This window comes from Nelumbo lutea, chromosome 5, assembly GCF_056320005.1.
Source record: "Nelumbo lutea isolate HS-2025 chromosome 5, American lotus-T2T, whole genome shotgun sequence".
Taxonomy (NCBI): Eukaryota; Viridiplantae; Streptophyta; class Magnoliopsida; order Proteales; family Nelumbonaceae; genus Nelumbo; species Nelumbo lutea.
Genome location: NC_142688.1, coordinates 18,730,189 through 18,801,854, shown reverse-complemented (window position 1 = coordinate 18,801,854; position 71,666 = coordinate 18,730,189). Strand labels below are relative to the sequence as shown.

General features: G+C 38.0%; 5 protein-coding genes, 1 long non-coding RNA gene, 1 other non-coding gene and 1 pseudogene across 8 annotated transcripts in view; 4 read left to right on the top strand and 4 right to left on the bottom strand.

Annotated features, from left to right (window-relative positions):
• LOC148850740 (auxin-responsive protein IAA9-like) overlaps positions 1-1,249 on the top strand; it is a 6,025-nt gene extending 4,776 nt beyond the window's left edge. Inside the window, exons 5-6 of the mRNA XM_088943587.1 lie at positions 1-25; positions 925-1,249. The exon at positions 1-25 is cut by the window's left edge and continues 37 nt beyond it. Coding sequence (XP_088799713.1) covers positions 1-25; positions 925-962 — 63 coding nt within the window. The 3' untranslated portion in view covers positions 963-1,249. The remainder of the gene's footprint in view (positions 26-924) is intronic.
• Positions 1,250-1,829: 580 nt separating this feature from the next.
• Positions 1,830-3,609, bottom strand: LOC148850739 (chaperone protein ClpB1-like; annotated as a pseudogene). Its single transcript, XR_016099006.1, has 2 exons — positions 2,387-3,609; positions 1,830-2,258 (listed from the first exon to the last, which is right to left on the bottom strand). The product of XR_016099006.1 is annotated as a chaperone protein ClpB1-like (transcript).
• A 9,060-nt stretch (positions 3,610-12,669) lies between these two features.
• Positions 12,670-22,212, top strand: TBL12 (trichome birefringence-like protein (DUF828)). The gene is made up of 6 exons (XM_088942788.1): positions 12,670-13,409; positions 16,946-17,086; positions 18,994-19,243; positions 20,399-20,709; positions 21,434-21,567; positions 21,695-22,212. The coding sequence occupies exons 1-4, from the start codon at positions 12,829-12,831 to the stop codon at positions 20,678-20,680; spliced, it is 1,254 nt and encodes a 417-aa protein (XP_088798914.1). The 5' UTR covers positions 12,670-12,828; the 3' UTR covers positions 20,681-20,709; positions 21,434-21,567; positions 21,695-22,212.
• A 12,994-nt stretch (positions 22,213-35,206) lies between these two features.
• On the top strand, positions 35,207-38,789 carry LOC148850737 (Zinc finger (C3HC4-type RING finger) family protein). Its single transcript, XM_088946023.1, has 2 exons — positions 35,207-36,142; positions 36,342-38,789. The coding sequence occupies exons 1-2, from the start codon at positions 35,729-35,731 to the stop codon at positions 38,256-38,258; spliced, it is 2,331 nt and encodes a 776-aa protein (XP_088802149.1). The 5' UTR covers positions 35,207-35,728; the 3' UTR covers positions 38,259-38,789.
• A 3,947-nt stretch (positions 38,790-42,736) lies between these two features.
• LOC148850735 (Aldolase-type TIM barrel family protein) lies at positions 42,737-60,170 on the bottom strand. The gene is made up of 9 exons (XM_088946022.1): positions 59,840-60,170; positions 59,381-59,486; positions 57,339-57,477; positions 54,702-54,810; positions 54,469-54,605; positions 46,806-46,942; positions 45,263-45,369; positions 44,335-44,462; positions 42,737-43,211 (listed from the first exon to the last, which is right to left on the bottom strand). The coding sequence occupies exons 1-9, from the start codon at positions 59,882-59,884 to the stop codon at positions 43,139-43,141; spliced, it is 981 nt and encodes a 326-aa protein (XP_088802148.1). The 5' UTR covers positions 59,885-60,170; the 3' UTR covers positions 42,737-43,138.
• Positions 54,959-55,032, bottom strand: TRNAE-UUC (transfer RNA glutamic acid (anticodon UUC)). The gene has a single exon. It is a non-coding gene; the product is annotated as a tRNA-Glu (tRNA).
• A 5,424-nt stretch (positions 60,171-65,594) lies between the features above and the next one.
• On the top strand, positions 65,595-66,828 carry LOC148850734 (uncharacterized). Its single transcript, XR_016099481.1, has 2 exons — positions 65,595-65,769; positions 65,955-66,828. It is a non-coding gene; the product is annotated as an uncharacterized LOC148850734 (long non-coding RNA).
• On the bottom strand, positions 66,442-70,085 carry LOC148850733 (glutamyl-tRNA reductase 1, chloroplastic-like). Its single transcript, XM_088946021.1, has 3 exons — positions 69,458-70,085; positions 68,343-68,584; positions 66,442-67,912 (listed from the first exon to the last, which is right to left on the bottom strand). Exons 1-3 carry the CDS (start codon positions 69,729-69,731, stop codon positions 66,782-66,784), a joined length of 1,647 nt encoding a protein of 548 aa, XP_088802147.1. The 5' UTR covers positions 69,732-70,085; the 3' UTR covers positions 66,442-66,781.
• Between the last annotated feature and the right edge of the window lie 1,581 nt (positions 70,086-71,666).

The window sequence follows — 71,666 nt, the reverse complement described above, 5'->3', positions numbered from 1 at the left end:
AAAAGCTCTGATGCCATCGGCCTAGGTGTGTATGTATTCTATTTGGAAAATGATGCTATGATCCACTGAATAATGAATTGCATCCTCCCTTCTGTATGGTTAACATTACAAGTGAAGTGTTGTTCTCAGTTTGGTTAGCATTAGAGGTGGCTTTGGAAAAGGTGAATAAACCCAAGAAGTGCTGTTTGCTCATGCTTGATCTACCACATCTTTTCTTGCCCAGGGAGGATGAGGATGAAAATTCCATGCTCCCGTGTCTCATAATATCAAAAGAGACTCCATTATGCTCCACTATTTATTAACAATAATTGGCCGAGAAAGTCTGGATCATATCACAGTTTTTCTGTTTTTGCCCTGATCCAAAGAACATCCTTGTTCTGCTTCTGACTTGATTCTCTCTCCTGGGTTGTCATCTGCCCGGTGTCATTGCATGGATTTCTTTTTGTTCATTATTTTCCCTGCATAGAACATGTCACTAGTCTGGATCTCCTATACTTGATGCTCAGTGCTAAGTGTAAACCAACCAATGGCAATTCATCAAAATTCACAAGGGTGGATTTGAATGGTCAGACCCTCAAAAGTGAGAGTGGGTGGTTGTGATAGTGGAAGATCTCACTTCTGAGGGTCTGACCAACCAAATCCACCCCTGTGAATTGATTAATTCTCATTGGTTAGTTTACAAGTTAGCACAAAGCTTCAAGTACAGGAGATCCAGACTGACTACTTTATATCGGACATGATTCGTTGGGAAAATGTCCATTTTTTTATTGTCTATGGTTGTCGTCTCTCAAAACCATCTAATAATTTATGCGTTCCAAGTTGTGTTCCGAGTCTTTTTGTTGGCCTGGACATGCCGCTTCTGGCGGTGTATTCCACACATTGGCATTTGCATGCTCTTATAAACAAGTAATTTTTCCCCTGCAGCTCCAAGGGCCATGGAGAAATGTAGGAAGAGGAACTAGCTGCCATCTGAAAATGATAATTGCTTACCAGTTGGCAATCGAAAGGGAAAGAGCCCCACAACATGGCAGGTAAGGAAGGAAGAGCGTGTCAGGAAGTAGGCTGGATGGTAAATCATGACTTGGTTGCTTTATCTCTTTATCCATACGCTTATCGCCTGGTAATTTATGTTGCTTTAATTTGTGTTGAGTCTATATTGTAGTTAGAACTTAGAAGATTACTAAGACCGCGATTTCTCCAAGTACCACTTGATTCCATTAGTATGAAGTTCCTATTTGCTTGAGCGTAAGTTTGTTAAGTGTTTTGTGGTGGACCTGTTTGTTTAGTGTGTTTGATGATCCAGGACCAGCTCCAATTTATGCTTTTTTTGCCACTGGTTATGATTGTATCAACCGTACGATTACTGTTCTCTTTAATAGCTGCCTTACGAAATGTAATGTTATCGATGCCCATTGCCCTTACCTGTCCGAGATTTGATGATGCTAAATTCCTTCCTGCCTGATCAAACATTAGTGTGACTCAATGAACTAAGTTTCTCTTCCTCCTGTTTAGTTCTCGTTCGCTTCTTAACCTTCAAGTTGTAATTTGTAAATGTCTGAAGATCTGGATTTTGGTGATGCAATTGTTGGCACGTTTTTCCTCTACTAGATCCTTTGATTGGAGGGTTTTCCGTTGTATTTACCTCTCACCTCGTTTCATCTACGCCGTGTTTAATGTCGTTTTCTGAGGTGCTTTTAGAGAAAACGGTGCTGCGTAGGCATGCCATACAATTTTTTATTTATTTTTTGTTTGGGACTGTAGTTGGTTGCTGCCAAGTAGGTATCTTCTAATGCCACATCAGCAGTAGTAAAGAAAAAGGGTAATTGTTCAAAACCCTCCCTCCCTCACTTTTTATAATTTCTCTTAAACTCGCTGTAACTTTTCAAAATGCACAAAACTCACCATGTCGGTGTAACTTGACTATCGACTATCGGGCATTATTAATTTACTATTATACCCCTCATTATATTCGGTCCATTTTGCAATATATCAAAATTACCCCTATCTTTCTTCAACCCAAAACCCTAACAGTGAGAAAGCATTGGCTGCCACTTTCTTCCTCCATCGGCCTCTATTCACCTCAACGAGACGGGCTTTGCTTGCTTTGTTCTCTCTCTCAAGAGCGTGCATCTCAACTTCCAACTGGATTCTCTTTCTTTCAAGGTTATCAATCTCTTCAGGTTGGCTATCAAGCTAGACTCTCACATTTGCACAAGCTTCATCAACTAGATCAATTGCCTTATAGGGTAGATGGCGGCCTAAAGAGAGCAAAAGATACATAATTAAAACCCCAATTTGAAACCAAATCTATAAACCAAAATCTCAAAAAAGATAAATAAATTTAATCCCTAAAACCACTCATCAACCACAAGAACTTGTTACATACCGGTAATGTAGCAACTAGAGAGTTGAGTAGCAACCACAAGAGCTCTGCCTTGAATTCGAACACCACGGTGACCTTCATACCTCTCTTTCAATCCTCGAAGGATGTTGATTGTGTTTGCAACACTGGGCTCTGCAACATAAACTTGCTGGAATCGTCTCTCAAAAGTAGCATCCTTCTCAACACGTTTCCTGTAGTTCGACCAGCTCCAAGAACCAGATGGATCTCATCAGTGAAGAGAATTACTTTTCCCTTCATCCTCTTTGACCTCTTTCAATACATCATTCAACCTCTCCTCAAATTCTCCTCTGTATTTGGCTCCAACCACAAGGGCACCTATATCCAAAGCGATTAGTCTCACATCTAAAAGATTGTTTGGGACATCTCCTCTGACGATTCTCTAAGCCAGTCCTTCCACCATAGCGGTCTTACCCACACCAGGCTCTCCAATCAAAACTGGATTATTCTTTGTTCTTCTAGAGAGAATCCATATCACTCTTCGAATCTCTTCACCTCTCTACCAATGACTGGGTCTAGCTTCCCAGCCTACTCAACAAGGTCACGACCATAAGTCTTCAATGCCTGAAAATTGGTGTCGCCAGAAGCACTTTCAACCTTCCTTCCCTCAAAACTTCTCAACCTTTGATTTCACTCCTGCCACACTAACCCCAGCCTCCTTGAGGAGATCTCCGATTTGGGAATCCTCAAGAAGACCAAGAATCAACTGATCAACGACAAGATGAGTATCGCCGCGGGATTTCTGCAACGATTGGGATTGCCTGATTACCTTAGTCAAAGAATTGCTTGCAGGGATTTCATCCGGGGCAGGATGCTGAGATGGAATTTTCTTCATGGCTTGATTGAGGACTCATTCAAAGGAATTCGTGGCCTCATCTCCACCACCAACATCGGCGACTGCTTGCCGGAGGATGCCATTTGGGTCAGTTATCAATGCGACAACCATGTGAATTGGAGTAAACCGTGCATGGCCAGAGTTCATTGCCAGTTCATGAGCCCCAACAATGGCCTCGTTTGTTTCGTGAGTGAACTTGTTTAACAGGCTGGTGTTGAAAAGATGAAGTAACAAGAAAACAGAAGGTAGAAGAATCATGCCCTCAAACATTTTTCGGTCAAAAAAAATGTTTAACAGGCCGACTGGCCCGACTCACCATTTAGGGGTAGTTTAGTAATGAAACACGCATTTAGGACAACTTGGCCCATTGAACTTTAACGGTATTCTAATGGATGGTGAATTTTAGAAAATAAAATGTCACTGACATGGTGGGTTTTGGACGTTTTGAAAAGTTATGGTGAGTTTAAGAGAATTCATAAAAAGTGATGGTGGATTTTGGACAATTACCTTTAAAAAAAAAAAAAAGAGAGAAAACACTGGTAATAAGGATATTTCCTCATATCATATCTTTTTATGATTTCCAAGGTAACATCATCAGGCATGTCTTAAAAATTGGAGTTAAGATGTGACAATGATATGGCATCGTAAGGGGTTTTATGATCCACTCCACCTCAGAATTCATAATAATTTGATCATAAAGGTTCAAAATATTGGTACGCATGGTTCAAAGTATTAATACGATATGAGTTTTGGTCGTATCATATCGGTACTTAGAAAAGGCTGATACATACTTTTTTTTAGTTTTTTTTCAAAGTTTAGTTTTTTGGGAAGCTTATAAGATATTTTTTATTATTAAAAAAATTGGGGATCCGAAACACCTAGAAACAGGCGACCGTATCTTTTTCAAAAGATGTGATATGATACGTTGAACCATGTCAGTACGTATTGGCCCGTATCAGATGATACATATCGGGGCCTTCCCGATATGCACCTATATCGGGTCAGGCCATGGTTCAGAGGGTAGTTGGGATTTAAACTGACCCCTCTGAACCGGTGCTACTATTTGGTATTTCTACTTGAAATGTTCTGGTTTTAATCAATACAAATTTGGCATTCAATTCATATTTGAAACAGGCATACACCTTAAAATCGCATTGGGGAGGCTGTTCACTGAAACGTCAAATTGGCGTTGTTAAGTAGAAACAGCAATGATGTTAATCATTCTGGCTGAAGTGATTTTCACATGTGACGTGATAACGCATCTCTCTCATCATTTCATCAATTTGTATTGATGAGCCCAGAACAATTAATGGGCATTTCTACCAAACACAACCCTAGGGGCAAGACTCCCCGAGAGAATTGCCAAATCCCTAGTGGATGACTATTTGTATTGAGACTTCTTATTGTTCAATGGATTTAGGCTTTAGCCTCAAAACATACATAAAGGCAAACATCACACTGTAGACCAACTTCAACCTAAATTAGTGGTGCAAGTTGAGGCCGTCTAAGTCCAACCTGAGAATTGGGTTTAAGGCCAAAGCCCAAGTTCAAGCCCGATTTAATCAATTTCAACCCAGCCTGACACCTGATACTGAAATTTAATGTATTTGGGTTGCGTTTGAGCGCAGGTTTGGGTTGATTGATCATGCATACCAAAATTTGACACATATGCATGTGATAATGTTTGCAATACATATGTAAGTACGTAAAATTGGGGCTGGTCAGGTCTGTTGGGGTTACCGAAAAATATAAAACCCAAAATTTTTGGATCCAGGTCCGGCCTGATAAGTTAATAAAATATATTAAAGTAACTAAAGAAAGAAACAAGAGTTTAGGTCCAGCCATGAGGGAATATGATCCCAACAACAAAAGAAAAGGGAAGTTTTCACCACCTGGGCAATTAGATGCGCCGGTAAAGTTAGTTCTCTAGGCCTAGGTCTAAACTGAATATATATACACATGTTTAAGATTTTGTCAAGGTAATGTTGCAATTTCCAGTCCAAAAATTCTGAAGATCCTGTTATATTATCCACAATCGCTTTTGCATCTGAGTAAATGGTGAGGTCGGACCGCCCATGTTGCTTGGCGAAAATAAGACTTTGAAGAACCACTATACATTCAACTTCCATGGGACTGAAACATTAAAAACTTTGTCACCTAGGGCACACAAAATTTTAAGCCACTACCCAAATTAACTAAATCAAAAGAACCTTGATTACTCATGAAGGAACCACCGCCACAGATAATATTGAGGGAGCATAAGTCCTTACTCACAACATCATTGTGTTGTTGGGAAATTACCAGAGTGGAATGCAAGTTATGGGATAAGGCATTTTCAGGGTTTATTCTCCATATTTAACTGTATTTGCTGAAGGACCCAAGTGATGCTTTTTTCTTGAATACCAAATTATTCCTAACAATTCAGATGAAATATCAGGCCAAAGCTAACCAATTGGTAATTTTCTCCCTTGTTAATTTATCACTAAATATATTAGCCAAGAAATTCAGAACATCAGAGAAGGAGAGAAGGCTCGGAGGAAAAGAGATGGACCATGAAGATCTAAGTCCAGCCTAAAGACTGAAAATCCAAACCCAATGAATTCATGTAAAATTGAGAATTGGGTCAGTTTAAGCTGGGGTTGAATCTACCAAGTTGCATCCCTAACCTAAATCTAGCTAAAAGGGGAGCACGGAGGTGATAACTCATTTTTATTTTTATTCTGTTTGCATGGTGAATGGTGATGAACGAATTTGCTAAAGTTGGTTCAGTATATTTATATCCCTTTTCTCTTCATTTGACAAGGGACATTCCCATCAAATGATGTACTATTTCACAATGTGAGGAAGATAGCGGGAGAGTTACCTGTCATCGCAATCCATTGACCAGTGAAATTATTATTTTTTCTGCTGCAATTCGTGAAATTAATCTTGTGGAATCAATTTTCTTTTCCAAGTTGTCACTGGGGACTTGCCCGGTTTATCAAAATATGGATTATGTCCAATTCATCTTTTTTACGACATTAAAGAGAATTACCAGAATGAAAAATTGAAAATTATGCCTTCAGTGGACATCTTTCTTCTATTTCAATTAAAGTATTAAAACAGAGTTGGTAGTCACAACGAGTACAAGCAATAAGGAGAGAGAAAGAAGAGGTGGGGCAGGTGGTGGTGGTGGGAGGACTAGTAGAAGTGGAACCAAATTTAAACAAAGCAATTTTATGAGACACATGGCGAATATGCTTAGAAAATGAATTTGAATGAATATCAGTTGATTGATTTCCACTGAGATGATATTGGTTGTAAGGATTAAAATATTATTACACCCAATATTCGCACTCGCACACAAGTATTGGTGTGTATCAATATGGCTGATATCTATTTTTCTTTTTTCTTTTTTTTTTATAATGACCAAGGGCTGGAGAAGTGGTGTAAGGCCTTTTAAATGCTTCAAAAAATTGTATATCATGCATATATCAATATTCTAATTTTTTATGCCACATGTTTAGCTTTTCAGAAAAATGAGGTCATGTGTCTAAATACTGGGGAGCTATCTGATAGTGGGTTGTAGGTTTTATCAGAAATTGTCATGTACCTAACTTTCTAGAAAATGAAAAGGCCATTTGTAATGGTAGTAATGGGTTGTGAGCTTTAACAACTTCTTAAACAAAATGGCATGTATCTAAATTGGAAAAAGCCACATGTTTGATTGATAGTGTTGTAGCCTGAAAGCCTTCCTTTATATATATATATATATAAGGTTATCAGTTTTTTTAGATATCAGACATTTTCACTACCATAATCAAGCTCAAAAGTACAATGTATAATCACGTAAAGTATTGGGATACACTTAGGAAATGTTGGAGAATATAAGAAGAAATGAGAATTGCCTGTATACCTTAGGCAACCATGTAAATTTTATTAGTTCATAAAATTGGCGTACAAGATAAAAGTTGAAATCACATTAATGTAGTATGGGTAAGGTTCTAGTTTGTTACATGAGATACTTGGGTTCAATCCTCCATAAGATGCATGTTTTGTTAATATTTTTTATGCTTTAACTGCATTAAAAAGATGGGGTTATCATTAGATACCCATGTCACATGAGAAACTTTTGATTAGGTGATTTGCCCACCTTTGGTAACTAAAAGCATGTTGGGTTGTTGCTATATATAAAGTGTATTAAAAGGACTGGGATTGTTTGTCTGACTATTTATGTACCCATTTTGAATCCTGGTATTCGGGAAGGAGAGTTTTTTTTTAAGGTAAAATATCATATTTCATTCAACTATGAAACTTGTATTAATATAGAGTAGTGGTTATAGTACCAAACAAGAAAGTGCAGAAACATTATAAGGGAGATCAACTAAAAAAATTAAATAGTGGTTAATTGATTTAGTAGGAACATCATTAAATAAGGGAGATCAGCTAAAAAATTAAAATAGGACTTTGGATGAGAAATAGTTAAATAAGCTATTTAATGAAAAGTAAATTAAGAGAGTAAAAGATTTAAGAAGAGAGAGAGAGATTAAGAAAGTTAATAGGGATCTAATAGAAAGCTAATTACAAAGGATAATTCAAATTTTAAATGAATAGATGAAGCTAATACCATAGATTTCAACTTTACTAAAAATTCAATTAGGCACCTTAAATTTTATAATAAATTATTATAAGCTCCTATCTAGAACCATTAAGCACTTATGTACAAAAATTAATACATTGTTTACACATATTAACCATTAAATCATTGGTCATTATAAATAAATATACATGATTAGTAAATAATATGTACTAAATTATTTAACTGAAACCCTAAATTTTAAGTCAACTTGATCTTAATATGCTATCTAATAGTCACATAAAATTTTAGGAATTACTGCATCTATTAAACCATTATTATGTTATTTTTATTTTAAACAAAGTTCAAAGTTTTTATATAATTTGCCCCGTAACTTTGAGGGTTTGAAACAATAAATAGAGGGAGTTAGGACATTTGGCCACTATTAGAAGTTAATAGCCTTCCTGGAGATGTTCTCATTCAATTATTGATCTTTAATTTGTTTTTTTATTCCAATATCAGCTAATTGAAATGCACAATACATGAATTCGTTCTATTGTGCAAATTGATACTTTGAACCTTGATTTTTAATCAAATTATTAATTAATAACTATATAAACATATAAATAATGATTTTATTCTAGTTAATAGTTCTAAAAAGAGTTATTGGTAAATGAAAACGGGATGGATTAAAGTAGTAAGAAACTTTTGGAGGTCTAATAGTAAAGGTAGTGTTTGGCATCAATGTTATTTTTTGAGAAAACAGTGCCACATAGGTGGCACATAAGAAAAAGCGGTGCTTCAGAAAATGACCTTTTATTTGGTACTGTTTTTCCATAAAAAAACGTTGACCATCCCATTGATCTTTATTTGTTGTAATTTTATGGGTTTGAAATTTAGGTGGTATTTGGGACCAATGCAGGTTTCTCGAAATCAGCACCACATCAGAGCCACATTAGTGATTCAAAAACCATTGATTATTTTGTTGTTTGGTTGGCTGATTTTTGAGAAATCAATAAATCAATAAGAAGTCAATTATTAAACTCAGGCTTAAAAGAGGAATCAACATTTTCAGTGTGTAAGTATGGAGGTGAGGCTAGATACGGTGGTCTCCAAGGATTCTTCATTTTTATGTCAGTTATCAAGGGAATGCCACTGAGATTTCGCCATGTGTCCGACAAGATCCTCTAAGGACAAAGTTCAATTTTTCTTGAGAATTCTCGCCTAACACGTACAGGCTACATCTTATCATGGGTTTCCTCATAGCCACGTGACAAAGCATATATGTGGGAAGCTCTTTATCGTAGACTTGGGATGGCTTTCTGAGCTCATCGCAAGCATATATGTGGTTCTATTTTGATACTTTCATCGTAATTATGGCAATGGAGGACTAGATGTACTTACACAATGATTCCTCTTTTTTTCCAGTTTGATTATGCCATTTTTTATATAATGTGGCATTTGATGTGGATAGGGGAGACATAGATGATTTCTCAGAAATTGGGTAATTTACAACAATGGTACCAAATGAACAATTTCTCTGATTTTCAAGAAATCAATGATTTATGAGAAATCTCACAAGAGGAATTATCATTGATCCCAAACACCTCCTTAGTATGCCATCCAAAGCCCAAACCATACTTGGTAAGTATGCATTTATTGAAAATTTTCACTAAAACAATTATCATACCAAAAAAACAAGGAAAAGGTGTGGATTTTTTTAAAGGCATCATGAATAAGTTACTTAAACCTCCCCTTTATTTTTTGACAAATGCTTTGTACATTGACCCCTCTGTACTTCTCCTTTGGGAGCCCATACCCAACCCATAATCCCCAAGTCCCTAACCCAAGTGCAGGCAAGTCTCCACTACGACTAGCAGAACTGGTCGGCACCTTGCTCTCCCTTGAGATTTAAGAGATGCACAAAAAAACACCCTTTGTTAATTGTTAGTTTGACCTTAATAATCTAATCCAAAGTGATGATATCATGCTCTAGCATTCTTTAAAATTCCTAATTTGTCAATGGATAACAATATTAGAGTGTCTATTCTAGGTATGAAACACAAATACTTATTTCACTGTTTAGGCTTAGGCTCAGTTTGGAAGGAGTACAAATGCAAAATTGTAAAGTATAAATACAAGTAAAATAATATAAAATACAAGGTTTTGCACTCTACATAATTGCATTTATACTCCTACCAAGGCTCAGTTTGGAAGGAATAAAAATACAAATACGTAGTGCAAATATATACAAAATACAAGGTTATGTATTCTATATATTTGTATTTGTCCTCGTTCTGTCTCAGTTTGGAAGGAGTATAAATGCAAAGATGTATAGTACAAATACATACAAAATACAAGGTTTTGCACTCTACATATATGTATTTGTAATCCTTCCAAAGGCTAAAGGCTCTGTTTGGAAAGAGTGTAAATGCAAATAAATACAGTACAAAATATAAAGTTTTGCACTCTACGTATTTGCATTTGTACTCCTTCCAAACAGAGCCTTATTGATTTTATTGTGTTTTTATGAAACCTCGGAGGGTCATTGGCATCCATAGTATATAAGTAAGAAGCAAAAATGCCTGAACCATTCCTCCCATACTTCACCGTTTTTAGCATTTTACATCAATTATATTCGAAACTGCTGCAAGGGTCAACCAGTCAATGGCTGGCTATTAGATGGGGGCTGGTAGTTCATCATCGACATGGACTACTGCCCCTATGTAATGTCTAAGGCCCTGGCCCCTGTTTGGTTCGTTTGAATAGGGGTTTGGAATTGGAATTGGAATGGGCTATTCTGATTCTAATTGCTAGAATGACATTCCTCCATTGAGGGAATGGTCATTCCTTGCCTCTCCCTTGGGAATGAAATCTCATTTCTGTTGATTTCAATTCTCATTTTTATTCTTATTTGAACCAAACACACTATGAGAATAGACCATTTCAATTTTGATTCGAACTCAAATTCCAATTCCAACTGCAAACCAAACAGACCCTAACTGTTGACCCTTGCATCATTGTTGATTATCCTGATTCAATAACCCAACATCCAACCTGACAGCCATTGGAAATTCCATGAATGACAGGGGAACACAAGGATAAGTTCTTAATGCGTTTCAACTATTCTATTTTGTTTGTTCTTTGAATTTTATTTGATATAATACTTTTTTTGCTGTTACTAAAAATCAGTTTAAAAAGAGTACAAATATAAATATGTACAGTACAAATACATATAAAATACAAAGTTTTGTGCTCTACAAATACTCCTTCCAAACTGAGCCTAAACCTTTATTTGCATTCCAGTTTCATATAATCCGTTTGTAAATATAGGCAAATAAGACAACCTCTTTTTTTTTCGGCTACAAAAGGCGAAGAAGGCAACAGATATCATTTTGGACCCAATTTATTTTTGTGGGGTTTTTTTTGGGATCTTTAAACGGATTTTAGAGTAATTCTCCATTGTTCAAATTATTCAAGATTAGGACTATATAATATTATTTTATCATGAATTAACTAATAACACCAATTTTTAACTAAAGAATTTGTCCTCTTCACTCTTTGTTTTAACTTATTTTAGTTTTGAACATCTTTCTTTTCTTAACCATTATTTTGAAAATAATGCATTCTTTTTGGTTTTTTCACACTTTCTGTATATTTGGATTTTGCATAACCCATTTTACAATACCGGGTGAAGAAGATGAGAAAAGCGGATCCTTATCAATTCATTTTCATTAAAACCATACCGTGTATGATTTGAATTAAATGGACTTAGGGTTTGTCAAACATGTAAAATATATGCAGATTCTATTATTAACTAATTAATATGGGTTATTTATTTAATACGTAATAAAATAATAAAAGTATTAAATTAACTAATTATTTAGTTGCTTATTTAGCTTTTGTTAATTATTAATTAATAGCTACTATAAAATTAACTACTATCATTATATTTTAAACTACTATAATAATTATATTAATAAATAACATAGTTATAATTAATTTTTTAAATTTATTTCACTTTTACTTCTTGGGTTGCAACTTGGGTGGATTGGGTTATCAAAGCCCAACCCTATGTCTCAAACCTCAAGCTCAGGCTTAGCCCAATTCAAGGTTAAGAAGTTTATTTATCTGTTTGGGCTTTGGCATGTTAAACTTTGTAATCCAACTTTGAGGTAGAATATATTATCATAAAATGCTGGATGAACTCAGATTGGGCTGGATTAGGTTTGATCTACCCGATGCCTCAATCCAGGTCCAACTTGAGTTAACGTTAAGCTTGAGTTTTTTGGCCCAAGCCTAACTTTGAAGTTTGATAATCTCAAGCATAACCTATGCAAAAGATTTGGTTGACCCGAATCGAACTCAAATTAAACCCACCCAAATTACACCACTAATTCGTTTTGTCTCAAATTCTTTTAACAAAGCTAAAGCTCATACACCGAGTCCCCCTAAATATAAAAGGATCTATTAACTTGTTTAAAATGGAGTAATTCATTCACGAACTGGGGTAGGGAGTTCACATCAGCGCCCCATTAGACATCCTAACTGTAAACTGTATACTCAAAAGTGGAAACATGATGTTTTCAATGCACGCTGACATGTGTATGTGGGGCTCAATAATTTCGAGGGTAGGGATTTGCTATCAGTATTACCCACGGAACACTGTCCCAATCAGCTACTGCAGCCGCACAATGGCAACATCTCCTTACCATTCATGAAGAGATATTCCCATTGTGCGACTGTAACGAGTGTTGGGACAACATTAGTAGCGTTTATTGGTAAATGGTAGCAGATCTGATCTCTCACGAAAGGTCCCTGCCAGATCCGGTTTTATCATGTATTTATTTGCTGTGTACACGCGTCCCTTGAACCTTCAACTGGTTCGACCGTTCGAGACATCAGAAATTTTCGAACTACACCGACCGCACCGCATACGGCGATCCCAGAACCAGAACCAGAGCTCAACAAGAGAGATTTGGCGACTTGAATGGAACCGCTAAATTTGTAATTGTAGCTCTAGAAATTCTGTTGAAGATGATGGCTTCGAAGCTCTCCCCTGCATTCTTTACATGGTTCATCTTGTTAACTTGTTTGTTCTTCTTCTACCTCTACTCCTCCTTTCTTCCTTTTTACTCTATCTCTCCAACCCCAATGCAGTCTCTGAAATCCCCACTTAAAGAATCCCAGAAGAATCCACAGTTAGAGCAAAGGCACCCTTCTCCAATTTGCAACTTGTTTAGGGGGCATTGGGTTCGAGATCTAAGTTACAGACCCATCTATGACGAAAACTGCCCTTTCCATCGCAACGCTTGGAATTGCTTAAGGAACAAGAGAGATAACATGGAGGAGATCAACTCGTGGAGATGGGTGCCTGAAAATTGCACTTCTACGCGGATCGATCCCGTTGCATTTTTGGACTTGATGAGGAATAAGAAAATTGGGTTTATTGGCGATTCTTTGAACGAAAATTTCTTGGCTTCGTTTCTTTGCATTCTCCGGGTGGCAGATGAAGGTGCAAAAAAGTGGAAGAGGAAAGGGGCTTGGAGAGGCGGGTACTTCCCCAAGTTTAATGTCACGGTTGCTTACCATCGGGCTGTCTTGCTCGCCAAATACGAGTAAGAAAATTGGTTATATTCGTTTCATTTCGGGTTCCACATACCTTTGTTGATTGTTTACCTGAAACATTTTTTTCTTGATTTAATTGCATTCAAAGTCCATCTTGTGCTGTCTATCTGGGTCTTTATATTTTTCAAATCCCGAGAGGTGTGCATCGAATAAAAGAGGATTGGTATTAATATGGTAATCGTATTTGGAACTGAGGTAAAAAATAATGCAGAGAACCAAGTAGTTGTACCACCATGTTTTCCAATAGAAAGTATGAAGTTCAAAAATGGATGAGCAAGAATCAGTAGAGACCAGGGAGGCCATTGGTGGTTGCTATTGCAGTATTTTTTCAATTTTATTTCATTATTACTTTTTCTTGTTAAGTATTATTTTATATCATAGTTTTAAATAATTAATTAATTACTAATTTCATTAAAAGGATTTTAGGTAAGGGAATTCGGATTTCGTCCTCACAAAATCTGTCCTCATAGCACTTGCAGCCAAGGTTTAAAATGTGGATGTCGGTGGAAATGTCGGCCATCCAAATATAAGAAGCATGTCGGAAATATCGTATGGAAATATTGTAAATATCATAGACATGGTGGAAATAGTGTAAAATATGCAAAACATAGAATGACATTTTATGAAATGATAAAAGATGCATAGGCACACCTTTTTAAATCACTATCTTGTTCTAAATCAGTAAACAAAGCTAAGAAACTAAGGATATGGACAAAAGAATATCAAGCCATTTAAGGATCTCACCTAACAGCTTAAGCTTTTATTAGGTTGAATGGTTTTTTGAGATGGCATTAGAACCACTTTGACCAAGTGGTCTAGTGTTCGATCCTCATTACACCCATTATAATTAATTAAGTTTCAGCACAAGGTATGGGTGGGCCTATGCTTGTTCACACTTCAAGCCCAATGGGCTTTCGTGTGAGGGGGCGTGTTAGAGAATATCAACCTATTCAAGGACCCCACCTAACAGCTTAAGCTTTTAGGTTGAATGGTTCTTTGAGAAGAGTTTCATAACAGAATGTGTTAAAGCAAAATTTAAACTCATAGAAAATGTAAATGATTGTTATAGATCAACCATATAATCTATTACACAAACAAAAAATTAATATTTAACTTCATGTTTGAAATGAATATTGAACTAGCTAGCTCAAGGTGGTTATCATGTAAGTTAGGCGTAAAATAACATTGTTACTTCACATATCTGGAATATGTCACCAACTTATGTTATAATACTCTTGGACTCCACAAAGTACTAGTAGTGTTCATTTGGGAATATGTCGTTTCCAATAAAATTTCATGTCACTACCCATGGAAGTGGAAATGGAAATATGTCGTGGAAACTATCTCCACATAGTGCTGGTAGTGTTCATTGGGGAAATGTTGATTCTGGTATAATTTCGTGTCGCTAACTATGGAAATGGAAATATGTCGTGGAAATATTAGGGAAATTAGGGAAATTTTAAACCATGTTGCAGCCATGTATTGGGAATATCTCCCTATGAATAGTGTGTATATATATATATACCAGCGCTGTGGGAACGAAATCCCGAACTCTAGGTAAGGGGGGCTAAACCTTTAGTTATAGATTTTATGGAAACTTTTTCACTTATTGTTTCTAGATTGATTAAGTTCATAGTTCTTCATATTCAGCACCTTAAAAGTTGTTATATGAATTAATGTTTTTGCATGATAATTTATGATGGTTGTGTAGACTTATAATCTTAGGAATTAATTGGTTAAGATAGGATTCTCACTTGATCTGTTATCTTTCAGACTGTTGGTTGATATTAAGGATTTAGAGTGAGACTAGGGCAGGAATGTGGATCTTTGGTGGTGAAAAAATTAGAGCTAGCATGGGGAGTGCGAATGGGATATGGTTAGCCCATTTAGGGTGACACATGTGATCAGGCCAACCAGCAGAGATATTTAACAGGGCCACATGACTCTATCTTACTATTTTTAACTTGCAATTCTGGTCCTTATTAAGCTTCCATCAAGCAGGCAAGTCTTCTTGGGTATATATAACATATTCTATTGTTAAGATAAATTGAGATTTGTTTTTGATAAGCAAGATAAATTAAGACTTTAGACTGCAGAGCTTCTATCTCCAAGAAATAATGCAATTGTCCCAAGTCCTTTATATAGAAGTTTTAATTCCACCAGCAATATCTCCCTTTCAAATAACAGAATCAATATACACAATGAAATGTTCATACCCGTTGTATTTTCTTGTCTGAAAAGAATGCTAAGCTGCCCTATCCTGTTCAAAAATAGAAAGTACGCCACTTTCCAAATTCAAAACTTATTAGTTGAGTCTGAGATCCACAATAAATATAAGGTACAACCTTACTATAAAAGTAGATTGATGTAATGTAAAATAGTAATGCCTTAATTGAACAGAAGAAAATGAAGCTGAAGAAAAAAACCAAAATAATCTCTAATATAACAATTCAAAACTACTAAAGTTAGAGAAAACAAAGCAGCCAATTCTAGCACAGCAAGTACGTCATTCCCTTAAATCCTTGGCTGGTCTGGCAATTTTCTAGCTGATAGCTTGGCTTGAGTAGGTAGTAGTCCTTTTTTGGGGGCTTTGCCTCGTAGGTTTGCATTGTTGGAGGCTTTTTTTGTTGTAGAGCATTTTGGGAGATGATGATGATCTATTTGTGGGTTTGTCCCTCTGATTTTAGGAGGAATCCGTATTGCATTTTCTGTTATTTTCAAAATATTCTTAAGAATTTTTTCTGTCTCCAAGCAGCAGCAATAACAACAACAGTGAATCTAGCAATATAACTAGAAATTAAAGGAGGTTTTGGATATCTCAATATTAAATTGGATCCATGGAAGTCACTATCTGGATGGTAATAAGGGGTCTCCACTAAGGTGCAACAGCCCTTGTGACCCATCTTTGGAAAGCTATGACTTTGAGTATGACTATTGCATTTTTGTGAAACTTCATCCTTGAAATCTTTTAGGGTTGTAGGCTAGCCTCTTGAGTTCTGCTATAACCAGCTAAGGGGATATGGAGTTGTGATTATCTAGTCCATGGGTGGTCTGTCTTTGGTAAAAGTTTGACTTCTCAAAAAGGCACCTGAAAGGGTTCATCCGGGCCTTTAATGTCTACTGGTCAATTTTGGCTTGAATTACTTAAGGATTATTTGCTTTTAGATAGTTGGATATATATATATATTTTTTTGGTTTCAACATGGGCCCAGTGGTAACTTAGAGAAAGCTAGATTATTAAAACCAAATCATTTAAACAATTTTCCAATCCTTAATGCTCTTCAGATCAGATTGCATAGATTCTTGCCTACAAAAATGTGAAGGGACTAAGGTGCTGTTTGTTTTTTTATTGCACTCAGTTGAGTCACACTTGGTCTACTCTGTACATTTGGTTTTATTTGTAGTCAGATTAGTGAGTGCTTTTTGAAACTCAATGTTACATCTTAATAGGAATCTTGACTTGGATTTTGCGCTTTTGGAAATTTTATATATGAAAACTTTACATGTTGCTACTGTTTATGTGAAGGTGGCACCCTGAGAAGCAGTTAAATCTGACAGGTCAAGATAGATTGAAGGGGATATACCGAGTAGATGTTGATATTCCTGCAGATGATTGGGTTGAAGTCACAAAATTCTATGATGTATTGATATTCAATACTGGACACTGGTAATGAATTCAATTCTCTTTTTTGCTACTCCTCTGTTTTTCTTCATTTTTTTTTGTCTAATACCATAGCTCTGTTGTGCCAAAAAAAAAAAAATGAAGCATTTCACTCAACTTGTTATTCATAGGCAAAAATTGAGCAAATTTGGGTATTCCTGAATTAGTGATGACTAGTTATAGATCTAGTTGCTGAAATTTTGGAGAGGTTATGGGTTCCAACATTGTAGACACCCAAAGCTGAACTGGAAGGTAATTAGCAATACACCAATAAGTCTCAGTACTTCATTGTTTTTTTTTTTTTCATTAGGGCTTTCAATGAATTGAATCATGATACAGATTTTGGACCAGGTTAGGCCAGATGTTAGCAAAAGCAGAGTAAATTTTGGGGATACCTAAATTATTAGGCAACAATTCATAGAATTAATTGCTGATCAAACATTGAACAGACCTGAAGCTGAAAAAATGGTGCTTAATGATGTAATAGCAAGCTTCAATCTGCTCTTATTAGGGCTGTCAATGAATTGAATTGTGATACATCTGATCAGATTAGGCTAGCTGTGGGTCTTAAGTGGCATACTTATACCAGGATCAAATTCTGATTTTCTTGATTGGTAATTGATCATATACTTTATATAATCAAGAGAGCAAGTGAAATGCAGATACAAGGGCTTGACTCTCTCCAAAGATGAAATCAAGGGCTATCCCACTACACAACTCTCCCACAGAAACAATGAGTACCAAACAGAAACCCCATTAGACCCTTAATCCAGGGGTTAGACCCAAATACATATCTTGTTCATCAATTTACTCTAGTGAGAGAACTTACTCATCTCTGGACCCATCTGAACAATCTGTCATATTATTGGCCAAGCATCTGTCTTCCTAAATGAAGTGATGCAGTTGATATGGTTCTTGAGTAACTTCATCTTCCTTCTTATTACTTGTGGCATGAGAACTTTCTAGGTTTTCTGCATCTCTAGTCTAGGATAGTTGTTCCAGATGAATACAGACAAGAGTCATCTAATGGCCTAGGAACTTTCTAGGTTTTCTGCATCTCTAGTCTAGGATAGTTGTTCCAGATGAATACAGACAAGAGTCATCTAATGGCCTAGGCTATGATAGCTTAATACAGATAAGACCTCCCAGTGTGCGTATGCATGACTCTAAACTGTTTTAGGATTCTAAGAATTAAGAATTTAAAGAGGTTTTAGAAGGTAAATTTTGAAGAACATAAGCAATAAATTACCAGCTCGTGCCTCTCCTCGGGCAGTCTGTTTTTGTATCATCATCTTATTATGTCTGAATAAATTACCATTCATTTATCAAAAAAAAAAAGAACATAAGCAATAAATGACTAGACTGATTAGTGAACAAATAGAATAGTGATTTGGAAGTAGAAATAAGGTCTGTGGTTGATAGAAATCAGAATTGAGGTGAAACAGATAGAAGGAAAAGAAAGAATAAAGACAAAGAAAGAAAAGGGTAGTTGAGAAGTCTTACCTTAATCCTGTACAATGTCTTGAGTTTTATGAGTTTTGGACAAGAAGTTAAAAGTGGCATCTCTCAATTGAATTTATGGCATTGCACAACACATCAATACAATTGCAAAGACAAATCTATTCACAGTCTTGAGTTCTTGTGCTCCAACCAAATTGCAATTGACAACCAAAAAAAACCAACATATAAAGAGCAGTTTGGATTTTTCAGTGGAGTACTTGGATGCTTGCATTTTATTCTGGGCATCTCACTCTTGCTCGAGCCTAGTTGTTAAACCTGATGATCTGACATATTGGGTCTGCCAACGTTGGTTCTTGGTATTTCAATCACTTTTTCTGGGTCTTTTTGGTGTTCAAACTATAATGAATTCTCTTAGGAACTGTCTTCTTATGTTGTTATGGACTTTGAACCAGGTGGGGCTTTGATAAATTTCCTAAAGAGACACCTCTTGTTTTCTATAAGAATGGGCATCCTATACTTCCACCACTCAGAATATTAGATGGGCTTCAAACTGTTCTTGAGAGTATGGTCTCTTATATACAAAGGGAAGTCCCTTATGGGACCCTTAAATTCTGGCGTTTGCAGTCCCCAAGGCATTTTTATGGTGGTGAGTGGAATCAGAATGGTAGTTGCCTGTTCAACAAGCCTCTTGAAGAGGACCAGGTATGAATTTTCTTATCTTTTCTACTATAAAGGAAATATTCTTTCTACTGATAAAGAAGCATTATCTTTATGAGAAAGGTTTTCTCCTCATGCCATATCAGATTCATGTACAAGCTCTTCAAAGCTTCACACAAGAAATGTGGTTGTCAATCTGTATCCTTGTCCTATTTTGCAAATTTGATTGACCAAACATCCACATCCCAAAACTTGTTCTGTTCGAACAAGGATACATTTATATCCAGCTCATAGAATTATAGGCTTTCTCATTGTTGACCACACTCCGATATTTATATTGTACTGTCAACCAACTGTTGGATCAAGAGCCTTTTTTACCACACTCCAATATTTACATTGTACTCCATCAATGCTTTCCAATAATCCTATTCCTATCTACTAAGTTGCAAATTCAATATTTTACTCAATATGCTTCAGAGATGAATATGCCAAAGCAATTTTGAATCTCCTTTTAAGTATTGGTGCTGCCTCACCATAGAATACCTACATTATAATAACAAATTGCAGACATCTCTTGGGCAGTTCTCTTTCTTGTAAAATGGTGTATATTCCACAATGTAGTGGCGCTGCTTTATCTCTTGTATGAGATAGTCTTTGTCTTTGTCTTTTCTGTCTCATGATTAATGCTCTCTCTCCTAGGCAGTTTAGATATGTAATATTCCAGGAAAAACTGCAATGGTTCTTTGCCTTAGATTAATATTAACAGAATAAATTCTTGTCTTCTGCAGTAAAAAAAGAAAAGAAAATGTTGCAGAAGTTCATTGTTTATACAATTAGGGTTGTTGAAAAGATGAGAGTTTCATGTCGGTTTTTTCCGATAAATCTATAAAAGTTTCATGCCATATCTAATACAAGTGCCCTAGTGTTTGGATGGCAATTTATGACCAGATAGACACATAGGAACCAGGGGTTGGATGTTTGTTTTACAATTTCATCATACTGAATAAAGACTGATTTGGTTGCATGCTACCAAGAATGCAAGTACCAGGTTGTCTGCCTGGATTCTAAGCATCTGAAAAAGTGAAGGCCACATTGTGTGGCTCTTACTTGCATAAAACTGAAAAGCTATGTAAATTAAGTAGGAAATATTTCATTATCTTTATTTGATTTTGTTTGAGATATGTACTGATGTCCATACAGCTTGACACATGGTTTGATCCAAGGAACTCAGGATTCAACCAAGAAGCAAGACAAGTGAACCATCTGATTGAGAAGGCATTACAGGACACAGATATCCAGTTGCTAGACCTTACCCATTTGAGTGAATTTAGAGTAGATGCCCATCCTGCAATTTGGCTAGGGAAGAAGGATGCAGTAGCTATTTGGGGTCAGGATTGCATGCACTGGTGCCTTCCAGGTGTCCCAGACACATGGGTTGACATCTTGTCGGCAATGATTCATCGTGGCTTGGAAATTGTGTGATTCATGGAAGAGAAAACAATGGTTATCAGGTTGGTTAAGTTTGGAGTTCAAAGAGCACCATTTAGAACTTAATTTCTCCAACAACACTTTCTAACCATTTTTTTTAATAGAAATTTATGGAGTTTCTGACCAGCTGATCTTCCATGTATAACCAGAATTTTTCTCTGTTTGTTTTCTGAAGAATGAAAATGAATTTATTAGGGCCATCTTTTCCTGCACATGAGATTTTGCCATGTATTGCAGTGGACTTGTATTATAAAATAAAGCTAAAGGAACATGGAACACACAGAGATACCTGTATATTTTAACACACCTCCATTCTAGGACAGTTCAAATAATATTGGCATAGTTTGGTTTTTCACTTGATCTTTATTGTGGGTTTGTTAGTGCTTTCTAGGTTGGTTGGGTGATGTTTAAACCATGATAGTTCCAAAAATACTAGCACATCTTCTTACCTCCTGTTTTTCTTTTCTGATTGAGACCACACTATTACCACAATACTTGCTAGTCATTTTTGGCACTTTAAATTTTTCTGGTGAAAAATACTTTGAGGAAAAACTATATTAAAGCTGGAGCTTTTTTTTTGATAAATCTATTAAAGCTGGAGCTTTCCTGTCCCAGTTTCTTTTTTATTATTTGCATGTTGGACATTAGCCTGATTTGCAATAATTTATAAACCACTCAATGCAGACACCAGAGTCAGTTATGGAACAACCTCACTAAAATATAAAACTTTGATTTTGCAATATACAGGAAAGGTATTGCACTAGGTCAGCCTTGTTTAGAGAGAGCAAGTTGTTCTTAGTGGAGGAGTCAAGCGGTTCATGGCATTACCAAGGATTAAGTTATAACATCTCTCGTGTAAGAATGTTTTCTCCAGGGTAAAGGTAAGCTGGTTATCCAAAACGTTCATTGATTTGGACTCTGGATATTCTTATTATTATATGCCTAAATAACCAATTTAATGGGTTGTTTTTTATGAAGAGTTAAGCCCTGATATGATGTTTCTTTCAGATGATTGATTCCATGATCTCTCGAGAAGCATCTTTGCATTTGATACTTTGATGTTCAAATCAATTTGGGCAATATTGAAGCTTCACACATGGCGAATCCTTTTCTTACGCACAGATTTTTTTTTTGAAATCCCATTTCTGAGGGGGATTGCAGTCCAAAAATCCCATTTTTTTTTCACCCAATCTGAAGTGGGGATTATCAAGTTGAGGCAGTGATATCGACTTTCATCTCATGTTTAGGTTTGTCAATTAAATTTGATGGTGATATGTATCTCGCCACTAAATTATGTACTGAAAGTGATTTTCCACGTTATGCTATTAGTATTAGGCCTCCTACTACCTAACCCACCTTTTTTCTTTGTTTAAATATCATCATCATCATCATCTAAGCCTTCTTCCAACCATATGGATTTTTTTTAATTATAGATATTACAAACAAATATATTATAGATCTAATGATTGTACTATATGACATTTTCTTTGGCAAAGTTGACAACATTTTTTGTTTTCCCCGGTTAATCATGTAATGTCTAATATATTATCATCATCATCATCATCATCAAAGCCTTGCCTCATCAAATCTCAAATGATGTTTAATGGGTTCAATGCATTCAGATTGTTTTGAAAACACACACTACTGTCAAGGTGACAGGTAGTGCTCTTCACTAAATAATCCCAATTCATCCCTTAGAGTGTAAATCCGGATTTCATCATCTTAGACTCTTGATACAGCTACAAGTTTAGTTTCTAATAATGCATCCCATTTAGTGAATTTGTCTTTGGAGTCAATCATGCGGTTGTTACTACTTGCTAGTTAGATCTCTTGACAAAGACAGGGAGGTTGAATTGGTTCATGAATGTCATGAAAACATGAACCAATGTTCGCCAATGGTTCGGATACTCGTCGATGAATATGATCAAGTTCATTAAGGTGAACCCATCGAATCGGATTCGGAGCCCATATACCATTCAATCCTGCCTGACCCAACAGAGCTTGAGCAGTTTCAAAAACATCCATCCCGACTCCGAGCAATCAAGGCCAACCTTTTTAATTATCAATTCAATGTTCAGTTCAAGTTTGAATTACAATACGTACGATGAGAGGACCATTTATTCAGTTCAAGTTTGAATTCAACAGCAAAAATAAAGTCAAAGACACCAAGTAAACTACACTATATAGTTCATTCAAATCGTATTCTTACATGTTTCTTTAATTTGTAAACATTAACAATCATATATCCAAAGTTTAAAGTAACGACACATATCGGCTGATACATATCGTACCGATGACTTCCCCATACGCCCTTACAGGGATTGTATCGGGCTGAACCATGGTTCAGAGGGTAACTGAGACTTAAACCGATTCCTGTGAATCAATTAAAAAAAAAAACATAAAAAAAAAAAGCATCAACACAGTCTGATACACCCGATATTTAGAACCTTGCACATACGACTTGACAAGTTGACATATTATTATTGTTAATATAAATCTATATACAATGTACAAGTGGGTGGACCAAATTTTGTTGACTATGGGATCCCAATGTGTCCATAAATTGCTTAAAATCAGACTATTGATCTCCTTCACAGACCTAGTGGACCATCCATTTCATATGCGTTGTACTCTATACAAATTAAAAGCATCAGGGTCCTGGTTATCAGACGCCTCTTAAATTAGAACAGAAAAGAAGCTTCTGCTTCTACCGAAGACATGCATTGAATCGAACATACAATGTGTTATACAAAACCAAGCAGGGGAGCCTAATTCTATTTCTCAAGCTATAAATTCATGTGCGTACGTTTCCATATTTTTTGGTAAAGAATAAAAATGCAATTTTTTGTTGAAAATACAAGCGTCCATTGAATGCATATTAGGAATGAGAGAGAACTCTAGAATCCATTTGCACCTTCCGCCCTATCAAAAATAAATAAATAAAATATTAGAATCCATTTGCACCTTCCGCCCTATCAAAAATAAATAAATAAAATATTAGAATCCATTTTTGTCAACTCTAGAATTTGATTATTGGACATTATGAACAGAAAATTAGAGTTGAATCAAGCATGCCTTCATTTCATTTACCAACATTTCTCCTTTCTTCTATTCTAGTTCTGAGATTTTATTTTTACTAGATACTCAACATCCCTTCCGCTTGAACAAATGCTTGGTCAGGAAAATCAGGACCCTACCACCCAATTGATGTGCTTTTAAAGCAAAAAAATTCGATGGTTTGGAAAATGTTTTCGAAAACGATTTCTGAGTCAACCCAGATAGTGATTGCTGTTTCCGGCATCTGATCATGCTGATTTTTCTTTTTCTATCCACTTACAAATTTCGAAGCATAATTCAAAGACGGCAGGTCTAGGTCGTCAATCGTCATGCTTGATCGGTTGATCCTTTTCATTCAGAGTTTTACATTCATTTTCTTGTTCTTGGGCTTCTTGGCCTGGCCGAGTGGCCGTGGCGTGTGCCGTATGCTGTTACTGTGTGGAACAATGGCATTTTCGTAGTTTAATTAATGTAAAGAGGTTATTTTTGTAGTTTAACAAAAAAAATCCGGTGGACAAAAATTGCAATTAACCCTAGCGGCTGGAGCAATAATGCTCAATCTCTGTGTTTCTTCTTCTTCTTTTGGGCATCATCCAACCACTCGCCGGAAGGTGGAAAATCCACATACCAAGAAGGAAAGAACCTCAGTTTATTACAGAAAAGTGAGAAAACCCAAATCGACCCATTAACTCATACTTCCGATGGCCCTCAGAGCTCCTTCTTTTTGCCCCCAAATCCTTTCTCAACCCGTCAAATTCGAGAGTCAACCCTTCCCTTCCACGATCTTCCTCAGAAACAGCAGAAAGGTACCAATTTTGTGCAGCAATAGCATCGGCGATGCTGAGCTTGCTGCGGATTTAGCAGAAGAGGTGGCAAGGATAAACATCAATTCATTAGAGCGAGAGGAAGCGATGAAGAAGAGCAGAGAACTCTTATTTGGGGAGTTTTGTAAGTATCATGATCTAAAAGAAGAGGAGGTAAAGAAGAGATGGGGAAAAGTGGATGAAGAAGAGAAGTTAAATATGATTCAAGGGTTTGTTTCTGAGTGGAGTGTTGCTTTTCATCCCTTGTCGTCTAGGTCTGTTAAAGAGTTGGTGGAAGAGCATTTGGCCGAAGAGGTCCCATCTCCCATTTCTTATTCATCTTCTCTATTCCCGGCTTTGAAGAGGATAATGGGTTTCTCATCAGACAAGCAAAGATAAGAGCAAGTCATGTGCTTTAACAGTACAGCAATTAACATTGATATGTTTCTTATATCTTATTATTCTTTTTTGTTTCTTTTTTTTTTTTTTTTTTTTTTGGTTGATGAGTGATTTAGAAATGGTGGGCTTGCCTTGTTTGGACTTTATGTTAAGGTTTGTATACTGAAATTATGAAACCAATTAGGGCGGTTGGTGGGAGAAATTGTTCTCTCTGAGACTGAGTCTATGATTATGTTAGTTTAAGTCCCTTATTCAAAGTTTGATTTTATTTATTCATTTGAACGTTGAAGGAGATGATATAAGCATTGATAAAAGTCTTCTTGTAAGCCCAGAAAAGAGTAAAAAAGTAATGTCATGAGAGCAAATCACTCATGGCTTCAACAATATCAACATCTACTCATTTTATCTATTGACTCTTAGAAAAGAAGCTATTACTCTCCGGAGGAACAGATTTCAGCGATGAATCCACAATATATATAATATATAAGTATAACAAATGGAAGGCAAAATTGTGTCTCATTTGTCAACAAAGAACACAATGTAACGGGAATACAGGAACCGTGAGAAAGAATTGCTCCCCGACCAACACCACGCTGCCTTCAAAAAATCAAGTCAAAAGTTTGATTTTTTCTTTTTTTTGATTTCTAGTTTGCACAGATTTTCATGGCCTTTTGTATCTTGGGAGGAGAAAAGAAATAGTAGTCCAGTTGGTTAAAGAGTTGCTGCACTTAGCTTATTACTGCTAGATCAGAACCTTCAGTCAATCCCATAGTTGATATTTGATAATTCAGTCAAGAAGTCCTTCTGGCAGCAACTTGAGATTGTTTTTGGTTTGACCTTCTCTAATTTGAATTCCTCTCCTCTAACAAAATCAACCCCTTGACTCCATCCCTGGAGTTAGGCTTTAAGGTCTGGATCCAGTGCATTCACTTGTACAGCTGGTCTTATACATCTAAATCACCAAACAATGCCAAGAAATGATTTAGGAGAACCACGTGGTTATGCCCTAATTGCAATTTCTCTGGTATTTATTGATCCAAGATATGATGTATCATGTATCTGCTCAAGATTCCCTTTTTCAGCCCTGTAATATTTTACAAGTCAGAAATAAAAATTGCCAATGAGAGAGATTGTAGCAGTAGTCCAGTAGATGTAGGCCCCCACATAAGACTTAAAAAGGAGATTCCACTGAATCCCTTCATGAGCATAGAAATGCGAAAACATTTCCCCCATTAAGTTATCATCAACTTAAAATTCTGTGCCTGATACAATCTGCGCATACCCATGGGATTTGGGTTAACTCCATGGTTCCTACATCTACACTTAAAGAGGATTCTATCATTTTATTACTTGTTCAGGTTGTTCCTCATGCAGGCTGCGTTCTCTAATGCTTCAAGCAAAGATCAGAATCCAAACGATTCTTTATCAAGCTAGGACTGTCATCAACAATAAAATCCAAGATTTACAGTTTTAGCTATACTTTTTCATGAAATTTTCCTAGCAAAAAATATTCTTAAAAAAGAGGTGTGAGAAATATTACAAACAAAACAGTTTAATAAAAAATAAAGTTTAAAATTTGCATTTTCATAACAAAACTAGAGGCTTGTATTTTGCATATAGAAACCTTCTATAATTGTAGAAGCAGATTTTAGATTTTAAGATCAATGATCAAGACAAACATGTTATCCAGCCATATAAATTTATGGATTGTTCGTTTGAAGCATTTGTAGCATATGATGAATATTACTTATTTTAACGATATTCACAAATAGCTTACAAAGGAAACAAGACAAGTTGATTAGTTGTTGAGTGTGTAGGCCTCCTCCACCTCCTTTTCCTGTTGATTTTGATGTATAGTATTAATATATAAGAAATCGTAGTAAAATGTGTTATTTCAGAAACTTAACAAAACAACAAAAACCAGTAAACTATAATCCTGTAATCATTTAATTCTTTGACCAAACTAGTCAACCATCTGATAACAATTAATTTGGTGAATCACAATATATATATATATATATATATATATATATATATATATATATATATATATATATATATATATATATATATATATATCATGTTGCATTTGGAAACAATGCAAATGGAGTGTAAATCCCGATTCAAAATAAATTTGCATTCTGATTCACTTTTGCTTGTATTTAGCAACATTACATTTATGCATTGACAAATGACAGACCATTGCATATTTACATTGATAATAAGATGTAAAAGTACATCAATAAAAAATAATTAAATTTGCATTCAAGTGGATTTTTGATAAAAAAAAAAGAAGCATATGCTTTTTTGGAATTCATGTTTGCATCCGTTACGGGTAAAAGTTTGTTTGGTAAGAAAAAATAAATCTGTCAATGCAAAACTAACCCAATTTTCTAATTTATATGAATCGTTTTAAACTCTACGTATTTACATTCACACTTATTTACATTGTTTCCAAATGCAACCTAAATTACAAATATTTAATCTTTTCATAAAAAACAAATCCCATATAGCACAAAACAAAAGAATGCTTCAAAATATAGGAAGAAAGAAAAAAGAAACAAAATTAGGGTTGGTGGCATAATTATTTCCCATTACAAGAATATAAAGTATTGGACGAATTAATAGGCTGTTTGTAGATTGTGCCCCACCTGAAAAGTTCAAGAATACGTTCTGTAGTTGACAATAAGTATCTATCTTGATTTAATTGTAGGAGATACTTAAAAAGTCAAACCCAACAATCTATTCTCATTAATGTCAGTATAGTTATCCAATATGAATTCTAATGTTTCAACATTTGTACTACTGATGGATTTTATCCATGAAATAGAAACCTTCAACTAGTTAATAAAAGCCAAAAGGCCAAACCTCCTTTCAAAAAAAATTAAGAATTTGCTGAGCCTACGATCGTTATCATGCATCTTTAATTTCTATCAGAAAACAATATATAGTAATTTGACATGGCAAATTATCAAGCTAAGCAAAAGAAAATGCCGAGTGTCTGCTTGATGTTGGACAGGCACTTTCTACAAATTTTGCTTTAGCTCTACAAATAAAGATTTCTCTGCAACTGCTTTTGCTTAAGGTCCACTTCTGGGCCATTCCATCATATAAATGGCTAACACATTGATATTGTAGTTGTTGACCTAATACCTTGTTAGGCTGAGTCTTGTGGATCACAAGATTCAGTCATAATAATTAACCAATACGTAGCTGAGAATTCATACCAACTGATTTGTGGGTCACAACACAAGTCCCTTGAATGGATGAGAGAGAGAGAGACGATTCTTTCTGTACTCCACTAGTGAAATATATTCAGATAATACTGAATATGTATTTGAAGTCCTAGCAGATAAGAAATGGATCCTATGCTTATGAAGAAAAGCAACGCTTCCACCAAAAAAAGAATTAGCAGCTCCTTGCATGGAGGAACTGATGATACCCATGAATTCTTTGCTTTATCAATGCTTTTTCATATATGGAAAGCGATTGTTTGTGAAGGTCATCTTTTGAGTTCAAGTCAATTAGTTGAGGGTCCGGCCGGGCCACCTATTTTTGTGCTGCCATTCACAGTGATGATGTAGATTTATGGCCCCCCTCCTCACAAATCACAATCCCAACTTTGTCTCCACTCCATTGTTGAATGCTTGAATCTAATTCCATTCTCTAATCCCCCTTCCCCCAACCCCCCCAGAGTCCTGCAGAGTAGATATTCCAGCTTCGCTCCATAAACAACACTAAATTGGGAGCCCCACCCAAAGCTAGCCCGGCCAGGTAGATGAGAATTGGGCCCTTGTTTTGTGCTTACTAGCTTCAAGAACCGGTTTGCAACAATTGGAATTGTGAAGGACCACGTAAAAGAGTACTAAGTGTGGAGTAATGGTGGTGGTGGTGGTGGTAATAACTTAACCTACCCTAATCACAACTAGGGCTAATTACTAGCACCATCAGCAAGCTTCCATAAATATTGCAGGAAGAGAAGATTTTCACAACATAAAATGTAAAATCTTTCCTAAATGGAAGCTTACGTGGCCATTTATTTTAAAGCAGTAAATGGTTTACACCAACCACTAGATTCGTTTCAATTGGGTATAATTTAATTATCATCCTCCCCCCCCCCCCCTCCGGCTTCTTTGCCACGTGGCAAAATGAATCCATTTTAAAACTTTAGTGGACTATAGTTGCTTGAGAAAAGGGTGCAATAAATAGTAGCTAGGATATACATATATAAATCAAATCCTGTATTGTTTGATAAGATTTGGCGCATTATCATCCACACATGGCAGGGTCGAGGCTGACATGGGAGTCGGGAGACATCATCAAGAAAAGTCTTAAATAACTGGTTTGAACAACCAATTCATTTTTTTTTTTTTGTATATTAAAGATAATATAAAGTTAGTTAGGGATTCTAGCAGTTACTAGTCCAGGGCATGTGCCCTAATAATAACTTCACCCCAACTACCAGCGAAGAACAAATTAACCAATTCATTATGAGCCCCTATATCTATATATAAATATATATAGATATTGATTATATTGAATATATATTTGGGAGACTCATCCAACCCCACTTCTTCTCCATGTGATCACACCAGCCATTAATGACCCAATTCGAAGTTTGAACGAATATATGCCAGACCAACGGCTAATCACAAAAGAATATACATTACATACATAGAATAATAAATAGAAGTTGCAACAGCAGCAGCAGTTTGAATCATATGATTTGATGAGTTTTTCTCCATTTTATATATTCAAACGTCGGCAACTAGAGAAGTAACGGGGACCAAAGAACCCGATGAGGTCGGTCTAGATTCCATCTAATACATACATCAAAGTTCAAAGATATATTCGGTCCAACCCCATTTGTCCTTTGCCAGCACAATAGCCAATAGTGTTGCCACACTCTAACCAGTGTAGAGTTCTGTAGGCCGAATGTGTTTTGATTATAATATATGTCTACCGAATCTCAGTACTCCAGATTTCCAACCCCTAAGCAAATCAGTAGAAAGACAACCCTCTAAGATCTGAAGGGCTGATTGGTTTTGGATCTGAAGATGATGAGATCATGAGTTTAGAGCACCATGACCCATGAGGCATCATCCCCCTGCCCAGCCCACAACCATCTTCCAAGATCCAAATTCCAAGTTGGGCCTTGAAAATTAGGCAATGGATGGTTGAATCATGTGAGATCCAAATCACGTTTACAGGATCATCTCCCCATAATTCCCCCCACAACATCCACATTTAAATAAACCCCAAGTGCTCCTGCCTTCATCATTTTATACTACCACTTCCCTTAAGTCTTTGGTTGACAAGTAATTAGTTAATTACTTACTCCTCTGCAAATCCTTTTTCTACTACCACTTTCCTTAGTCATTTAAGACTTAAGATATTGGTTAATAAGCAATTAACTAATAACCCCTCTGCAAATCCTTTTTACTTGCCCAAATGCATCCAACTATCCATGTTTGAACAATGTATCTAAATCCATCTCCCATCTATCGAGTCTGAGACCGAGAGTGCAGCCAAAAGCGACTGCTGCATGTGTCATGTGTGATGTCTAACATTATTATAGGATAACAACTAGCTTAAAATTAAAATCGGATCCATTATTATTTTGTTTTTGTTTTTTAATATTAATCCTAATCACAACATTAATTTGTGCCACCATCCTGCAAACATTTTTCTTGGCATTTTTTTAAGACACAAGACGATAAGTGCTTAAATGGGCGAGCTTCGGTTAGTGGGACCCAGTCAATTAAAGAAGTAATCGTCACATGACGTCATTGCGGGGGCCCCACTAATTATCTAACAGAGGCATATCATAGAATGGAACTTGAAACCCACTCCATGATTGATCGATTCGTCCCAGTCGATGAGTCGAGGATGGAGATTCTGAATATCAAATTCATCGTTATCATTATCATCATCTCCATCACATAAGAAATAAGAGTATAAAAATTATAAATATATAAACGAGAATAGGGGCCGCCGGGCCGGATGAGCGAAGCTTCTCGAGAAATAAAAACCTCTTTTGTTTCTATTTTGGCCTTTTTCCCCAACTATAATTTCTCATCTATTAGTATTTAGTAGTATATCTGCGTCAGTCAACCGACAATTGACCAATCAATCATCTGCTGGACACGTGGAAACAAGGCAGTGCGCATGTAGATGACATGGGCTAGCCACATGGCTTGTTGCCATGCCACGTTATGGGAAAACTGCTGGACTCTCACAGGGTTGAGATGCCCCACCACCGGATCACGACAAACGGCTCTGGCAGTCTGGCGTGCATAGTCGTCCAACTGATAATGATAACAACAACGTGGAGACAGAAACCTAGCCACGTGGCTAAGAGAGAGACCCGGTTGGGGCCACATCCGGTATGAAGCTCTTACATCCAAACGGAAAACATATCTGACATCTCTACCGGGAGAAGGAAAAATCAAAATAAAGAAACGCCAGCATGAATATTTTAAGGTTAAAAAGACAAAATCAAAGACTCTAATTTCTATGAGCAAAAATCTTTTTCGTCACGACTAACATGAGCTACGGTAGAATCCCGAGGCACCTAAATTTTTCAAAAAAATATAAAGTAAAAAGAAGGAATTGAATTCCAGTTAGACTAGATTAAATATTAGAGTTTAGAGAAGTTAAAAGTTAAAACAGAAATGGAATTCAATATATATTTTATTATTAACAGAGGAGTTGACGCCGTCCCACACGTTTTGCAGTTCCCTATGAGGTATAGCGTCAGCAGAGCCTAACGGCGTTGGACCAGGAGAGAGCACGTGACGGTTGGAAACCGGTGAGTGACTCTGGTGCTCGCTCATATGTTGATTTGTTGGAAACTTGAACCACCTGGACAACGGTATGAAGCGTCGGCAAAACTAAGGGAAGAGGGAAAAGACTGAGAAAGAGTGAGTACGTAGATGAGTTTAGAGGTGTCTGGTCCCCGTATGAAGCGGGTGGTCGGTGGTGGAGAAGGGATGGCAGAGTTAATGGCACCGTACATACAGAATAAGTGGGTGAAGAGAGACGTCGCACTGCAAATGAGCATAGGACGAAAGAGATTACTGATTACCTCCGGTCGATTGTCACGACCGAAGTATCGTTTATATTGACATGGACAGATGATGAGAGTACTGTTCTAGGCTCCCAATAAAGAAAATTTATGTAATGGGTCAGTCAAATACTAATACATTGGATCATAACAGAATCCAGATTGTAACAGTAAGTTTCCAGTTTGCAACAACAGTAAATCAGTAAACGACCACCGAGTTTGTGCAGAGTTACCACAAGAGACAAGACAAGAGTGGGCATAATTATATTTATTTAATTTGAATCCCTTCTCTTGAATTGAATTGAAGTAAATCAAGTAGAGGAAATTTTAGGTTATACCAGTAGAATTTTAATAGACCCGGATTATTATGTAATTTTAATTTGTTAACCTCTGTTAATGCTCTCAGAAAAAGCAATTTCAACTTGCCACTGTTTCCTATAAAAACAATTCCATTACTTTGAAACAAATTAAAATGCGCGAGGCATTTAATTATCTATCCATCCACACACACACATGAACTGAAAATTGCAAGTCATGGAGCTCAGGCCTGAGGGGATTATATTCTCTCTATTCTCCTGTCTCTATAATATAGTACCCAAGTGGAGATGAATCTTGAAAGCGAAAAAAAGGAAAAGAAATGGACTTTTCTGCTCTTGATGAGATTACATCTCTTCAATAGTTCAATTCATGCATTTCAGTATACTTTTTCTGTATGAGGGAATGACATGATAAATAAATAAATATATATACACAAATTGCTTTTGATGCTGCACGATCTAGGTGTTCATAGCTGGAAGGTAGTTCGAACGACGGTTATGAAGTAGATCGATCGAACTGTAAGACAAATGGATCAGAGAATTCAGGGTGGCTAATCCGACGAGGTCGCTCCGATGCTTAAGTCAATATTGGATGCAAGTAGTGAGCTGAAAGTAAGTGAACTTGAAAGCTAGAATGCACTATATCGCGCATACCTAGGTCTTTATATAGCTGAGTTGCCATGAGTCTCATGAACTTATAAGTTTTATCGTGTCCATCCGATTCGGGCAGGGTGAAGATAAGGTCTATGGTTGCACGGTATGATCCCGAAAGGCTCAGAGGCAACTGAAAAGCTTCTAGAGATCTGTTACGTATCGTCTCGATAGGCTTGATCATCTGAGATACCCGGGCTTCAGTACTATCCAAAATGACTAAGATACCCGAGGTGGTCCGACCTGCCAAAGTAACCAAGGATGCTGAATTATACATCCAATCATCATGTTGCATCCATGTGTCAATTGCTTATTGGGTCAGGCCAAATCACCCCTCATCAGCTTTCTCTTTAAATAGCAAATAGTATTAAAGTGGTTGGTCATATTTAAGCTGGTTTGTTAAGTGGAGTGGTCATAGTCTTGAAGCCAAAAACCTCCATTCCATGTACAATTACATGAAATGGACATGGGTACCATGATGGATCATGCATGAATTCATCATCCACATTCCACCTTTGGGGGTTTGGCCATTTGATCCTGATGTTGACTAATGCATGCCCCATTTTGTTGCTAGTCCGATATTGGAGTACGAAGTATCTCAATCTCTCTCCATGGGTGATGGATGGTTACATCACCAAATTAGATCAAGCTGCTAGCGATCGATTGAGATCCAAAGAAGAAAGAATCGTTTGTTTGTTGTGATGTTATCAACACTTTGACCTCTCTCTCATACTTGTTACCAAAACATCAATATCAATAAAACATGTTACATGTTATCTTAATTTTTTTTCTCTTTTTTTTTTTTTTTTGTTTAAACCACCCATGAATGTTTTTGTTTTCATTTATTTTTGGAATTGCCACATCAGTGAAAAACAAAAATATTATCAAATTTTAAAATTCATGTTAAAGAGCAATTTTTATTAATAAAAAAAAGAAACAATTTTCATTTAAGGGAAATTTCCTATTAGCACATTACTTTGGGCCTAGTGCCACTTTTGTCTCCAAACTTTAAAATGTCACAATACAGTACCCAAACTTTTAAAATGTGTCAATCTAATACCTACCGTTAACCAGTTGTTAAATAGCATTTGAAAAATACATAAATGTCCTTCGAGTGTCATCTAATTTTCTTTATCAACCATATAAACATTGACAAAAAATTAACAATCCTAAATCCTTATCTCTTTTATTCAACAAAGTTGATGTTCAAAATGCCCACTGAGATATAATCTCAACTCTTTTTAATAGAAAAAACAAGGATTTGGGATTGTTAATTTTTTGTCAATGTTTATATGGTTGACAAAAAAAATTAAATGACACTCAAAAGGCATTTGTATCTTTTCAAATGCCACTTAATGATAAATACTGCATTGACACGTTTTAAAAATTTGGGTACTAAATTATTATATTTTAAAATTTAGGGATTAAAGTGGAACTAAACCCAAAGTATAAAATATTAAAAAGAAAAAGGAAAAATCAACGGAAAAATAGAGAAGCTGTGTGCATGGAAGGAGTGTGTGCGCAATCTGTTTTCTCCTTCATTGTTGAGCTAGTGGACGGACCATTATATTTCCATTTGGGTAGATAAAGACCCTACAACTTATAATAGAAGGTGACTGTGTTTGTACGCACCCTGTTATATCTGTAAGTGTGCCCCCTCTCCCGTACTGTACTCTAAGTCAAAACTCAAACACCAGATCCGATCCGACCTTCTTACCAATTTTACCACTTATTATTTTGCATTGCATGCGTACCGCGCTGCCTACATAAGAAAGGAAAACCGGTAACCGACGGGACTACCGGAGATCTCCATTTATCGTCATCGCAATAAAATAATAAATGATGCCATATGGTCATTAAGAGATAAGGACGTACGCCACACGCGCCGAATGAAGATAACTGACAGTATCCCGAGGATATTAAACTCTGTAGGTGCCACTCACCTTCACTGCATCAAGCCCTTAGATGCGAATCTATCCACACGGACTCCGATAGAGATAGAGAAATAGAGAGAGGATGTTACTTACGGAACACGACCCAACTGGAGTTTAGTCTATTAACTCTATTTAGAGAAAGATCCCAATTTATTAGTTTGTTTAACGACGGAGAACAGAGCGTTGACCTGTTGAGGCAGGAGGCAAATTGACACCCGTCGGTTACCAGAGTGTAAATTCGAGATTACCTTTTCAACCAATATAAATATTCATCCATGAAAAGCCTCTCCCCTATATCTTACGGAGAGAGTGGTGGTAGCGGCGGCATTTGTACCATATTTCAAGGGAGAGTGTGTGTGATATAGATATATATATATATATATAGAGAGAGAGAGAGAGAGAGAGAGAAATTGAGTATTGCCATCTTTTAAATATTTTTGGAAGAACGGGGAGAGCTTCTGGTGCAGTGATCCCTTTAGGTAGCATTAGCAAAGAAAGAATAAAAAACACCGCGCAAAACAGCAGAAGGAAGCAAGCAAGCAAGAAGAAGAAGATAAACGTCTCCCTGCAAGGCTGCAATCTTTCCAATCATCCCCTTCTTGTCTCCATTCTCTATCCATCTATGTTCCTCTGGCTCTACCCAATCCTACCCTCTTGCCTTCTGCAACTGCAGTGTCAATACAACAAAACTGTTCTTCTTTAGAATTACAAATCCCCCAAAACAGAGGGCGGCATACACAAACATTACAGAGGAAGAAGAATAGCACCATCTCCTCTCCGGTTGTTGTTTCTTTCTTTGGCCTGTACCTCTCAAAATGGGTACTGGTTGGCGGAGAGCCTTCTGTACTTCCATCCCTCGAGACACAGAAAACACAGTTGCAGACAAGCAGCAACAAGCCCGCACCACCAGCCCCAGCCCCAGTCCCAGAAGCTGTACAAAGTTAGCCCTTTTTCTGTCCGGCGGTAGCAATCCCTCAACGCCGCGCTTGAAGTCCAATCCCTCCACCCCGCGCTTGCAATCAGAACCAGTTTCGAGCCCCAGCTTGCGGTGCCGAACGACCGCAGCGTCTACTGTGCCACCACCATCTTCGCACGACAACAGTCCCAAGCTCCAATGCAAGACTACGGTGACAACAAAAAGCCCCCGACTATTTCAGGGCTCCAACCCATCGTCTCCCAGATCGCCTTCGACATTTTCCCTCCTCAAGTCCAGTTTGCGGTTCTCCAGGGTAAGAACTAGTACCGAGTACGGTTTGAAATTGTAGCTTGTTTTTCCTTCCTTTCGTATGCCATTGCCATCCCTCTTTTCTTTCTTTTTCTCATCGTCGTCGTACACAGTGATAGTTGGTTAGTGTTCGTTCGTGCAAAGTCGGAATGATGAAAGAATTTTTGACTTTATCGTCTTTTTCTCTGTTTCTCCTTTTTCAGAGTAGTTGCGGAATCTGTTTGCAGAGCGTGAAAACGGGGCAAGGAACCGCCATTTTCACGGCAGAGTGTTCTCACGCCTTTCACTTCCCGTGCATAGCTGCGCACGTTAGAAAGCACGGCAGCCTCGTGTGCCCAGTCTGTCGTGCCAGCTGGAGAGAAGTACCTTTACTCGCCGCCCACAAGAATCAACACCAATTCCAATCCGAAGAAGCAGTAAATGAACAGGACAAATGTCACAGTGCAGTGAAGCAGCAGCATCAAGAGAAGAGACGAGAATCCTCCTCTCCTCGGAACGTCAAGATCAAGTACGATCAGCCATCTAAATCGTCTGATCTACGGGTTTACGACGATGACGAGCCGCTGCTCTCTCCGACGGCCGGCGCTCGGTTCGTTACGATACCAGAGGCTGACGAGAATGGCGAAGAAGAAGATGAAGCGGAAGATGAGATCGAAGAATTCCAAGGATTCTTCGTGAATTCGACCCGTTCGTCCTCGTTCAAAGAAACAGATGGAGCAGCAATCAACACCACAAACTTGAGGAACGTCGAGGTTAGAATGCTACCAGAGGCCGCAGTTGTTTCGGTCGACCGAAGCCACGAGACTTACGTGATCGCGCTGAAGCTGAAGGCTCCTCCATCCTCGGCGCACAATAGCAGTACGACGGCGCCGCTGCTAGATCCTGGCCGCCGAGCGCCCATCGATCTGGTCACGGTGCTCGACGTCAGCGGGAGCATGACCGGCGCAAAGCTACATATGCTGAAACGCGCCATGCGCTTGGTAATCTCGTCGCTCGGCTCCTCCGATCGCCTCTCCATCGTTGCCTTTTCGGCTAGCACCAAGAGATTGTTGCCGCTGAGGAGAATGACGGCTAACGGCCAGCGCTCGGCGCGGCGCATCGTCGATCGGCTTGTCTGTGGTCAAGGCACCAGCGTCGGCGAAGCCCTCAGAAAGGCCACTAAGGTTCTGGAAGACCGACGGGAAAGGAACCCCGTGGCTAGCATCATGCTTCTATCGGACGGCCAAGACGAGCGGGTCTCCAACAATTCATCCAATCGACGGTGTACGACTTCGAACGTGTCTTCGACGCGGTTCGCCCACCTGGAGATCCCAGTTCACGCGTTCGGCTTCGGAGAAAAAGGCGGGCATAGCAACGAGCCGGCGGAGGACGCCTTCGCCAAGTGCGTTGGCGGGTTACTGAGCGTTGTCGTGCAAGATCTACGAATCCAGCTGGGCTTCTGTTCTGGCTCGGCTCCCGCCGAGATAACCGCCGTGTACAACTGCAGCGGACGGCCAACGGTGTTCCGATCCGGTTCGATTCGGGTTGGCGATCTCTACGCCGAGGAGGAGAGGGAATTACTGGTGGAGCTGAAGGTTCCAACGTCAGCTGTGGGGGTCCACCATATAATGTCAGTCCAGTGCTCTTACAAGGATCCGGCTACGCAAGAAGTGATCGATGGGAAGGAACAGGCGCTTCTCGTGCCGAGGCCGCAAGCCATCCGATCATCGGCCTCGAAGATCGAGCGGCTGAGGAGCTTCTACGTTAGTACTCGCGCGTCAATAGAGGCGCGTCGCCTGGTGGAGCGGAACGAGTTATCAAGCGCGTACAACATGCTGTCTTCAGCTCGCGCGTTGTTGATGCAATCGAGTGAGGGTGAGGAATATGTGCGCAGCGTGGAAGCGGAGCTAGCGGAGCTGCACTGGCGATTGCAGCATCAATATCAGAGTCAGCAGCAGATCCAAAGGCGGAATGGTGGTAGGGGTGCCGAGAGGGAACCCGTTTACGCGGACGAGAATGGTGAGCCGCTCACGCCGACGTCGGCTTGGCGAGCAGCCGAGCGTCTGGCTAAAGTAGCCATTATGAGGAAATCGTTGAACAAAGTGAGCGATTTACACGGCTTCGAGAACGCAAGATTCTAAATTTTTTTAAAAGAAAAAATGTTGATTTGAATGAGGAAAAGGAGAAAGAAAGAGAAAAAAAATAACAAAAAAAACAAGAGAGAGGGCGAGAGCGGCCCCGGGCGTATAATAGAGACAAGCAGTAGAAGACGGTTGGGCGCTTTCTCCAGAGGGATAAAAACAGGGAAGGAAAACGAAAAAAAAGTAAACCCCACAAGGAATTGATTGAGGAGGGGTGCGGCGTTGCTTGTCTCCTGTCCCCCGGTTTTTAATCTTTTTGATTAAAAAGATACGAAGAAATGAAGAGGGGAGAGAGAAAGAGAGAAGAGAAGTGGGAAGTACGTGTAATCTTGCTGTGTAAATGCATGTGCCGGAGTTATGTTTCTATTTTTTTTTTTATATAATTTTAGTTCAAATGGTTTATTGTTTAGCTTTATTTTATTTGGGGAAGGGGGTTGGTGGATGAGTGAAAATTAAGTGACAACATTCACTCCAAATAAAATAGAAGAGAAAGGAATTGGAATGATGAAAATTAATAGTTTTCATTTGAAATTTATCTTCTTTTTTTTTTTTTCATCTGCTCCAAAGATTTCCTTGCCAGCAATCAGCATCCGCCTTATCCTCCTAGCTTATATCTATATATGGGGGAGGGAAGGAAGAAAACGTGACGTGAATGATTGAACAATGTTTTATTCCCAGGAGGAGTAATGCTTTCCTTTTGCTAGCAGCCTAGCATCGTGGAATCTTCAAATTCCTGGTGTGTATATGTATATATCTTCTCTGTCTCTCACACAGGCGTGAGCCGTGAGGTTGGTTTGAAACGAGGTTGGGATTCTTCTTGCTTGTTCATTACTCCATAGGTTGATTGTCTCCATCTCATCCTCTTACAGTGTGTGGGCAAATGCAACGGATGGTGACAGTGGGACGTTGATCCCTCCTTCCCTCCCAACCACCCAGCACACTCAATTGTCCAATCAAAATCAAATTACCCAATCTATAATTTGGAGTGTCATGATCGAACATTTAACTGTTTTAACGATGATGAATAGCTCAAACTATGTATCACCATTATCACTAGTTGCATCAACACGCATCTTATTGTTATGAGATATGATGGTGGGTTCCTCAATTTCTGGTTTACCGCCACATCGATGAATAGTGCATTAGATGGAGACGTGTTTGATATGGAAGGGTTACTACTGAGAAATGAGAGGAGAGGAGAGGGGGGACCGGGTGCACCACCCCTCCCCTCCATCTTTATATCCATCTGTTTGTATAGTTCTATACACATTCTCTTGTGGGATTTGATTCGAGGCCACGTTAGAAAAACTTTGTTAAGAAAAGGAGGGAGAAAAAAAAGTAAAGTGTACCAACTTTTGTACAAGCTTAAAGAGTGGGTGTCTGTGCATGTGTGCATGCTTTGGGATAGGAGACACTTGAGACTTAAGAGGGAGGGAAGGGGGGGTGCCTTGTGCCTTGTGGGCGATCAGAGATTGAAAACTGAGGCTCCACACAACGAGAGATAAAATAAAAATAAGGGTAAGGAGATCAGGAGATCCAAACTTAACTGGAGCCTGGGACCTGGGGGAGGGGGAGTGAGAGTGACTCTCTTTAGCATTTGGTGATGGGTGATTTTTCTTAAATTAAGGGCACTTTTAGTTTTGGGATCCCCTTAGTTCCTCTTAAATTAAGCACCAAGTCCTTGCGTGCAGTGTGTATGTATTTGTCTCTCTCACACACCTCTTTACTTAGGGTAACCCATAATATTCAACCCATCTGTGTTCTGCTCTCAAACTCGTCGAAAATGATCAACATCATCTGAATGTTCAGCATTGGATCCTGTTGCCGAAAGGTCAAGAGTTTGAGCCACATGCATCATCTGACCATCTGTAGGATGTAGCTGTATTAAGGTATGCTAATTAAGTTTTGTGAAACGATATTTGCTAGGGGGGCTCCCCCAGTCACATAACAACAATTGGAAACTGATTTGTAGCAATCAGTCAGCTTGTTTACTTCCAAGTACCAACAACACGTACGCAACCACCCCCCAATGACAACACATTATGGTCACAACACAAGTCTACTGTCGGGATGCCTTCCCCTGTAGTACCCGCACAAGTGACCGACCAACTAAGCATTTCTCCATTGCCATCGTCTTTCCTGCGCCTGGGGGACAAGTAAAGCTTTACGTTATGTGGCTTTGGGCCCATTTGAGTCAACCGTTACCAACATTGAGGCTTCATACAACGGGTCACAACTCAAGATCCAAGAATCTGATTTATCCATTATTATGTCGTTCTAATGAAAACAGCCAAAACCCACGCCCACGATATATATATAACCAACCTTCTTTCTATGCTTAACTATGATCTACGGGGAACCTATTCGATGGCTTTGATAGATTTCAGTATTCTGAATATGGAACAGGTGGCAAGTTCTTGTCCTCGCAGGCACAATGGACTAACCCAACGTATTAAACTCTCTTTCTGCTTTATGAGTGTGTTTGTTAGATGGGAATTCACATGTTTGCCTTCTTCTATTGACAACCCATCTAATAAATTCTCCAACTTCAGTTTCCCACTGAAAACTCGAAAGGTGCCAAGGGTAGCCAAGGTGCTCAATCATAGTGAAAAGGAATTTAAACATGGCTGTTTTGGCCATTTCAAAATTATGCTTCTCTCATCTATTCAAAATTTAAAGGGTATTTATGTCCTTTTACATGCCATTTAACATCCCTTAGGCTATATTTGGTTGCAGTGCAATTTTGTTTGCATTAGTACAAATGCATGAGAGTGCAAATGAAAAAAATGTAAATTCTCGTTTAATTTTGCTTCACTTTTACTTTATTCTGCTTCATGTCTTAATTTACTTCATATGCAATGCAATAAAACAAATAAGCTATAATTTAAAATAAAAATAGGTCAGAATTTACACTCAAATCATTTGCACTGCCACAACTTCACATCAGTGCAAATTTATTTGCATTGCAATCAAACAATCTTAACTATTTTAGACAAAACTGGCAACTTTTCAGAATTCAGGTACTAGTACTACAGTGACAATTCAGGTACTAATACTACAGTGGCACGTTTTAAAGTTATTGAGCTCCATCTATGGAATATATTGGGCTTCAAATTTAAGATTGTAAGCCCATTAAAGAACGAAAACTGTTACAGAATAGAATCATACATTGGTTCCCAGGGAAATAACTATTACAGCATAAAGTATAAAGTAGCCCAGATACATCCTATCAATCCTCGATGGAAAAAGCTTCACCGGTAAATCCAACGGTTTTAGATGAAGTCGGTTAACTGTCTTAATGGTGACACAACACTGCAACAGAAGCTCGTTTGATGTGGCAACAAACAAGCTATCTTTCATCTCCCTCGAACCATCTTTAAACTAGCCCTACCTCAATAATTCACCACCACCCAACTGGACAGTTACAAAGTGTCTAGTCGATTTGATATTCAGGACCATGGATTGCTGATTCTGGTCGGACGATGCCTGAGCTAAACCGGAAGATTGAGACAATAGGCATTGGCTCCACAAAATTATTGGCATGTGCGTCACACAGAGAGGATAGGGAAGAGGCCCCATCACAGAGAGAATGGATGCCAAAAGATAAGCATGCTCAGCTGACCTCAACAGCGCATTTACTGTTTTCATTTGGACCAGCATTTGAACTGCAAAATTGTACTCGTAAAAGATCCAAATACAACTCCAAAGATCATCAACATGTATACGTGATAAAGCTGATTTTCAGCATAGACGGTCTCTATGGAGGGAAACAATCTATAGGTAAGTCTCGTGGGTTGACACCTACCAATCTACCATATGCCAATCCAGCAATCACTCACACATTAAGTAAATACATGGGACAAAGCATTTAACATAAAGATGTAACCCCGTTGGAGAACAGAATTTTCAAAATAAAAGGTAACTAGAAATAAACATAACCAGAAAATAACTAGTAAAGAACTAAAGACCACAGATTTTTTTTCTTTTTCTCATTACTAAAGGAAGCTCGGCCTCAGATTCACTGGCCATCTTGCAAATTAGGTTTATCTTCCATTTGGCACCCAAACTAAAACTTTCCAAATCATTCCTTGCCAAATGAGAACAATGATTACACCACTAGTCTTGACCAGTGAACCTAACAATCTAGAAAGCACTAGTAAACTTCCAGCTTGTCAACATTTTGGCTCCTGTCTACCATCTTATTTCAGGCCTTTTACACTGCTCAGGTTCAATTTTGGCTCCCTCAAAAGCAGTTCTACTCCAAGCAAAGTATTTAATACGAAACATTTTGCAGATAATATTGATCAACCCGCTTTTCTGGAGAAGACCCGGGGGGAGGGGGGTTAATCATGAAGGAAATGCCTAACATTCAAATTCCCAAGCGTTTGACTAGTAAGAAGTATGTTCCTCTGGTGAAAGACCGTTACCTTTTACTCTGGCAACAAAAGATCGATGATTGGGACTATAACAATATCAGCTTTTCAAAAGATAAAATATTAAAATCCTTGAACTCTTTTTTGGGGGAGAGACATTGAAAAACCAAGTGATGATGATAATCTCTACCAAAATTATTCAATAATAGTTACAAACTTACAATATGGAACAAAAGTCGATAGCTACATTATACTTGCAGCTTCATCAGCATACATCCATTAAGGGGATGGGATAATGAAATAGAATAAAATAATGAATGCTATCTGACCAATATTTTATGGAATCACCATCCTTGTATTAGTTTATCCTATTCCCTGAGTTTTAGGATTTCCAGGAGACATGATAAAACATGGAGAATGAGGCTAACTGTCAAAACTGTCAGGTACCTCAAAAAGCTTTGAACTTGGAATGGGGGTAATGATCCTCAATTGAAGCGTATGATAAATTTATTCAATTCCTTTCACTTGTAACCTGTTTTCATTTACAAACCGAAAGTATTTTTCTTCCCCATAATATGCCCTGAGAAAATAAACGAACATGTGAAAAGCTTCTACTAATATATTTATCATAAAAAATGCTTCTATTAACATGCATCATAATGTGAAATATAATTTTTACCCCTGAGGGTGCAAATACATGAATACAATCCAAAATATCCATTGCACTTTCAGTGATCCTTACAGATATCATATGTGAGATGTAAAAGACCCATTCCTTTCATCTATAAATTTACATTTGAGTTCCATTCTTTTAAACTAGAAAAATTTGCAAACTAATCTATAGCTACAAATAACCAAGCAATTTGGACCAATACTTAGAAGACCACTCATCTGATCATATTCTAGGCAAAGCATTTCTTCAAATTTAAAGATATTGACAACTTTTTCTTCCTTTGTTTTCTAAACTCTATTTTCTTCTTTCACTTCAAATAAAAGTTTAGTGAGTGTAAGGACATAAACATGGTGTATGATCAAATTAGTGGATCTAAGACCATTGGCATTCTTTATAGATTCCTTATAGACTACATTTCCCAAATAATGAATACAATCTCATTATATAATTAAAATTGCATAGATAAGAAGAAAATTACTGAGAACAAAAATTAGGCATTTATTTTAAAATAGAATAGATGTGAACATAAAACAACATATTATATGGGATTGGGATATACACAATATAAGGAAAAAAAAAAGAACATAAAAGAAGAGATATGAACACGTCACAAAAAATAGAGAGAGAGAGAGAGATGAAATAAAACATAAATAACTTGCTATAGCATTGTGATCAAGTAATACACAATTTCACATATGAGATCAGAAGGAACAAGAAAGAATTCTAACACCTAACATAATATGGAAGCCATCCATGTAACAACCTACATGGACACTTCAAATTTTTTGCACTTTGCACTTATACATGCATCTATATATATTTTTTTTTCTTTTTCAACAATTAGTCCATTACATTAAAAATATGCAAGTTAAAGCTAAAGTATAGTAACCAAGTTCACCAATCCTTTTTTGGACTTTCTAAGCCCAACACTACACCTGTACCAGATTCTAACACTTGCAAATGTTAATCATAGAAAGAGTCCATTTAATATATATATATATATATATAGAATTTCAAAGAAATGACTTACGCCAAATCTGCTAAGGTCTCTGACTTATTGATAGCCTTTCCCTCTGGGAATTCAAGGCAGGAATGGTGCATTATCATTTCCTTCAGAGTTTGTTTTGTGCTTTTGACATCATTGTCCCACAAGATGCTCTGGAAGTCAAAATACACAAACTGTTTAGTTAATCTAATCCAATCCAGAACATCTAAAACATCTAATCTCTTCCCAAAGAAGCCAAAAACATTCCAACAGTAGAATATATCAAAAAGAGCTAAAATTCAATTCAATCTAGCTTCATCATTAAGGACTATGTTTCAAGATACAGATGTTATCGCATCCCATCAAAGTTTGACCATTTTTTTTATCAATAATAGAACCATTTTATTAGAATTAAGAAAAAAGATACAAATACAGGTGCGGAGAGGGGTAAACTCTTTTAAACCTTCCCACAAGGAACAACAGAATTACAAGATATATGTAGCCCAAAACATTTTATCCCTTCCCACCCCTTGTTTAGCAAGTGTGTCTGCAAAAGAATTAGCACATCTTAACCCACTGCAGTCTCACTTCCATACCCTGAGTCAGCCACTTAAACTTACTTCGTTCAATAATGTAGCTCCACAAACTGTCATCCTCCTCTAGCCAACCTATTACCGATTTTGAATCTCCTTCAATGACCAACCTGCTAATGTTCATTTCCCTAGCCCTTTTGCACCCTCTAAAACAGCCAAAATCTCAACTCAAAGTGAGTCCCCCACACCAACTGGACCTGAAAACAAGGCAATAGTTTCACCTTCCCCATTCCGGAAAACTCCTCCAACACCTGAAGGGTCAGGGTTTCCTTCACTACTACCATCAAAGTTAAACTTAGTGAAACCAAAGTTTGACCAATTGACCTCATCACATATACCATAAAACAGAGAAAATGTTTTGATGGGCATCAGAAAAGCACCTTTCTTAGATATTCCCTTTTTACATCCTCCCAGTATAATTTCCCACTTGGAGAGAAAATAGAAGCATTCCACAGGGCTCCTCTAGCTACCATCACAGATGTGGCACCTGTCAGGAGAACCATGATCAATGAACAAATTTTAAATTACTAACAAGGATGATAGATGCATGCGACAGAAAGTTGTGCATATTACTCCAGTTAAAGTAGTTTAAAGTTGTGTGGTGTTACTACAATAAACTTTGTGAACCTCAGATTTTGCAGTCAACATAATGGTTCATATGACAAAGTAGTAAATTTTGGTATACAAACCAAATAGATAGTGAGATTAGAGTAGAAGCCCAAAAATGACCTAAAGTGGTGCAGGGGAAAGGTCTCCAGACTTGCATTTTCTTTCATCATTTTCCACATGTTGCAAAGATTTGGAATCAATGCCTATGGTTCTGTGCATGAGGGGCAGCAGAGGGAGAGAACCCGCTGTTTCTTTGATGTATACGTATTTATTATGCCATAAATGTAGTTTGTCTTAATAGAGCATACTTTGATATAGATTTAGTTCCTCGTACATAAATACATAATCATAAAGGCCATTACTTGATCTAATGGTAAAATCTCAAGCTGACATGCATGAGAACACAGGTCCAAGCCTGAAGTCAGCCACTTTACACAAAAAAAAGGTACCGTTCCAAGACCCATCTGGGACCAACAATTGGGTAATGGCCTTTTTTATACATACATCTTGTATACTCAGGGACCTCGGAGTCAGAGTCACGTGTAGAAACATCCCGTATACTCATGGTGAGTGTTTTTAAAGATTTACAAAACTTGCCTTCAGGCTCACCTTGAGGCAAGGCTCAAAGGTTAAGTCTCAAAGCTCAACCTCAAGGTTCATGTCAGAAAAGGCATATTCCTTGTGCCTTGAGACTCCCTGTGTGTACGTAACATGTATATTCGTGGATATGCTTGCATTGTGCCTGAATATATTCTTTGAAACATAGAAAACCATTTTGAGGCATTATTTTAACATTTAGAACTTTTTTAATATGCTGTTTAAGAATGCTACGGCTTTCTCTTTTATTCCTTGTTAATATGATCATTTATTAATTTATATGGTATTCCTATATAAAAATTATACTGTTGTGCATATTTCTATGCTTCAGTTTGATGTTTTTCTTCCTTAAAAGATGGGTAATTCATTACGCTTTAAGCCTCATGCCTCAAGGCTTACACCTCACACATCTAAAGGTCCTGGTGCCTCACCTGACACATACATGCACATATTTGTATATATGCTTTAAAGTCCAATGGTAGGCATCTCAGGATGTGGTTATTTCTTCTTTGTAATTTGGGGGAAGGGGTGACCAATGCACAACCACATAACAGTTTTATAGTCATTTTATTTCTAGTGTATCAAATTGCATAATAAAGAAAGAAAACAATACAAGGGATCACAAATTGTGGCTCCCTCCACAAATTAAATCAGTCAATCAAATCTTTTGATTCAAAAGCAAATTAAGATCAGATTTGAGAATAAGTATGTTTCCACCTGTTGCATCTCTAATATGCTGAAAATCTTTATAATTGAAGACATCACCATTTGCTATAACCGGTATAGATAATGCTGCTACAATATCAGCAATCTCACTCCACTTAGCAGGATCCCTTGGCCTATCTGCAACTTTTCTGCAATTTATTTGACACCAGACATGCAACATTTCACTATAAAAATAACAATGAGAGCTCATAAAAAAAAAAAAAAAAAAAAAAAAAACAATGAAAGGAGACAAATTCCATTGTTACTAGGGAATGGACAAACTCCATTTTTGATAAACCAGGGATATCTCTAACAGAGAGAGAGGGAGGAAGGAACCCTTATTTGTAACGATAAAAATCCACAGGAGTGTTTTGGTTGGCCCTTTAAAACATGTACTTTTTGAATAATGATTAGAGGTTTGCTCAATGTTGCAGGGAAACAGGCATGAGAGTTGGACTCCGATGCATATCCAAGAGTTTGATTCAACAAGATGAGACAACATGGATTCATGCATTGGCAGATTCATTGGCAAAGCAAGGGGCAACAAGAAATCATTTGTACTGGGGACTAGTCCCCCAATAAAGTAATCATTTTGTTCTTACAAAAAAAAAAAAAACAGAAAGACAACAGATTCATTGGAAAAACAGGGGGTCGATAGAGGGAATTTCCTTTGGGGAGTGATGAGGAATGGTGATTTAACTTGAATGGTGTAACTTAGGTGACAAAAAGTAATTAAGGTGGGTGACCTGGGTTGGCCTAAAAAACATAATAAACCTCCAAAAAGGGGTTTAAAATGTAATCTTTATTATCAAGTAATATTTGATGTGAACAATATCACTTATCCTTTACATTACCCGTTTATTTATGTCAAAAAAACTAAGAGATAAAAAGGAAATGTTACGTAGAAGTGTCCTCAAGAATCTTAGTGTCAGACTCCAATGCAAGTCCAACACAAACATCACTAAACCTGTTCATTGGCCGGGCTCAGGCTTGGCTTTTGCCAGAATTCTAATGGGCCCAACCTGAAGCTCTAGCCCAAAATAGTGTAAAGTTGCGCCCAAAACCCGGCCCATGAACAGGTCTACACATCATCATCCATTTAGGAGAGTTTATGCAAGTTTTGCCAACTTCAGGAAAAAAATGAAATATTCCCAAACCACTCCACTTGATTAAGTTTCAAGCCATAAAATAAGTGTGAGAAACATTACATGCTAATATGTTTCCCAGTGAAATGTCTTTTTTTTTTTTTTGAAAGGTAGAGTAAATTTATTAATAATAGAAAAGAAGATACAACAGACTCCTAGCCAGAGTAGGACTGGCCAAGGATCAACTCAGATTACAGACTCCAAGGGGATTGGGACATCAGCAACTGAGGCACATTCAGGTGTTTGAATTCAGAGATTACAGATACCCAAGAAATCAGCTTGCTTACGCACCCTTTATTCCATTTAGGACAAATAAAAAAATTCTGAAATTCCAGATACTTGGTTGAACTACTTCATCACTAATGAGATCAAACAAGCTTTATTAATAATCAGTAAATGGTAAACACAAAAGCCTCTTATAAAGACAAGACAGACTCAACCATTCTGGGAGGGATGCTCTCAAATAGAGTTCCCCCATCTCATACTCATTTAAGTATCAAAATATTGTTTATCAAATATAATTCTCAAAATCTGGTAATTTTGGTTTTGTTCAACTAAAAAGGAATTGTAATCAGTTTTGTAACTTGTAAGGCTCAGAACAGACCAGATGGTTGAACTAATGACCCAGTGACCTTTCCAGATCCTGGTTAAATGATAGTTTCATGGTTTGAACAGACCAACCATCTGGTTAACCTGTAAAACCGTGACCCAGTCAGCATTCTGATTTTATGCACAGTCCAAGTCTTAGTTTCTTATAACTAGGGATGCCAACAAGTCAGATTCAGCATAGGTTTGGCTCAACCCAAACTCAAGTCAAAACTACAGAAACCAAAACCAACCCCAACCTGACTAAAGAATATGGAAAGCCAAACCTGATCCGATCCACCCCACAAATAGCTCACCTACACACTACAAAAGCTACTTTTACAAATGTTTTAATGTTACATGTCAACAAGTTGGTTTGGTATGGGGCAGCCTCAACCCAAACCTAACCCTAAAAAAGATTAAGGCTGACCTGACCTTAACCTAATAGGGTCAGGTCAAAACAGTTTACCACTTAAACATAACCCAACCCACTGATTGCCCTACTTACAACATAAGGAGAAAGCCAAATCGCACAAGGGGGCTTAGAAAATAAAAACAAAATAGACAAAGAAAAAAGAAAAACTAAAACTAAAATTGGCAAAGGACCATATTTAACATTTCCAGGGGGATTGAACATCAGATAATAAATGAAAGCTTCAGTGGTTCTAATCTTTTCAAGATGGCTAGCAATTTAGAATTCTCTGTTTTAACACCAACAAATGTAGGACCCAGATGACATAAGGATAATTCTTAGGAGGGTAACAATGGGCTAAAAATGGTTTAGGGATGATTGTAAGACTAGAAAGAAAGGTTAAGAGGGGTTAGAAAGGTTCCAGCCTTCCAGGTCAAATTGCTGAGAACCATAGTTTTTCTATGCAGTGGCAGAAAAATAGAAATTAAAAAACCAAGCATAGGGATGGAAGTTTTAAATGAAACTTGTGGACATGTTTGGAATGATGGATTGTATAGAGCTATTTGAAGAATAATATAGCCAGATCAATTCTAGAGATATTGAATGAACTCCCTTTTTTGTAGAATTTTTAGGCTGTTAATGGCTGTAATGGCTACTAGCAAAATTAGAGAGAATAGAGAGATGGAGAAGGGGTAAGGCTGTGTACATTTGTCCCTCCCCAGAGGCCCAGACCCCACATTGGCGGGAGCCTCATACACTGGGCTGCCCCTTTTTTAGAGAAATGGAGAAGGGACAGAAATTTCAAATCATGCATCAAGGGCCTACAATGACTCTAGAATATGGGAATTACTTGGTACTCAAAAATTAGAGAACATCACCTTTGTTTTTTATAATGGAAACTAAGAATTGCAACTATGTTATGGACGCATTCCTCGGGAAAAAGTATCATCGCCGTCGGCAGCAACAGGAACCTGACCCACCGCCAGCAGCAGTAGTGATTCAATGATCCTCGTCCTACCCAGTTCGGCAACAGCAGATTAGATTAGATTATCTTGCTTGTTCTTATCTTATTCTATTGCTCTTATCTTATCTTATTAGTGGATTATCAGATTAGGATTAACTTGTCTTATCCTTAGCAAGCTAGAACTGGAAGTCTCCCTATTCAGCAAGGAGACTCCCTAAGATTAGGACTTTTGTAATCTCCTGTTTAAGGAGACACCATTATTGAATGAGATATTGAATATTCAGTTAAAGAAGTGAGTTAGGAGAGTTTGGTGATCTCTTGAACAAATCACCAAGGTGCCAAGTTAGGTTCATCAAGAGCAGGAAGGAACAAGGGAAAACAGGAGGTTTTCCCCGTGGACCGACTCGTGACAAGATCTTATTCTCGGGTCCTCAACAACTTCGTATCAGAGCAAGGCGTCATGGGAGATCTGGAGCAGCTGCCATCCAGGGTCCACGACCTCGAGCACCAACTTGTGGAGACCAGTTCAAAAGTACGTGAGATCAAAGACGAGGTAAGGGTGCTACGACGTCTGATGGAGTTGTTCCTTTCTAACAAGGAAAGGAACACGGAAGGAGGGACAGCCACTAGCGGCCGCCAACTAGATCTGTCGGAGTCTTCCGGCGAACAGCAGCCCGTTAGCCAAGGAGCCGCAATCATCCCCAAGTACAGCAGGTTGGAATTTCCGTCGTACAACAGCAACAAAGACCCCTTGGGCTGGCTGTATCGGTACGAGCAGTTTTTTCAGAATCAGTGGACAGATGATCGGGATAAGGTAAGTCTCGCCGCCTTTCATTTAACAAAGGAAGCACAACTTTGGTACTATCAGTTAGAGCAAGAAGAACTCGGGCTCGGTTGGCCCCAGTTTAAGTCCTATTGCCACCTTCAGTTCGGACCCCCACTGACCAGCAACCCCCTAGGTGAGCTGATTAACCTTAAACAGACCGGAACGGTGGCAGAATACCAACGCCAGTTCCAAACCCTCCTCGCGAGGGCATCCTCCGTGCGATCGAACCAGCATGTGGACATGTTCAAAGCAGGGTTAGCAGAACCCCTGCAGGTGGATGTCGAAATGCAGAATCCCCCAAATTTGGTTACAGCCATGAACTTAGCCCGGGCGTTCGAGCGCAAGCTGCAGCTCAACCGCGGGACCTACAATTTGGGTCGTCCACCGAACTCATGGGCACCTCCAAAATCAGCGACAACAACCCCCTCTCTAGCAGCCAGCCGGGAACTGAGATCTCACACAACCGCCACCTCTAGATCGGTGACAAGTGCAGGTAGCAACATGGCTGCTCCACCCATTAAGCGATTGACCAGGGTAGAAATGGCAGAACGTCGAGCGAGAAGCCAATGTTTCAACTACGATGACCTCTACTCGGCAGGACATAGGTGCAAGAGGCTTTTTTGCCTCCTAGTCGATGAGCAAGAGGAGGAGGAAGAAGAGCCCGTCGTATTCGAGCCGGAGATCTCCCTCCATGCGATCACCGGTATTAAAACCTCTCAGACCATGCAGTTACAAGCACAGATAGCAGGTCAACCGGTGCGCGTTCTTGTCGATTCAGGGAGCACACACAACTTCATAAGTGAACATGCCGCCCTTCAGTTAAAACTACCAATGGAACTCCAGCCACGACTACAAGTAGCCGTCACGAACAATGAAAGAGTTCACAGTCTGGGAATCTGTAAGAGCGTCCCGCTGGGTCAATTCTGAACTATTTTTTGCTAATTTATTTGTACTCTCCTTGGATGGGTTCGATGTTGTTCTTGGGGTCAATTGGTTAATTACCCTAGGCCTGATTTTATGGGACTTTAGTGCACTCAAAATGACATTCCACCTAAATGGGAAGCAAGTTTCATGGCACAGTTGCAGGATTAAAGAGAGGACACCACAGGTCCATGCACTTCAAACAGAACCGGCAACCATGGAAAGACTCCTCACCGAGTTTTCAGATATATTCCAGGAACCCAAGGGGCTCCCTCCTCCCCGAGCATGCGACCATCGAATTCCTTTGGTGGCGGGTTCAGAACCAGTTGTTGTCCGGCCTTATCACTACCCTCACCTACAGAAGGACAAGATAGAAAAGCAATGTACAGAGATGCTAAAACAAGGGATCATACGCAAGAGTCACTCTCCTTTCTCTTCGTCGGTTCTGTTGGTGGCGAAGCAGGATGGAACTTGGAGGTTCTGTGTTGACTACAGAGAACTCAACGGCTGGATTCCCTATTCCCGTTGTGGACGAATTGCTGGACGAGTTGCATGGTGCTCAGTACTTCTCTAAGTTGGACCTCAGGTCCAGATACTTTCAGGTTCGCATGGCTCCTGGTGACGTGAAAAAAGACTGCCTTCCGAACCCACCATGGCCACTTCAAATTTTTAGTCATGCCATTCGGTCTCTCCAAGGCCCCATCCACATTCCATTCATTGATGAACGAGGTATTTCAGCCCCATCAGCACAAATTTGTTTTAGTATTCTTTGATGACATCCTCGCTTATAGCAAATCATTGGTAGGGCATGTGCACCATCTGCGAACCGTTTTTGAGCTCCTACGCCAACACAAACTCTTCCTCAAACGATCAAAGTGCTCCTTCGGGGAGCGATAGGTTCTTTATCTCGGCCACGTCATCCACGGGCAGGGTGTGATGTTTGATAGTTCCAAAATTCAGGCTATCAAGGACTGGCCCAGGCCTCAATCAGCCAAGGCCTTACGCGGGTCCCTTGGATTAACGGGTTACTGCCGCAAATTTGTACAAAATTATGGACTATTGACAGCCCCGTTAACCAACCTGTTAAAGAAGAATTCCTTGCGGTGGGACGACGCAGCCGATGTAGCTTTTCTAACACTGAGAAATGCCCTATCTTCCACCCCAGTCCTGCAATTACCAAATTTTGCTCTCGAATTTACAGTCGAGTGCAATGCTGTGCCAAGATAGGTTCATCAAGAGCAGGGAGGAACAAGGGAAAACAGGAGGTTTTCCCCATGGACTGACCCGTGACGAGATCCTATTCTCGGGCCCTCATCAAACTCACACTTTAACAGTTGACTCAAGGAAAATAACTCCTAGACTAACACTAAAAAATTATAATAAACTACTTAATCAATGGCTGAAATCTTAAGAACAAATAAACCAAAATTAAACACATCAAACTCTTTACACCAGACCCCAGAAACAATATATAAAATGACCAAAATACACTTATTGTCTACGAATGCAAAAATACATAAAAATCCAGAAAAGCCCATATCTAGCACCTTGGTTCCCATATCACTACCTGATCAGAGATTTTCTTATATAATTTTTATGCAAAAATACATAAAAATCCAGAAAACACCATATCTAGCCCCTTGGTTCCCACATCACTACCTGATCTGAAATACTTTTTGATATAATTTCAAAATACATAAAAAATCCAGAAAACTCCATATCTAGCCAACCCCATAAATGATGATGACAATGATGATGCATTGAAAGGAATATAGAAAATTCAAGATTTCAACTAAGGTGAAGAGGTCTTGCCCCAACACAAGAGATACTAGCATACACCAGGAATCAAACAACAAATAACAACTAAATGACTAATATTCATCATTTGCAATATATAAAGTCAACCAAAAATTAACATCAAGAGCCAAATATTCCACATTTTAAAATTCAGGATTTGAGAGCAAATTGTAGCCACAGTTCCTCTATTTTTGCTACATTGCTTTCCCACAAATATCCTTTTATTGCTTTCCCTCAAATCAAATACCGAATCTCAAATAATGGGGCTCCAAAGAAACAAATATAATAGTTTTCTTAACAGTGAACAGGCTATGAACCTAATTGGTTTCCAGAAAATGTTTTACTGATTTAGGTGTCTTCAATTAAACATGATAATTTAGCCCATTCAATAAACCAGCCATCAACTCAGATTAATACACATACCAAATGGCTTTCGATGGAAACATGTAAATGGTGCACAATTAGATCCAATGTATGGGAGTGATTTTTGAATGGCCAGAAACAGCAGAACAATGAACCTAACCATAACCTGAATTCTATGGTGATAGTCCATGATAGTTGCATTTCTTCTCCTTTTTTACAAAAAGGACAAGAACTATATAACAGAAAAGAGAAAAGGTCTGTGTGCAGAGGACACTATGCAAAAATACAAGTAAAACATACACTCAAAATTCAAAAACTAAAGAAGGGTACTCGAACTTGAACTATATGAACATGGTTGAAGGAATGACCACAAGTTGCAAAACAAAAGCAAAAAAGAAAAGAGGCATATGCATCATTGATAAAATTTCTATACATCCACAAATTGAGCCTAGAAAAGAGACGATTAACACCTTGTGATCCTCACCCCACCCTATATTTGCAGAACAAATGTTGGCCCAAAAAGGCCTTGCATGTGTTCAGAATAAGCCCCTTATTATGGGTAAGTTTTATATTAAAGACTGCAAAAAACAAAGAGAATGAGAAATTATCATAAAGCACTTTTACGGTTTTACTTGATCAAAGGACATAAGCAAATAGGTTACCTTCCATGAACAGCAAGGGCAGAAACACCAGTTCTCTCAATACGCCGTGCTAGTTCTACTGTATCCTGAGATGACTTTAGAAGTCGAATCTTACATGTTATCTGTGTGTCCAAGTTCCTCTTTAATGTTGTCAGTATCTGCAGAAACAGGAAAGAACAAACCAATGAATACAGAATTGCTAAACAAAAGTAAATAACAAGTCCAATCACATTAGAGTGGCATGACTTTAATACATCATGAATAAGCTCTGGTTTAGCCAATAATGCAGCACCCATCCCTCCACTAATTGAGAATGACTTGGGGCAACCCATGTTGACATCCATTGCCGCTACATCTTTGCACCTAAAGGAAGATATACCATGTTAGTAATTCATCCAAGATAATAGAGAGTAAACCACAGCTACATCAGATTAACACATGATTTTTTCCTGAAAAGGTGAAGTATGTATGATTTGCTGCAGAACTATATCAGAACATATAATGACTATTCTTCCGTTGCCGGGATTTGAACCCGGGTCTCCTGGGTGAAAGCCAGATATCCTAACCAGGCTGGACGACAACGGATTAAAATCTAAGTCATGATAAATTAAGCTGCAATAATCTAGCATTTTGATAACAGGTGAGGCTCATTTTGTGGTATGAACCTCCCCTGAACCCAGGTGCACTTAACCTGGATCTTGCTATATTTTGATGAAATACCCTTGAATTTGATTTTGAATAGGTAACCCACTATGCTATAGGATAACAATTTAATGTGTGGATGAGTTACTCATCATATAAACAAGGACTAAAAAGAAGTAAGCTTTCTCGCAAATCCTTTTAGAAAATTAGAAAGTTTTCATGTAAACCACAACTTCAAATGGGCGTTGAAAACCCTAAATTGTCATCCAAGCCCCTTATCCCAACTATATGGGATTGGGCTACATGATTGCTGCTTTGCCATTCCATTCTATTTAATGTCACATCCATTGTTAAATTATGGGCACTTAACTCATTTCTAACTACTTCAACCCAAGTCCTTTTTGGTCTACCCTAGCCCTTCTAGCCCCTTCAATTTGCAACGGACCGTTTCTTCTAATGGATGCTGTTGGTAGTCTTCTATGCATGTGACCAAACCATCTTAGTCTACTTTCTCTCATTTTTTCACCCATGGGAGCTACCTAGGAATCTTAGAATTGGCCTTTTAACTCAGTCTTGTCATGAAAATCCTACTCCATTTGATGTACAAAGCATATGTTTTTGAATCAAGGCACCTAAAATGCGATGCATGTGCATTATACTTCTAGGAGTGAGCCTCAAGGGTTTTTTAACAGTCTGAAACTATATTTATTTAGCATGAAAAAAAAATGAATCACAGTGTCATAGATTGAACCAAGGGCTCTTTTTTTGTTGCACTTCTTGCCTTTTTTTTATCACCAATAGGATTAAGTTTTTTTAATAGTTTCGCTCTAGTTGTGCTTCTTGCTTTTAGAATACTATGACCACTTACATGAAGAGAAAGAGAAAAGGAAAATACCTAGGAATATGCTCACTATTCACTCCAAAGGTGCAGATATAATGCATATTTTGAAAAAATTGCAAAAGGGAAATATCCAAGAAGCTATACATTGTTTGTCCAGAAGGTACATATAAAATACAAATAATCTAGTATCAAAAGGATGGCCGATACAGTTGACAAGCAAGGAGTGAATAGGGAACAGTTTTTTTGGGGTCCCTTACCTGTAAAGTGGAAATGGGGTAGGGATTATGGGCACAGCCTACTCATAAAAGAGATGAAACGTATATACTTCATTCTTTGTTTCATTATGAATAAAACTAGTACCCAAGAGAATTTTGCTAGCAATCATCAAATTGAGTTGAGTTGTAACCTAGAAAGGTCAATCAGGTTCTACCTTATGGATCATGAACCCCTTTCTGTGAAAGGAAGTAATCAGAGAATATTCGAAACCTTGGAAAGGCCTTAGTGTCACTTTGCAAAGCTTTCTTGATGTATTTGTGTTTTGTTCTCTATGAGTTTAAGGGATTCAGAAAATCAGATACACAGGTTTTGCTCATAGATGGTTCAATATGTTAGGGTAGAGGGCAGCATACCATAAAGATTGTTTCCTTGGGCCCGCTTTTTTCATAAATCTTCTTAACATAATTATACATTAACAAAAGATGTTTTGGGACTAACAAAAAATAGGAATTCCATGTTTACAATTGTGAGTATAGCACAGTTTTGCAAACAACCAGATCAATATGGTTCCAATTTCTAATTTTTAATAAGCAGACCAATTATCAATATATGAAGGAAATAAGAAGGTTGGTTGAGGAAATAAATGCAACATTTGCATAGAAACACAGTACAGAAAATGGTATGGCTGATATGCTGGCAAGACAAGGACTGAAAAAAGAAAGACCATTAGAAGGTGACTTCACAAGGGAGAAGTTTGTAACAGAAAGAAGCAAAGTGATAACTAGGGGGTAGCATTGCTAACCTCCATAAGGGATGCTTGCACATCTTTACGTACACTTCTTTCATTAATTAATAAATTAACCAGTTGCTGCTAAAAAATAAGCAGAACAATATAGTTAGGCACATTTTAGAACTTCCCCATCATTGAGTTCTGAATTAGAAGAAGAGTGATGATGAACAACAATAACTGCAGAATTCAGAAGTGTATTTGAATTTTGATCACTAATGAAACCAAGTGGTCATTCAACCAAAAAAAAAATAACATTTTGCACCACTTGCCACTTGTGTGAAGAACCCTAGAGAGAAAAGTAGTTGAAGAATTGAAATGCAGATACCAGGCATAGTTGTCAAACTGAAAAATATTTTACCATCTGGTTAACAGAGACAAAGTAATAGCATCTAAGAAACTTACACTATCTGAGCAGCAGTGAGAGCCCTCACAGCATCAGAAGTGCCTATTTGAAATACCACCCGATTTCTTTCCTCATTACAAGTTCTGAATACAACATTTTCTGTTCCCTTCTCCACAAAATCAATAGAACCAATTGACTCTAGTGCAAGAAAAGAAAATGGTATGAGTTAACAAAAGAAAAGGAATAAGAATAAGATTACAAAAAGACCCCATTAACAACAAAAGGTTGACTACAGAAAGTTGCAGTTTCTTTAGTTTCTCTTTTTCCAGTTATGATACTGAAAGTTTATTAGAATGAAAAGAAAGGAAGAGAAAATACAAATGTGCTACCAGAAAAACTAGAGAACAGAATTAGCAAATTGGGATTTAATTCCCTTAGGCAAGCTCCTATTACGTCACTTCATCAAAATTCTTGACAACAGATCAAGATATACAAATCAGATGCTAACACCCCACAAATGAAAAATAAGGCCATATTATCCCGAAGATACAAGACTTATATTTTTCACAATCCAAAAAGATGGCAAATTATAATGCCCTCTCTGCAGGGGAATTGTCCAGACAACCTTGGCATTAAAACTACATAATTTCCAAATACACAGTGGCTGCTTAACAGCAAAAGAAGAGATATTGATGACTTAATAAGAATTTCAGTGGGTAAAATTGAACCCTAGGTCTCTGTTTCAAAAGAGTTTAAGCACCAAGACACTTTTCTGCTGCTGAACTAAAAAGGCTTGTGGGAAATTTGATACATTTCTTATCCTGGAGGGATATGCTTCCCCTGTGGCCCAGGTGCTGTATTGGCCTGAAAAGGGAAAACAACTCCAAATACACAACCCCATGCAATCACGTTAAACAATAAAACAATTAGACCAATTGTCTCTGAAGCTACAATCTAGGAAAAGTATATTATGGCATCCCAAGATAAACGGATGTCTCATTAACCTATGCTTCAAATAATGTTATGTACATTCCGTGCATGTCCCATCACCAAAGAAATCCTCTAATGATCCATACAAACCAAACCCAGGATGACTAAACAACTTATTATCTCATATATACCAAAAATATAAAACTTTTATTGCTGTCCTTTTCTTTCTTTGAGAAATGGGTAAAACATAACAGTTAACCAAACAGAAGAGTTTTTAATCTTGTTCCGGCTCATTTGGGATATGAGGAATGCTAAACTTCGTGGCAACCAGGTGCTCCACCCGTTACAGCTAGTGAGAAAAGCAATTTAATACCTACTACCCCCATTAACACCCACCGGAAATCAAGGAACATCTATTTCCCCCTCTTAACAAAATCCTACCACAGATTATATGCTATATGTGGATGGGTCTTTCATGCCTGAAACAGGGATAGCAGCTACAGGTTATATAATTCTCACTAAGGAGCAATCTACTGTGTATGCAGCCAGCAGAAGAATCAATGCTCATGGAAGCCTTCAAGCAAAATGGTGGGCCCTCTCGGATGGGTTGAGCAAGGTAGCTGAACTAAACATCAGATCTCTTTCTATATTTTCTGACTGTAAAAATATTGTAAATATTTTATCAAACTCTGCTACGGGACTGCTGGGTTAGAGCTCTACAAGGTCAAATTTTAGGACTGAAATTTTTTTTTAAATACTTTTGTTATTAAGCATACATCCAGATCTATGAATGTCACTGCCCATTACAATGCTTGTAAATATAATATTATAGTATCTAAAAGGGGCAGTACTCAAGTGGATTTTGTAACTCTGCATATATTTAATGATACCTCCTCTTTTGGGCGGAAAAAAAAAAAAACATGTCAGGAAGTACACCACAACAAAACATTGCAGATTGCAAAAATAAGTTGGGACATCCATGTTAACGGCCTATATACGGTGAAACATAAAGTGTTTGTTTAGCATTCAAACAATGAAGAACGCAAAACTGAATGCGAAAATGAAAGCAGCACCATAAAAGTGAGGACCTATCAATTGGTGATTGCATAAAAAAAATGCAACGACTGAACGCAAATAACCATGATACCAATGGGCATGTCAATGAAAATACCATTTATCCGGCGTTCGCACTTGACAAACTTGTGATCAATAATTTCCTCCCCGTAAGTAATATCTGCACCGTATTGAGCAGCTAACAACCTAAACGGTAAAGTGCCCTATGAGATAAAAAGAATAACTAAATTAAATTAGAATTCCAGAAAAAACACAAGCAAAAAATACATAGAAAAGGCAGCAATGATATATAGATAACATAATTGATATTCCAATGCTTTTTCATCAACGAAACAAACAGCAGAATTCGTGTTTGCAGTATACCTAATTACGAAGGGAACAATAAAATCGAGTCTAAGTTGACGTCAAAAAGCAAAGATTTGAATTGTACAACGGGCTTGAAAACCCTAATTTATGCACCCTCACTTTATAGTTAATGTTCTCCAGTACATTTCTACTGATAAGCAGTTTCTTATCGGTTTCGGAGAGAGTAAATACAGAGATAACATCCACTCACCACTCGAACCATGGGAGCGAGTACAAGCTTGTTCTCGTATTCCATCTCCTTTGCAAGCTTGAGCTCCCAATGTTTGGCGGGACGATTCAGTTTGCGGAGTGTCGTTAAAACCCGCTACACAGACGAATTAACGCAAGATCTCTGAACCGTCGATCCAGTAAACTTAACGAATCAAGTTTAAGGATTTGGCGTGACATGCACAAAGGCGAAACCGCAGTAACTCATTCAAGTGAGTCCGGATCTGCACTTGACAGAGCGCTCCTCTCTCTAACCTCTCTCATAGCATATTCCAACCGTACATCGAAAGCATTCTTTGTATGCAATTATTTTTAGGAGATGTTATCAATATACGGTAGAATATGTGGCTGTGAGATCGGGGCCGCCCCATTCCCTCATCATAAAGAAAATGGGCGACAATGGATCAAATATTTTTGACCCGAAAGGTTTACCATTTAATTCTCTGAATCGACTTTATAACCAGAAGGTAAATTATTAAAATATTATTAGATTTAATTTTAATTTTTAAAATCTTATTGGATTTCCTCCAAATTCTTAAAACCTAAGAGCCAATATCTTATAATCTCATTTCTAAAATATTCTTAAATGTCCATAATTCTATTTATAAAATATCTTTAAAATTTTATGTATTTTTAAGCGGTTGTCTTAGATGGGAAAATTACCGGATTTTCTGACACCGATAATTACTATTTGGACAGGTTGGTGCGTTACCAAGTTAAACCTCAATGTTAGTTAAGTGCCACGTACAAATGCACGAGTAAGGGGGAATTCATTTTTTCGATTTGTAGACGGGGAAAGCTATTAGACTGGGTTGTGATCAAAAAATCTATATTCTTTTTTAAATTTATGTAAGGATTAAGGAAAGTTTATTTTTCTGGGCTAAGTGATATCTATCTCCCACATGGGTAAATAACTTTTTCACCAAAGGAAAAGTTAACAACATTTGGATGGAAGAAAAATACCTTTAATAATGAAATTTTATGGCTAAAATAGTCATTGGTTTATTTTATCTCGAAAGCAAAGCCTTAGGAGGAAATAGTAGATAAGGATAGAAATGGAAATTGAATAAAGAAAAGGGGTATTTGGGGGTTGGGGTGAAGCAGTTAAGAACTTTGAATAATGTTTCAGCACTCAGATCTCCTACTCGCACCTATCTACAAGACACTACAATTTACAGCCACACATCGGAAAAATCTCTCATGCTTGTATGTCATTCATGGGAAGCATGGTTTTTAAAACCAAACCGGTCAGGGGTCCAATTACCGATTCGAACAGTCCAATAGTTTGACCTGAACGGCCGACCCATTCTGACAAAAAAAATTTTAATTTTGAAAAACGGTCAAAACCATTCAAACGGTTAACCAGCCGGTTCAATGGTTTGCTGACCAAAATCAACGATTTTGGGGGGAAAGCGGGTTTGGGAAGAGTGACCGTTTCCCAATTTTTTGGTCTGAGCATCCGATCCAGTCCAGTTTTGAAAACCATGATGGGAAAATGTTCCCAATGTATAGTGATATCCCATTGATAGGAGATCCAAATGTGGGTTATAGACATGCAAGCATAAAGGCACATGGCACGGCTAAGACTCCATTCGCTTTTGATAAGTTATTCACCCGGGTAAATGCACTTTCCAAGGTAAATAAACCAATGACCATTTTAGCCATAAAATCCATTATTATATGGGGCAATTTTGTCACATCGAAGTGTTGGCAACTTTCCACAAGGTGGGAAATAAGTTATTTACCCACCTGGAGATGGGTATCACTTACTTGATCCTCACATAAATATGTAAAATGAACATACACTTCTTGGTTAGAAATCGGATTCAGTCAATGCAAGGCTTGTTCAAACAGTCTTTATAGCCTTGCATTGGAAATATCTCCCATGAAATAAAACATAGAAGTATGAAAATATCCTCAATGCAAAGCCGTAAAAGTTATTTAAACGGCATTCAAATGGATCTTGCATCGACTAAAGCCGATCTCTCTTAGTCAATGAGATATCCCCAATGCAAGGCTGTAAAACCCCCTAATACTGTACATAAAAACATACAAGGTCCACTCTATACAATTTTATGTACCAAATAGACATGATTCGGAATAACGTGGTATTTATCAAAATTCACTCGGGGGTATTTTGGGCAAAGCCCTCCCAATTTCATGTATTTCCAGCAGCATAAAGGCAAAGCCCTTCACATTCGAAGTTCTGGTCAGGGTTCAAAGTAATGGGTGTGTTATATCATATCTTTTGACTCCCAATAGGCATATTTAAATGGAGTTTTGAGAATTATTTTTTTAATAAATAAAATACATTTTGAAAAAAAAAAAACTAAAAAAATGTAAAGGTGGAAATTTCAAAATATGGATGCACTCCATCCATTATATCAGGAGTGTATAATACTTTGAAACTTGGTTCTACTTTTCCGATATAAGATACATAAGATACATATGGACAAGTCCAAATTACCAATATTGAAGAGGCATTGGAATACACTTGTGTTTGATATAAAATAGTAGAGATAGAAAGTTAAGTTATTCAAAATGATTGGGTAAAATATAAAAACCTTTCTTGCAGTTTTGAAGAAAAAAACTACAGTTACCTCCCTTGCATCATTGTAGTAGTCAGAAAAGCGTTGGCCAAATGTATTTGTTTCTTTTAAAAATACCCATTTTACCCTCATATTTATTTATTCACAAAAAATTACTAAAATACCCCCAAAAGAACTTTTAACTTTTAGCTAAAAATGTTTAGAGGGCGTTATTTTTTTCGGATTTTGAGAGGGGGGAAAGTTGGTCAATGGGATTTTAGTTCTCATTGACCAAGAATCCCATGTTCTTTTTTCAAATTTATGTAAAGTATAAGGAAAGTTTATTTTCTTGGGTAAGTGATACTCATCTCCTAGGTGCATAAATAACTTTTCCACCTAAGGGGAAAGTTGACAATACTTGAATGGGACAAAAATGCCCTTTTTAATAATGGATTTTTATGGCTAAAATGGTCATTGTTTTATTTACATGAGAAGTAAAAGAACACGGGTAAATGCACTTACCCAGGTAAGTGTTTCTCAAGAAAAACTTTCTTAGGTAACTGCATTTACCCGGATGAATAACTTACTAAAAACTGAACGGGGCCTTATTGAAAAGAGTAAAGTAATTTTTCTTTGTAAATTTGGCGATTAAAGTATAAAAGGAAAAACTTTGACATTTTGAATTATGTAGAAAAAGGTCCAAACAAGCAACAAAGGCAATTTAGTAAATTATAAGTCGTTATTACTAGAACAATGACACTATGAGGTAATTGCATGTTTTTCAAAACTATATGGGAGGCTTTTATGAAAATGAAACCTTAGGGGGATGTTTTTGTGATTGTCAGAAACCTCAGAGAAGTTTCTATATTTTACCCTTTTTTGGTAATAACGTGAAGTTCTCAAGTAATTTTGTCCCTTTACATTAATGTTTCTTCCTATTTTTTATCAAAGTATACATAGCAGATGAACGCTTTGAACCATGGATATTGAATAGGGTAAATATGACTGAAACCCACCTAACAAATTTTAACTTCGCCATACATTCACAATAATTCAATTCTTCCAACACCCCCACTTTGACACCCACAACAATTCAATTTTAACTTCACTTAACGATTTAAGCTTTTAGGTTTAACAGTTTTTTTAGATGGTATCCAAACTTGTTTGACCAATTGGTCTAGTATTCAATCCTAACCCAAACATTTAGCGTTAGGTCTACCATTTGCTGACCCAACCCAAATTGCCAGGTTTAATATATTTTTGGAGCGCTGTTGTAGCTCAGGTCTCAACGTTCCATCAAAGTATAGACACTTAAGGTAAAGGGTGGTATGTGCCAACTGGGGCTCAGTTGGTAATTAATGTCTCTAGTTGCTTGAAGTGGAGATTTGGGTGGTAATGGGCCTAATGACCAATAATGGGTATGACCATACGGAGGATCAGCTCCCCGATCAGCTCCCCCAGTTGTGTTACCCAATCGTACCTTTAATTGGTTGACTAATATTTGGAACTTCAAATGACCCCCAAAAATAAAGACTTTTCTCTTTTTATTTCTCAACAATAGACCACTTACTAAAAGCCATCTTAAGAAAAGAAGATATAACATCATGGCTCTTGTAGTTTTTGTGGGGATAAGGAAGTTACAGACCATATTTTTAAAAACTGTGCCCACACATAACAATTGTGGCTTGCCTTAAACACTCCCCTGGAGGTAGAGGTGTAAAGTGGACCGTGTCGGGCCAACATGGCACGGCTTATGGGCGTCGTGCCACCCTCCCCGATGAAAATTTTGGGGGTTGGCCCGACACGGCCCATGGCTTGGGCCCATGTGGGCCCGTGCCGGCCCATGGACCTAAAATCCCAGGCCTAACATGGCCCACATTGTCGTGTCAGGCTTGGTACAGCCTGCAGACCATCGTGTGCACCAGCCCGATTTACACATCTACCTGGAGGGATCAAATGAGAATGAAAGTTTGAGGGATTGGTGGACAAGGGTCAGCAATAAAAAGGAAAACAATATTCTTTTAGTAAAAGAAAAACTTGCATTTGTTCTTTGGGCTGTTTGGAAAAATAGGAACACAAAAACTTTCAATAATGTTTCAAATCTCATTCCCATTATTTTAGATGGACTCTTGATATGTTTGTGGAGTTTCTTGATGGGAGCAAAGATAAAATCATTGCACAAATGGATAAAGTGTGGAAACCAATTATTTGGAGTGCTCCAAAATTTGGCACTATTAAAATAAATTTTGATGCCTTTCGTAACAGTAATGAGAAATGTGTTGTGGCTAGTATTGTTCGTGACCATCTTGTTCGGGTGATAGCGGTTAAAGAATATAAGCTTGGCACATGTACCATCAACCAAGCGGAAGTGTGGGCTGCATGGGAAGCTCATGTTCAAGCGACAAACTATAGGGAGCATCTTATTATAATCGAGGATGATTCATTATTGGTTATCCCGTGCCTCAACGAAAAGGCGGATGTTCCTTGAAATTTGAAATGTATCATCTCTTAGTGCTTGAAGATGAGAGGTCTGTTCAAGGGAAGTCTTCGATACCAGCATATTTTTAGAAAAGTTAACCAGGTAGCAGATTGGCTTGCTCGTGAAGCTCTTTCTTCTTCTTCCCCTTTTCTAGACTATTGTATCAACTCCCTTCCAAACTGATTCTTCCCCTTTTCTAGACTATTGTATCAACTCCCTTCCCCCCTTCCCTTCTTCTTATTTGTTTTGCAGGTTTTTGTGTAATACACTTCTTTTTATTTCAAAAAAAAAAAAAGTACAAATTCCTTCTTGCGTGTATTGATTTGTCAAAGAAATTGCTCTTTTTTTTGGCTTGAAGTTAAAGTCATTTTAGTTTTCAGTCTTGAGATTCTTTTCACACTGGAAACTAATTTTTTTGGTAAATTTTCACATTGGGAAGTTGACGGTTCAATAGACGACCATTCGATATGTGTCCTGTTAGGCTTGGGAGGTCAACGCCTTCTCTTATGGTTGCTTTTCATTTTTGCCCACCGTCCGCTTGACAGATTTTGATCACTCTTCATCCCCTCAGTTCATGTTCTTTAGGTGGGAATCGCAGGTGATAGGTCCGATACTCCTCCCAGAAAAGGAAAAGAGGGACATTTGATGACCTCAACACCAAAAATGAACCTAATTTTACAGGGGACCTACACTAGAAATAAAAGAAATACAACAAAGAGGACTTCACCCTTATCTCAGGACTCAGATGAATGAATGGTACTTGGATAGCCTTTCGACACCCTAACTTGATAGCATGGCGTCAAGTGATCTGCCCGAGAGGCCGGAGGGATGAGAACAACAGATGGAAGAGCTCTCGAAGCAAAGCTACTGGCCTGGCCTTGATCGATTCAATCCCCGACTTTTTGAGTATGATTCTTAAATTAATTTCCTTTGTTTTTTAATTTTTTTGGCGGTCCTAAAATTTTGCTAGTAAATGAATCGACTAACCAAGTGGATGGATAGCATTCAGCTCTCCTACACACAGGACGTCATAGCCATACGTCCCTGTACTTGTATCTTATCATTCATGGAGGGATGTTTCCGATGTGCAGATCCGGACTGGGAAAGATCATGGATGATGTAGATTCTCAAATTAGAATGACTAGTCACTTAGGCTATGTTTGGTTTGAAGGAAAAAGTAGGGAAAAGAAAAGAAAGAAAGAAAAACCTTTCTAAATTTGGGATCGAAACTGACTGCACCATGGTTGGAGGGATTAAGCCATTATGGGTTTGGAGAGAGGATCTCCCTAAAGAAAGTCGTGTACACAACCTGAGAGCAGAGCATCCAGCCGTAACATGGGTTAGTTTGAACCTTGAATCAAATAATGACGGTATGCGGTTTCACAAACGGAAAGGGAACACACTGCATTAATGCAACATGGCTGGGCCAATTAATACCCTACGGTCGTGCCACCAGCACAGAGTAAAACAGGAAGAAAGAATGGCATAGCCAAAGAGGGCCAAGTCGGCTAAGCAAGTTGAAGCCTGAAAGATCTATCAACTCCCACTCAGAGGAAAAAGAAAGAATGACAGGGAAGCATGAAGAAGAAAATATATTTCAAAACTGAATTCATCAGCACATAATTACAAGAAAAATGGTTCTCCGCACGTAGGCTGTCCATTGTTAGCAGCAACTTGATAAATATATCATTCATTACAGGTTCAAGCTCACATCAAAAAGTTGCTCCTTTCCTCAGGCTGGGCAGAAAATTAGATTATACATTGTAAATGTACAAATGCATCCTACACACGAATTGGGCAGAAGCTCCTATCAACTCCCGTTGAATTAAATGACATTGATGACAATGTGAGGATGTTATCCTCTTATTTGAATTTGACAGACGAAAGAAGTAAGGTGAAAGACATCTGTTTTGAAATCTTAGTTTTGTGTTTGTTCCACCTTAGCTCGAATTTTTTGTTCCAAAATGGATATCTCTGTTTCAAGACTGAACATCCTGTTAAGTGCATGCATATTCTCAAGTGTCTCATTCAGGGTCCGGCTATCACTGCCATCACATCTCAGGTGCTGCATTGGACCATGAAGGAGCTTGTTTACTATACCACGGCTGAGGTCATCCACAGCTTTCCTTGATTTCTTTGGGATATCATCACCCATTTTCGACAAGCACTTTTCTAACTCTGCCATTCTAATTCTTTCAGCATATGCTCTCAGTTTCTTGATGGTTGGAACAGTTTCAAGGGAGTCTCTCCACGCTTGGAATTGTTTTGATTCCTCAGCAATAATTGCCTGGGCTTCCATTGCTTTGCGGTGTCGGTCCTCCTTATTAACTGCTACAACTTCCTTAAGATTGTCAACATTGTAGACTCTCGCAGTCTTGAGATCTGAGACACAAGAGCCCACATTCCTGGGAACAGATATATCAATGAAGAGCCTCAATCCCCCAATTTCTGGACTGCCAATAGGGAGTGCTTCAACATGCTCCTTCAAGAACAATGGGGTTTCTGAGGCTGTGCTGGTGAAAATCACATCAGCTTCTGCAGTGCAATTGAGCATTTCTGTTAGGGGCTTGTAGATTATCTCAACATCCTTTAGCTCCTCACGGATGGCAGCAACTCTGTCCTCAGATCGATTGACAACCACGATCTTTGTGCACCCTTTTGCAACCAAGTGTTTAATCACAAGTTTTCCCATCTTGCCTGCTCCAATCACCAACATTCTGGCAGTGGAAGACAAGGATTCAGGAAGCTTCATGAGGGCAAGTTCAACAGCAGCAGAACTGACAGAAACTGCACCAGATGCAATGTTGGTCTCAGTTCTAACACGTTTTCCAACACTGATTGCATGCTTGAACAGTCCACTGATATTTCTCCCAAAGCCAACAACACCTTGTCCAACTTTGACAACTTGTTTGACCTGAGCAAGGATTTGTCCTTCTCCTAGAACTAGAGAATCAAGCCCAGCAGACACTTCAAACAGATGCTGTGTGGCATCATCGTCATGTAGTAGAAAAAGATGTTGACGAAGATCCGAAACAGGAATTCCACTTGTCTGCCAAACAAAAAAGATATTAACAACTAGGACCACATTTTAATTTCTACAAAGGAAAAAAGACACATTGATCACCAAAGAAATTTTCATATTTGGTTGCAAGATAGGATCCATGGCACACATGCAAATAAGTTAGAAACTCAGAATTCACCATCCCAACTAGAAGATCTAAGCCAAGGAATAACCAGTTGAATGAGAACAACTATCTGCGTATTTTGAATGGCTGCTGTCAATAACAAAATAAGTATGCTGTCCATCACAGGAGATTTCCTAGTTGGAACTCCCACAAAGGTTAGTTCCTACAGACTGCCCTAACATTCATTCGCTCTCCTCTATAGTACCAACCTTTGTTTCTTGCATCTAAAAAAGTAAAAATAGCCTTGCAGTGGAAAACAAAATGAAGATAAGAGTACATGGAGTAAAGAAGTACCTTGGCCATCCAGTCAGTCACTTCTCTGATCCCACGATGCCGAGATAGAGCCACTACATATATTTCCATTCTGTTGCAGGTACTAAGAACAGCAGCTTCTTCTATATGGTTCAAGCCACACAGCTCTCCAATGGCTCGAGGCCATTCTGCTTCTGGAATGGCAAGTTTCTCACGCATCTCTACTGGTGCTGTGTGCACACTAAGCCCTATGACAACAATGCTGCTCCTTTCCTTGGTATATCCTGGAAAACAACAGTAATTAAAATTTCAAAAGGTTAGAAGTTAGAACCTCAAGATAACTTCATATAGGTTTTACAAAAGGATCATAAAATCTCACAAAGAGTCGGGCATAACGGAGAAGGAAATGATTTATGACATAAAACACAACAGCACAGATTATTCAATATGGAAGGTGCTCACAACATTGGTATGCACGCCCTCCAACACTGGAAAACTCGGAACCCAAGACATGAAATGATCACTATAGCACATTAAAAGTTGCTAGAAAATTAGAAACTTGAGTATCAACAAAATGATGGTAGATCCCCTTGGCGTAATAACTAGTATAACATTGTTTGAGCCTTTTCTCATGCTTACGTTTTATAAAGTCTACAACATAATAAATGCTAGTTGCTATTTGTTAAGTATCTTCTACCAAACTACTAAAACTCAGGCAACTGGTCTCTTTGGTTTCTTACACAAGCATGGTTGTGATTTGGTATGTCAACAAACTGTGCAACGGGATAAAAATATCTGACAAAAAGGAAAGAGATAAACCCCGCACACAACCATATAAATATGTTGGAAATAATTTTTTTCTTAAATATTCAACCTGTTGCTACATCGATCCTTCGTCACCTAAATAAATGAAAGAAATTAAACACATGCAATCCCTAGTGGAATTAACGGGACGTGAAGCACTACTAAATTCGAAAAACTTATAATTGAATTTTCAAAGCAAGAGGGACAGACATTTTAAAAGTTTGGGGACGTAATATCCGTTTCACAATCGCAAAGATAACAATGAATTGAAATTCAAACAATAAACCTCATCAATTACCAAACAAAATCAACTCCTTACAAAGAAAGGGGGAGGTGACAAAGGGTTGACTTACTATCAGCCGCCGATGTCTTGAGCTGTTCGAGAATGGAAACGCTGGAAGCCCTCGAATCGACGTTCTCATCCTGAACCAAAACATCAGACGCAGCCTCACACCTAGGGTTCAAAGAGAGCCCTCTGGTAGCGATTCGTCTCCTGTTACCGGCGGGCTTGCAAAATAACCGAACCTGAGAAGAGGAAGATGTTGAAGAAGAAATCCTTGAGGAAGATAGGAGAGACTCCAACTTCACGCCCGAAAAAGAAGTGGCGAACCCGCTCGTAGCTGCCATTGCAGCAATCCCTAACCCTAGAAGGTGAACAGATGGGTAGGAGAAGAGCAGGGAGAGAGAGAGGAACGTGGGAGGCAGGAGCTTTGCACGTTGTTGGTTCAGCGGAACCCTTCAAAAATCAAAATGGGTTAATTGGGGTGGGTTATGACTTGGTGTCTTTGCTCTTTAGTCTCTACTTTTTTTTGTCAACAAAGGGAGGAGGAGATGGTGATGAGAAAAAAGGTTAGGTTGGTGACGCGTCTTGATTTCTCTGCATTCTCATTGGCGGGTTGAACACACGCTTTATCCACACTCCCGCCCCACAAACGACTGAACGAGTCCCTCCACTCCAATAAACCTCTAATTCACTATTCTGAATTCTGACTGAACTCGGAATTTAATTATTTAAAGAATCCTCCCCCATTTTTCATTTTGACTCAACTCCCACGTATTTTCAATGGAAGTTTTTCGTACATTCATTTTTTTTTAAATCTGAGGAAACTGGCCCAATCAAGATAAGCCACGTCGGCCTGACGTGTAGGGCCTACTTCCGCTATGGAAGATTTTTGGGCCTAACCATGGATGGATGCATGATTTATCAGCCCACTAAGATGTGGATCAATCAACCATTAGTTAAGTTTGGTGATCAGTAGTAGGTTTATCAATAGAACTGTCTACTATAGGTTTATCAACAGAACTGTCTACTATAATAGGAATAATAACAATTTCATTTGAAATGGAATCGTTCCGGTTACTGATTTTTGGGTTGATGGTTTGATCATCTTATTTAAACGGATGGCCTGTTTTGATAAAAATTTTAAAAGTAGAAAACAATAAAAAACTATTGAATGGGTTGATGATTCGATTGTCCGAGTCAATAGGTCATTGCCTTATTCAATAATTTTTGGTCAGAGACCGGATTTGAGGTAAAATAGAACCAATTGTCTGAATGGTTTCTAGGCCAAATGGTCCAACTATTTGGGTCAACGACGATTAAAAAAACCATGGTGTAGAATAAAGAACAACCCCATATATAATGGAAATACCACCAACTAAAATGGATTTGCCACACAAGATGATGGGTTGTAAGCTAAAACACTCTTTCAAATGAGATGTTTTCTCTTTAATTTTTTATAAGCAAATTGGGATTTGGCTTCTTTCTTCTATAAAGCCCATGAGAAGCAGGCCAAAAGTAGCCAAGCTAAGTAGCTAACACAACCTAATTCATTAGACCATTATTTATTAATTGAGAAGGTAGTAGTAATTAGTAACCACTACTTAGGCCCGTGGGCAAGGAAAAAACTGTAGTGAATCCAAGGTAGGAGAGCGAGATATCCTGATAGATGGCAGAGATATTGATGGAAAGAGATAAGGTGGATGTGTCCAAGGATATGTGGCGATTTGGAGTTTGTGATGGAAATTGGTCTCTTGGATTTCATGCCCTCCTTCAGCCACACATTCCAATTGTGGTTTCTTTTTGCATAGGACCGTGGACAACTCCGTGCTCACAACTACAAGATTGTATGCATATGTAATATGATTTTTCACTTGTTTAATAGTTGTTTTTTGTAGGTTAGCTCCACTTGGATCCGTTGACCATGCGATAAGGATCCATTACAAGATTTTCAACCAATAAATTGAACTCTTTTTATTTCTTTTCTCTTTTGAACCAATAAATTCCATGGCATATACATGATACATATCTTACTTGATTTTGGTGCATATGATAAGAGTTAAATTTAATTATAAATGTCAATTTATATATTTATTCTTTACCATATGCCTTTACACTAGTCTAAATGATAATCAATAAATCCATGGTTTTCTATTACTATCTTGATAACAACACACATATTAAGTATAAATGGGCATGGCAATTACTAATTAAAGTTCATGCATTAGGCTTCATGTTGCTAACCTCGTATAATTGGGACAAAACTTAGATGATCATGATGA

What these genes read in the sequence shown, in the direction of transcription:
- TBL12 (XM_088942788.1), top strand. Translation starts at nt 12,829, where the DNA reads ATGATGGCTTCGAAGCTCTCCCCTGCATTCTTTACATGGTTCATCTTG. An exon ending in GTCTTGCTCGCCAAATACGA is followed by an intron (nt 13,410 to 16,945) that starts GTAAGAAAATTG and finishes GTTTATGTGAAG; the next exon opens with GTGGCACCCTGAGAAGCAGT. An exon ending in ATATTCAATACTGGACACTG is followed by an intron (nt 17,087 to 18,993) that starts GTAATGAATTCA and finishes ACTTTGAACCAG; the next exon opens with GTGGGGCTTTGATAAATTTC.
- LOC148850737 (XM_088946023.1), top strand. Translation starts at nt 35,729, where the DNA reads ATGGGTACTGGTTGGCGGAGAGCCTTCTGTACTTCCATCCCTCGAGAC. An exon ending in CCAGTTTGCGGTTCTCCAGG is followed by an intron (nt 36,143 to 36,341) that starts GTAAGAACTAGT and finishes CTCCTTTTTCAG; the next exon opens with AGTAGTTGCGGAATCTGTTT.
- LOC148850735 (XM_088946022.1), bottom strand. Translation starts at nt 59,884, where the DNA reads ATGGAATACGAGAACAAGCTTGTACTCGCTCCCATGGTTCGAGTG. An exon ending in AACCAGAGCTTATTCATGAT is followed by an intron (nt 54,606 to 54,701) that starts GTATTAAAGTCA and finishes CTGTTTCTGCAG; the next exon opens with ATACTGACAACATTAAAGAG. An exon ending in GAGACCTTAGCAGATTTGGC is followed by an intron (nt 43,212 to 44,334) that starts GTAAGTCATTTC and finishes TTATTTTCTCAG; the next exon opens with GGCATATTATGGGGAAGAAA.
- LOC148850733 (XM_088946021.1), bottom strand. Translation starts at nt 69,731, where the DNA reads ATGGCAGCTACGAGCGGGTTCGCCACTTCTTTTTCGGGCGTGAAGTTG. An exon ending in CAAGACATCGGCGGCTGATA is followed by an intron (nt 68,585 to 69,457) that starts GTAAGTCAACCC and finishes GTTGTTTTCCAG; the next exon opens with GATATACCAAGGAAAGGAGC. An exon ending in TGACTGACTGGATGGCCAAG is followed by an intron (nt 67,913 to 68,342) that starts GTACTTCTTTAC and finishes TTTGTTTGGCAG; the next exon opens with ACAAGTGGAATTCCTGTTTC.